We start from the raw sequence: 70614 nt of genomic DNA on the forward strand, positions 1-70614 counted from the left end.
AAAGTGTACAAAGTGCTGATCTGATATATGACTACATTGTGAAATGATGCCCGCCATCAAGTTCATTAACACATAGGTCACCTCACACGGTTACCGTTAAAAAATTTTTTCTTTGGGTGAGGACGTTTAAGACCTGCCCTCCTAGCAAATTTCAAGTGTACAATACAATATTAATAACTGTAGTCACCATACTGTACATTAGATCCCTAGAACTTATTCATCTTAGAACTGAAAGTCTGAACCCTTTGACCTGCATCTCCCCAATTGGTCCCACCCCCAGCCTCTGGCAACTATCATTCTCCTCTCTGATGCTTTGAGTTTGACCATTTTTTTTTAGAATTCACATATAAGTGATACCATACACAGAAAAGTATTTGTCTTGTTCGGTCTGGCTTATTTCACTTAGCATAATGCCCTCCAAGTTTGTTCACGTCGCAAATGGCAAGATTTCCTTCCTTTTTACGGCCGAGTAATATTCCATTATATATATATATATATATATATATATATATATACACAATATTTTATTTATCCGTTCAGCCTTTGACAGATGCTTAAGTTGCTTCCACATCTTGACTATCCTAATATGCTGATGCTACAACAAACACGGGGATGTAGATATCTCTGCGAGATACTGATTTTGTTTCCTTTGGATACACACCCAGAAGTGGGATTGCTGGATCATATGGTAGCTCTACTTTTAGTTTTTTGAGGAACCTCCATATTGGTTTCTTTGGTAGCTGCACCAATTTACATTCCCACCGGCAGTGCGTGTGGGTTCCCTTTTCTTCACATCCTTGCCAATACTTGCTATCTCTTGTCTTTTTAATGATAGCCATCCTTACAGAGATGAGGTGATATTTCCTTATAATTTTGATTTGCATTTCTCTGATGATTAGTGATGTTGAGCACCTTTTCATGTACCTGTCGACCATTTTATATCTTCTTTGGAAAAATGTTTATTCAGGTCCTTTACCTATTTAAAAATTGGATTATTTGGTTTTTTGTTTCTTTTTTTTTTTTTTTTTTTTTTTTTTTTGCGGTACGTGGGCCTCTCACTGCTGTGACCTCGCCCGTTGTGGAGCACAGGCTCCGGACGCGCAGGCTCAGCGGCCATGGCTCACGGGCCCAGCCGCTCCGCGGCATGTGGGATCTTCCCGGACCGGGGCACGAACCCGCATCCCCTGCATCGGCAGGCAGACTCTCAACCACTGCGCCACCAGGGAAGCCCCTGGTTTTTTGATATTGAGTTATATGAGTTCCTTATATATTTTATATATTAACGCCTTATCAGATATATAGTTTGGAAATAATTTCTCCAATTCCATAAGGAGAATTGAAATGCCTTTTCGTTTTGTTGATGGTTCCCTTTGCTGGGCAGAAGCTTCTTAGTTTCATGCAATCCCACTTGTTTATTTTTGCTTTCATTGCCAGTGCTTTTGGTGTCAGATTCAAAAATTCTTTGCCAAGACCAATGTAAAGGAGCTGTTTCCCTATGTTTTCTTCTAGGAGTTTTACAGTTTCAGGTCTTATGTTTAAATCTTTAATCCATTTCAAGTTAATTTTTGTAAGTGGTGTAGAAGAGGTGTCCAGTTTCACTCTTTTGCAAGGGGATATCCAGTTTTTCCAACACCATTTATTGAAGAGACTATCTTTCCACATTGTGTGTTCTTGGAAGGCTTATCATAAATTAATTGACTATATATGTGTCAAATATGGGTTTATCTCTGGGCCGTCTATTCTGTTCCACTGGTCTGTGTGTCTGTTTCTAGGCCGATAGCATACTGTTTTGTAATATATTGTGATGTAGGGTAATGTGTTACTTTACCATAGGTTTGTAAAATACTTTGAAATCAGTAAGCATGATGCCTCCAGTTTCATTCTTCTTTCTCGAGATTGCTTCAGCTGTTTAGCGTCTTCTGTGGTTCCGTACAAGTTTTAGGATTTATTTTTCCTGTTTCTGTGAAAGATGCCAGTAGAATTTTGATAAGAATTGTATTGAGTCTGTCGATTGCTTTAGGTAGCATGGGTATTTTAAGAATATTAATTCTTGCAATCCAGAAACACAGAATATCTTTCCATTTATTTGTGTCTCCTTCAACTTCTTTCATTACTGTCTTACAGTTTTCAGTGAACGGACCTTTCACCTCCTTGGTTAAATGTATTCCTAGGTGCTTTGTTCTTTTCAATATTATTGTAAATCGGATTGCTTTCTTCATTTCTCTTTCAGGTAATTTATTGTTAGTGTGTAGAAATGCACCTGATTTTGTATGTTGATTTTGCATCTTGCAACTTTACTGAATTTGTTTATTAGTTTTAACATTGTTTTGGTGGAGTCTTTAGGATTTTCTGTATATAAAGTCGTGTCATCTGCAGAGACAGTTTTACTTCTTTTGTTTCCAGTTTGGGTGCCTTTTATTTCTTTTTCTTGCCCGACTGCTCTGTCTAGAATTTCCAACACTATGTCGGGTAAGAGTGGTTAGAGTGGGCATCCTTGTCTTGTTTCTTTTTTTTTTAATCTTTTTTTTTTGGCTGCGTTGGGTCTTTGTTGCCGCGCTTGGGCTTTCTCTAGTTGTGGAGAGCGGGGGTTACTCTCCGTTGCAGTGCACCGGCTTCTCACTGCGGTGGCTTCTCTTCTTGCGGAGCATGGGCTCTAGGCACGCAGGCTTCCGTAATTGCAGCACGCAGGCTCAGCAGTTGTGGCACACGGGATTAGTTGCTCCGCGGCCTGTGGGATCTTCCCGGACCAGGGCTTGAACCCGTGTCCCCTGCATTGGCAGGCGGATTCTTAACCACTGCACCACCAGGGAAGCCCCTCTTGTTTCTGATCTTAGAGAAAAAGCTTTCAACCTTTCACCATTGCGTATGATGTTAGCTCGGGGCTTGTATATGTAGTAAAGGCCATATGTATGTTATTTTTATATATGGCCTTTATTATGTTTAGGTACATTCTACACCTAATTTGTCAAGGGTTTTTTTTTTATCATGAAAGGATGTTGAATTTTGTCAAATGCTTTTTCTGCAACTATCGAGCTGATGTATGATTTTTATCCTTCATTCTGTTAACGCTGTGTATCACATAGACTGATTTGCGTATGTTGAACCATCCTTGCAGCCCAAGGATAAATCCCACTTAACCATGGGGTATGATCCTTCTAACGTGCTACTGACTTTGGTTTGCTAGTATTTTGTTGAAGAATTTTGCATCTATGTTCATTGGGGATGCTGGCCTGTAATTTTCTTTTCTTGTGGTGATCTAGTCTGGATCTAGTTTCAAGGTAATGCTGGCCTCATAGAATGACTTTGGAAGTGTTTCCTTCTCTTTGTTTGTTTTCTTTTTTTTAGAACAGTTTAAGAAAGACCGGCATCAATTCTTCTTTAAACGTTTGGTAGAATTCACCAATGAAGCCATCTGGTCCTGGGTTTCTCTTTGCTGGGGGATGTGTGATTACTGATTCCATCTCCTTACTAGTTATAGGTCTATTCAGATTTGTTTTTTCTTCATGGTTCAGTCTTATTAGTTGTATGTTTCCAGGAATTTATCCATTTGTTCTAGGTTGTTTAATTTGTTGGCATATCATTGTTTAGTAGTTTCTTAATGATCCTTTGTATTTCTGTGATATCAGTTGTAAGTTCTCCTCTTTCATTTCTGATTTTATGTAGGCATGGACATATATGTGTTTGAGTTCCTGCCACATAAACTTTTGAGCTTTAGTTTCTTCCCAAGTAATACAGAGGTGTTAATGCCACCGGCTGTCACAGGGCAACTGGGACAATAAAATCAAATGCAGAGTGCTTGACTTAAAGAAAGCAATTGGTAAAAGTTGCTATTCACAACTGATGGTACTTCCCACTAACATAAATTGGACACTTAAAATGTGCTCAATATTCTACATGTATTTGTCTGTTTAATCTTTTTTTAAAAAGTTTTTTTAAAAAATTTATTTATTTTATTTATTTTTGGCTGTGTTGGGTCTTCGCTGCTATGCATGGGCTCTCTCTAGTTGCTGCGAGCAGGGGCTACTCTTCATTGCTGTGCGCAGGTTTCCCATTGCAGTGGTTTCCCTTGTTGCGGAGCACGGGCTCTAGGCGTGCGGGCTTCAGTAGTTGTGGCATGTGGGCTCAGTAGTTGTGGCGCACGGGCTTAGTGACTCCGCGGCATGTGGGATCTCCCCAGACCAAGGCTCGAACCCGTGACCCCTGCCTCGGCAGACGGACGCTTAACCACTGCGCCACCAGGGAGGCCCTGTTCGTCTAATCTTTATGGCAACCTCATGGGGGTGGATGCTGTCAAGACTCACATTTTGAAGACAAGGAAACTGAGGCTCAGAGTGGGTAAGCGACTCACTCGAGACCACACAGCCAGTGAGCGGCCGAGGCAGGACTCAAGGCAGGCGGTGTGGAGCCCACGCCGTGACCGCTGTGCGTTAACCAAAGTCTGAGCGGAAGGTGCAGAAGCGAGGCTTCGCACAGCAGCTGCTGGACGAGGCGGCCGAGCCCTGCTGCTCACGCAGCTCTTGTTCATCGGCGCTGCCCACAGACGCGGCCTGGAACGCCTCAGTAGTTAGAACAGCCGCCTGCCTCTTCCACTTCCGGCATCTCCGGGAGAGCCTGCCTCGCCGGGGCTGGCGGGGCTGGCACTGGCGCATCTCTGGGGCACGTACATTGGGCCATGGTTCTGGGGAGCTGTACTGGCCCAGGAAGGGAGGTTCTGGCCAGTCCCAGGAGCAGGTCCCTTCTCAGAGCTGCATCCCCGCTCCACACCATTTTGCTCTCGATCCTGCCCTCCTGGATCGCCACCATCTGTTCCCTCCCCGAGGCGCCAGGTGGGCTGGGGGTCCTCTTGGTGGGGGGGAGGGGGACAGGGGGAGGAGGACACCTCAGAGGGGCTGGGGCTGGAGTGACAGCTAGACAGCCCCACACCCACCGAGCTCGCCAGGCAGGAGGGCCTGTCTTGCGCCCACAGACGGCCTGCGGATGCCACCCCAGATGTTTGAGGCCTCCGTCCTCAGCGGGGCCACGGCCCAGGCTGGTGCTCTCTGAAGCCCATGGAGGTCTGCAGCGTGTCTCTGCTGGGCCGTGTTTGTTCTTCGTATGATGCTGAAAGGAGCTTGGCGTGAAGAGCCCAGGCCACCTGCCTCGCTCTGGGCACCTGAGAGGCTGGTTAATAATTCCCACATCCCTCTTTTCCACGTCAGAGAGTCTGAAAGACCAGCCCACGTTGTTTGACAGGAACGTGCTGGAACTGGGCAGGTGCACGCCCCGCCGGGACCGCTCCCCCTCCCCCGGGCAGATGCTCCAGGGGCGTCCGCGGGCCCTCTGCGCCCCTGGGCCGCTCCTCCTTCCCAAGGGCGTCATGCCCCCGCAACCCTTTCTTCCATCCTTCTTCCCCCTTCGTTCCTTCCTTGTTTTGCTTTCAATGTGTAATGTGGCCTGCGTGAGGCTGAGCATCTGTTCTAAAGGCTCAGAAGGAGGAACAGAGTGTGTTTCCTGGGGTTTCCTTTGGTATTTACTACTTTCATCCTTTCGACTCTCCTCTCACCTCCTATCCTACTCATCTTTCCTTCCAATCTCTGCTCAATGCTCACCGCCTCCAGGAAGTCTTCCTGACCTTCTCACATCCTGGGAGCCCTACTTCCTGCTACGGTTCCACGTGCATTTAGGGGATTGTTTGGTCCGTGTCCGACTCCCGTCCTGGACACTGAACCTCAGAACGGGGGAGGGGGTGCCCGCTTGCTGCCCTTGTATCCTCAGCGCGCGGCCTGGGAGGGACCCAAGAAAACATCGAAAACATCTGTGATCGCTAGACACGGGGCAGCTTCCTTGCCGGCCCCGGTTCCCCACAGGGTCGCCGCCCTCTCTGTGGCCAGGGGAGTTTGCTGAAATCCTTTCTTACCAGGTGATTTATCTTCATCAAATTCACCAACACTCCCCATGGCCTTGGGGCCGCGTTCAAACCCCTCTGTGCCCTGGGTCTGACTCTCGGGGATCAGAGCAGGTGTCCAGCCTTGGTGGTGAGTGGGCACCGCCTCCCCGAACACATTTTGTAACTGGATGTGGACCGCACCGCTGTTTCCATTCCCTTAGGCCTTTTCTGGGGACCCTCACATGGGAATTTCTGCGCCTGCCCTGCTGGGGCCTGGAAGCAGCCTCTGGGTGCTGGGCCCTCCCGGGTCCTTGGTCGTGGGGAGATGGCCCTGGCCAGGCCCCCCATAGACAGCAGGACGGATCAGGGCAGCCGGGTCTGGCAGGGAAACCTCACTAGAGACTGTAAAGTGAGGGCTCTGCTGTACTGAATGAGAGACGGACGGATGGCAGGATGCGGGGAGAGAGGGGAGGGACACGGGGGAGGGCCTGGGCCCATTCTTCCTCCCCGGGAGGGTCTCTGGGTCCTGTGCCCTCAGCCCGGCCTCCTTGAAGGCCTTCCCGGCTCTGGACCTGGCTCAGTTCCTCCAACACGAAGGCCCCCGCCCCCCTGAGCTTGTGTGAGCCCCGCATCACTCTCATCCCCCCAACCCCACCCCAGTCTCTGTGTCCCCGCCTGTGATGCAGGCTCTGCCCTGCAGGGTGGGCTGAGGACCACGTGTGCCCGGTCGGCATCTGGCGCTCCGACACCACTGGTTCTTTCCCTTTTAAAGGATCCTCTGTGGGGTTAGTTGACTTTTCAGCAGAACAGATCTTGACCACCCAGCATGACCACAAGCTCCAAGGGCAAGGCTTGGGTGTCCCTGGGACCAGGGTGGAGGCAAAGGGAGGAGCGGTAAACGTGTTGGTGGGTGTATTTGCTTCGTTCAGCTGTGTAACAAATCACTGCAAGTGTAGTGGCTTCAAGCAACACAAGCGTCCTCTCCTGCGGCCTGGAGGCCAGGAGTCCTGAAATACAGGGGTGGGCGGGGCTGATCCCTCCTGGAGGCTCCAGGGGACAATCGTCTGTCTCCTTTTCCTCTCTAGAGGCGCCTGCATCCCTTGGGTCATGGCGCCTCCTCCGTCTTCAAAGCCAGCAGCGCAACGTCTTCTCTCCTCTGGCCCTCCCGCCTCCTTCTACGAGGACCCCGTGATTACTCGGGATCCACCTGGGTCATCCGGATACTCTCCCCATCACGAGATCCTTCCCTTGATCACACCTGCAAAGTCTCTTTTGCCCTGACAGTAACAGGTCACAGGTTCCAGGGACTGGGGCGAGGACAGCACAGGGGCGGCATTGTTCAGCCTCCGCGGCTGGACACACACACGCTTGCCTGCAGGAACGAGTGATGGATGATGACATGGGGGCTGTTTTCTCCTCCTTCCCTTCCTTCGAGTGCCGGTTGCCCAGCTCTGTGCGGGAGACAGCGAGGACCTCCACGGGGGGAGGAGGGGCAGAAGAGGCTGCTCTCTCCCTCTCTGGCCGCAGCCTCCCCGCGACTCCCATTCGCAGCCAGTGCAGGCTGACGTTTCAGGCAACCTGCCTGCAGAGCCCTGCGCTGCTGGCTTCTCCCAGGGCCCAGGGCGGCAGGCCTGGTGGGTCCAGTCCTCCGGCCACGACGCGACACGACATGGTGGAGCTGTTCCCGCCAAGCGCCTGCCGTCCTCCTGTGCCCAGGGGCCGGCCGAGCCGAGGGAGGGCGAGAGCTTGGGGCTGGGCTCTCCAAGCCTCTCCGAGGGGCTGAGCAGAGCTCCAGACTGCAGCATCCTCAAGCAGTTACAGGCCGAGGGCTGGTGAGCAGCTGTCCCAGCCCTGCCGGGCTGCCAGGAGGCCAGCAGCTGCATGCGGCCCAGGCTCGGGCCGGAGGTAGGGCCGCACCATCTGGCGGAACGTAGGCACAGGCGCGCGGTTATCTGCTCTCCGTGCGAGCGTTTAGGACGCTAACCCGTGGCCTCGGTTTGGCAGCCCCCTGGCCGGCCCCTTGGCCTGCTTTCTCACCGGGGCTCCGCCTTGCCGGACACACGCCCTCAGCTGCCCTTCCACGCCAGAGGGCGTCCAAGGATGGAGAGGTGATGCCACCTGCCTGGGGTCCCCCAGCTGAGAGTCACCCAGGGAGATTAGAACCCACACCTGTTTGTTCTCAAAGCCGTGCTCATACATCCTGCCGGGGCTGCTCCGTACTGTTTAGAGAAATCTGCTTCAGGCTGGGCACACCCCCGCCCCCGCCCCAGTCCCGCACGGCAGAGACACAACCTGCCCACTCGCACCCTGGTCCCCCTGCCCAGAGATGAGGGGCCCGGGCTCCCTGGCGCTCCTGGTCCCCTGGGCCGCAGGAGAAGTACCACGGCGTAGAGGGTGGCCCCTCCCCTCCCGGGCAGACCTGGTCACTCTAGGCGGGCAGGGGTGGGCAGTGACCGCGACGTGAGTCACGGGGGGAGGTCCCGTGAGGGTTCACGTTCTGCCAGGTGGCCCCATCTGGCTCACTGAGCAAAGCGAAGTGGGTCCTGGCTGGGCCCGAGGTCAGTGGCTCCTCCACTGCATGGGGTGGGGAAGGCCTCCTAGAAACGCCGGGGGCAGGGATTTGGGGACGGGGGGCCCGGGAGGCTCTACAGGGTCCAAAGCCTCCAGGACTCGAAGAGAAATGCTCAAACGCCTGGAAGAGGCATGAACCAAACGAGACGGCAAAGCTTTCTCCAGAAAGTCGGCGAAGCTCCAGTGTGTTGTTTAAACTATAATTTGCCAAGACAGCTTGGAACGATTCAATAAAACAAGTGAGAAATCGCAGATTCCCGGTTTGGATTGACATCAAAAGGTGCCTTACTGTCAACTTTGAATTTATCTCTTAAGGAACTGAGAAAAAAACTCGGCTAAGATGGCCGGAATGTAAACGGAGGGCCACGAAGACCTGCAGTGAAGCCCCTCGAAGCTGCTCTGCCGCTGAGAAGCGAATTAGACCCAAGAACGTGCTCAGACCAGGTCCAGAGCAGCGGTTCTGAAGAGGAGGCGCATGTTGAAGAGAAGCAGCGAACCGCTCTTGGACTATTGAATAATCCAGTTAGCAGCGAGGAGTGAGTCCTGGGAATGCCCTGGAAGAAACTCAACCATTCTTTGTGGTGAGACAACTTTTCTAAACCAGCAATTATCAAAAGCAAATTTAAATCTCACTTGATGGCGGGAAGCTAGAGTTATCTTTCTGGCCTTTATGTAGGAAATGAGATTACGGGATGGTCACGGCGCAGACGTAGAAAGTGTGAAAAAGGCATCGTTCGCGCCGTCAGGCAGGTAATAAAAAAGTCACGTTCTATCTCTGGATGTCTTCGTGCCCGTGTTGTTTGTCCGTTTGAGAAAAAGGGTAACTGTCTGTGATTCTATTTGTAACGTAATATTCACCTTTGTTCTTATTGTTTGCATTCATCATTTTGTGTCTTTCTCCTTAAAAAGGGCCTCCACACTGTGTCTGGGCCAGGCCTGCGATTCACGGTCCCACCTCGTCCCCACGGGTGTTTGCAGGGCTGAAATGGGATGCTCGGTGGGGAGCAGGACGCGGGCGTTCACCTTACTCACCTACTGCCGTCAATTGTTTTTTCTGGCGACTAGACCCGCCCACCACTCCGTCCCCTGAGCTGGGGATCAGGGGCCACCCGGCCGCCGGTGGGGACCCCGACGTCAGTGACAATGGACCCAGCCCCCCAGCCGGTCCTGCCCAGGACCTCCTCCAGCCTCACGTCACCTTACGGGGGAGAGAGGTGCAGGGAAGGAGGTGACCTTGGGGCCACAGTGCGAGCTGGCGGTGGACAGCGGCCCCCGGCTGCTGGGCAGGCAGCAGTGCCGTGACCGTTTGGGGACGAGTGTCCACGACCGTCCAGCCTGCTGGGCCCTCCTGTGCCGGCTGGGCCACACTCTCACTCACCAAGCACCTTCTGCTCGTCACAAAGGGGACCTGCCCCTGCCCCATCATCTGAAGATGGCCCCGTTCAGAGGCATCCACGTTCTATCCCTGGATCCTGGAAACGTGGCCTTATTTATTATTTTTTTTTAAAAAGTTCTTTTAAGGACGTCGAGATGGGGAGGGTGTCCTGGATTACCAGCCCGGGGGTTCTGAGCACAATCAGAGGGTCCTTATAAGGGAGGCCGAGGGAGGGTACAGACAGGTGTAGAGAAGGCCGCGTGAAGACGGAGGTAGAGACTGAAGCCCAGGACGCTGGCGGCCACCGGGAGCTGGAAGAGGCAGGCAACAGACCCCCCCGAACCTCCGAGGGAGCGAGGCCCCCCAGCAGCTTGGTTTTGACCTCTGGCCCCCAGGACTGTGAGAGAATAAGTTTCTGTTGCTTTAAGCCCCCGCTTGTGGTCATTTGTCACAGCAGCCTCAGGACACCAAGACACCATCTAAACGTCTGGACAGGGCGAGAGGGCACGTTGCTGGGCTTGTCCTCAAACACATCCGGTGGCTCCTGCCTCGGGGCCTTTGCGCTGGCCGTGCCCTGCGCTGCGGCTCTCGGCTCGGCCCTCGTGCCCCTAGGTCTTCGTGCAAACGTCCGTCTCCCCTGAGCACCCCATTTAGAATGTCAGCTTCCCTCCCCACACCTCCATACTCCCTCCCATTTCACTTTCCTCCATAGCACGGGTCACCTGCCTCCATGCCACGCAATCTGCCCGTGTGTCACGATCACTCGCTGCCTTGCGCACCCCGCCCAGCCCCCTCCACGAGGGCAGGACCCAGCCCGGCCCGGGGATGGAGGCGCTCAGTCAACCGACTGTTCACTGAACTGAACTGGGCAAGTAGGGTCCCTCGCCCGCCCGGGAGAGCATGAGAGGGTCCCGCTGTGTCTCCGGGGCTGCAGCCTCTGCGCTCAGATCTGAGACAGGGGATGTTGCAGCCGGAGGGAGTGAAGGAAACAGGAAGCTGCCGCCTCCAGACTGACCAGGTACCTCTGTCCATCAGCCAGGATGGGACCCGCCCAGGTGCTGCTGCATCACGGGACGGAGGGCATGCGTCCTCGGGGGGGAAGTGGTGGGTGGCCACCTGGGGGACTTGCACAGGTCTTAGACCCCAGGACCCGAGTTCAGGTCTGCCCTGCCTCCCAGCGGCAGTGTCCCGACCGCTCCCGTTTCCCCTTCCACCGAAGGGACACGGCGTTCCCCTTGCTCAGCTGCGGTGGGGTCAGCAGCGATGAGCCCCGAGGGCCTAGCAGAGCGCCTGGCAGCACACGGAAGTTTCTAGAAAGTGGCAGCATCGCTGTGCTTGCAGCTCCGTGTTCACTGACTGGGTCCTGGAAGCCGTCGCCAGCCCCTGCAGGCAGCCCTCCCCGCTGGGGCCCCTCTGGGAGCATCTGTTCCCCATTATATTGCGGGGGGGGCGGGCTGACAGGACGTATGGACACAGCCCCATGATCTCACCGCTGGAGGGTGGAGGCTGGTGCCTAACCAGGAGCCCAGACCCATCCCAGCTCCACGCTGCTGAGAGGAGAGGGGAGAGGTGCTGGGGAGACTCGGAACACTGCCACCCCGCCCACAGGCTGAAGCAATCATCATTCCTGGGATTTTTATAACACCTTGCCTCAGACCAGCCTGCGTCCTCCCCCAGCTCCCCCTACTTGCTGGGCTGGCCCGCAGGCCTGACTGGGGGGCTACGGCTTCCCACTGGGAGTCTGACCTGGAGAGTGAGGGCCAGGCTCCCCGACGGAGCTTCACCCCGTGCTCCCTCAGGAACTCCGCTTTCTCTTATGTGAAGTAGAAAAAGTGCTGCCTGCCACCTAGGAAGCGTGACCGTGAGTCTGCAGTGGGAAACGGTCATCAGGGCGGTGCCCCGCCACGGGAGCTGAGAGTTGGACCCGCAGCGACCCTCCTCCGCAGCCTCCCACCATCTGGTTCTCGCTTTCCCTGGCCCCCAGCCCAACTCTGTACCCATTGGTGCTTTTCACTATTTTCCCAGTGGACGGCTGAACAGATTCAGCTTGCACACCTCTGGGGATGGTGAGCTCACTACCTTCCGAAGATGCCCTTTCCACACTCGGTCAGTGCTGACTGTTATCTGCCTCCCTAGAGCCTCCATGTACCAGTTCTAGCTGTGTCCCCGAGACAGAGCGCACACGACATGCCTGGACCCCCTTGTCCCCGTGGCAGTCCTTCAGATGGGTGGCAGCAGTCACCCCGTCCCCCAGACCTCCTTTCCTTGGTCCCTCTGGTGACTGGGCGTGTTGGCCTCTACACCGTCACCTGCCCCTGGCTGTGCTCTGGTTCCACAGAAGATGTTGCTGGAAAAAGCAGAATAAAGTCGAATACCTCCTATAGCGAGTTAGTGCAAAGACACCGCGTTGCCCTGGGCCCTTCCCAGTGGAGTTGTCCGGTGCGTCAGAACATTCTGGAATACCAGGACTGAATGATGAGGCGACCAGCGCAGTCCCCGCGGGGTCTGGATCTGGACCACACACCTTCATGCATTCGTTCACTGATGCATTGCTCACGCAGCAGATGTTACTGGGTCCCTCCTAAGTGCCAAGCAGTTACCTGTCGTGAGTGTAATTCCAGACCCGACAAAATACGTGGGGGAACCCAAAGCTAATTGCATTCTTTGTGGGGCACTGTTTTCTTAGCTGAGCGGGTAGGTCTCCACAGTAAATGCCATAAAAAAATCATTTTTCTATTTCTGAGCACGCTTGTCCGCTTAATGGGGGCTGTAAGTGGTTCGCTGCACTTGCACCGGGCAGAGGAGAGCAGAACTGAAAAAGCCGCACTCTCGCGCTACATTGATTCCCGTTCTCTCATTTTACCCCTCAGAGAAATCCATCATCACGGCACAGAACGGACCAAACCGCCAAGACCTTTGCTCCTAACACACCAGGGATGCATCTGGGGGGCCTCCCTCTCCCGTCACGGTCAGCGGTCGCCACAGAAAATCCACGTGTTTCATCTTCCCGAGGAGAGGAGCACCTGCCAAGGGGTCGGGTGTGTGGACCCGTCGGTGGCGGGCTGAACTGTGTCCCCCACATCCTAACCACAGTACTGTATCACATGGCCTTACCTGGAAATAGGGATGCTGCAGACGTCATGAGTCAGAGGAAGGGCACGTTTAACCGTCCCGTGGAGGGTCCACTGGGCAGAATGTTATGGTGCGTCAGCCCGTTACTCAGAGCACATTGGGAGGCGTGGAATGCTTCTGCCGTCCTGCTCGGGGAGCAAGGCCTAAAGTCTCGCATGTGCAGTGTGAGTGAAGTTATTATAAAACATCCAACCTCACGGATAGAATCATCAGACTATGGAGAGGAACAGACGAAACATTGTTTCAGAACAAGGGAACCCAAGATGCGGCCCTCTTTCCAGCAGGGAGTGGAGCTCTTGCAGACCCTTCCTTCGGAAGACAGGTGCCCACCGATCAGGTTCCAAACCTGGGCGCCCGGGGGTGGGAGGCCCTCTCGGTCTCCAGCTGTCCCAGGGCCCTCCAGCTGCCCCGACTTCCCCTCCGCACAGACTCCCCGGCTCCAGGAAGATCTGTCTGTCTGCCTCTCGGCTTCCCATGTACTGGGGCGCCCGAGCCTGTGTCTGCAGGCTCTGCACAGTGGCCCCCGCCTGCCCTAAGCCCTCCGAGGTCGGCCCCGCCCTGTGTCTCTCGATGACTGTGGTTCCCCTCGCCAGGGGATTCCAGGCCGCGTGGCCCCCTTCTCTGCCCTCACTCCTCTTCAGGGTCCCTGACTTTCTCAGGTGGAGCCTCAGAGGACCCTGGCCGTGGGGTGTGGGTGTGCCCTGGGCCGACGCAGAGCAGCTGTGGTTTGGTATTAAACAGCCTCCGTGTTTGTGTCTCTGCGATGAATCGTTTTCAAGTGGAGTTTAATGGAAACCAGGACGCCCCTCATGTGATATCCGCTGAGGACCGTCCAGGGAAGGGAGCGGATCCTGAGTCCCAGGACAGCTCAGAAATGGGACACGGGATGGGTTCCTGGTCAGTGCAGTCTGGGACCAGACCAGAGCTCGAATCCCAGCTCTGCTGCTGCCTGGCCATGTGACGTGGGACGAGCCGCCATGACTGTCTGGGCCTCTGTTTCCTCCTCTGTAAGATGAGGAAAGCACGCAGGCTTGGGTGGATGGCGAGAGGGCGGCGCTTGGGGCAGGACCGCACAGCCGCGGACCTGGGCAGGGGGCGGGGTCCACCCGTGATGTCTCAGAGGCATCGGGCCTTGAGGGTGGCGCACGGCGAGATGGGGCAGGGGTGTGGCTGCAGCCATGGCACCTCTGCGGAGGGTCTTCTGAGTCCCACAGGACCTCAGAGCCGCTGCCAAAGCCCGTGGGGAGACTGACAACAGTGGCCACATCCACGGTGGCCACTTTCCATCCTCTGGCCCTGCTGTGTGCTGGGCCCTGCCTGGCCGCGTGGGGTGCTGCCGTGGGGACCCACAGGTGTGACAGGGATGCAGACCCTGGCAGAAACCCGGCCAAGGAAGTCGGTGTAACCCCACAGCCTGGGGCCACCCAAGGAGACGCTGGGGCCCTGAGGAAGGAAGCTGGAGCTGGGGGGCTTCACAGCCTCCCGATCAGGGGGATGTCAATGTGCAAGATGGAGGAGCATAGAGGAAGGGGGGTGGCGTGGCGTCAGGAAGGTTGACCTGGAGACAGTGTGCAAAGCTGTTGGGGGCACAGAACTTGCCATGTGGGGCTCCAGTTTGGGGCGCACCTGACTGCTGTTAGGGGCCCAGCTTGGATACATGCCTGGTGGCTGGACTCTGGACCCCGGAGACACTCAGGTCTGCTGGGGGTTGGCTGCACGCCCAGACAGTCAGTCCACGGAGAAGGCCACTGGCCACTGGGCCACGGGGGTGCCTTTGAGCTTCTCGGGATGGAGGCTGGCCCCACCCCCTCCCGGATACACACACAGGTCACTGGTCCCTCCAGCCCAGCCCCTCGGCAGTGGTGCTGTCCTGACCTCCTCCATGGCCCACCCCGTCTTTCTTGGGGGGGTGAGCCCCCTGCTCCTGGAAGACCCCAGCTCCAGCTCTGGGAGCCAGCGCTCTTCTCAAGCCGGTGCGGGTCCCCCCACCCTGTACCAGCCCGCCTCTCTGCCTCCGGGGCTGGGGACTTTCAGGGGAAGATGAAAAAAATCACAGCATCATTTCCTGGTTGGGTGACAGGGAGCTCAGCCCTGCATTACACACGCTGCTGCAAGGTCTCCCGGGTCTGACACTCCATTAAGGAAATGGGTGTTTAACGTGGCCGTGTGTGCAGGTACTTTCAGCCACAGAGGCTCTGGCCCAGGCCGGAGGACTGGAGGGCATCCAGACCCCTGGACACAGGCGGGCCTCCTGGAGGTTCCTGCAGGTTCCCTTGTATTTGGGCATTGTGATGGGAAGTGGCCTTGACGGGAGCGTAGAGGGTGTCCTCTGGGCCCCCAGGCCCCTGCTATCTGGGCCTGGGCAGAGAGAAGGCCGAGGGTCCACCTCCAAGGCTTGCTGGGAAACGCTGCACGCATGCCCCGTTTACAGCACTTCACAGTGTACGGAGCCGGGAAACAGGCTCATCTCCCTGCAGCTGGGGAGCTGGGTCCTGGGGTCATTCGTCCAGATTGTGCCAATCGAGCTGGTCCTTTTCCCATGACCTCCGCGGTCAAAGTTGGCAGGGACCACACCAGTAGCTGGCATCTCCCTGGCCCATGCTGAGAAGTCCGGACAATACCATTCATTCATTCATTCACGCATGCATGCATTCACTGGTTCCCAGGTCAGGGTCACTGACTCAGCTTCCGTGAGCCTCGTGCTCCATCCTGTGAAACAGAGCATGGTTCCAAGCACACGTTTGCCGTGAAGAGCAGCTGGATCTGTGCCTAGAGGACCTGCAGCCTCCCCGGGACACAGCCGGTGCTCAGGGAGGGAAGGCCAGTGCGTTACGGGGATCTCCCCCCCACCCCTGAGCCCCCAAGCCCCCGGGGCCCCAGCCCCTGCCAGACCCAGGCCCAATCGTATCAGTGAACCATCGCAGGGAGGGACGGGGTCTGGGAGGCTGTGTCCCTGCCCAGGTCACAGGGCTGGGGACTCACATCTCAGGTACCAGAGGAATGGAGGCTGGATGGAGGGAGAGACGCACAGACAGATGGAGAGACAGGTTGCTGTACCAGAGGAGCAGAGGCGAGAGAAGGGGGGAGAGAGGAGGGAGGAGGAGGAGGGAGGGAGGAGGAGGCTTTCTTCTTGGGGGGGGGGGGGTGTTGGGACCTGCTCTTCCCCTTCCTCTAGCCCCTCAGTGCCTGGATCCCCGCACCCTGACCTGGTGTGTCGAGGAGACAAGGTCTGGTCCAGGAGGGCTCCATCTGCCCAGGTGAGGGGCTGTGTGTCAGGGGAGCCCAGGCAACCCTGTGGGAGCCTAGGAACGCACACCGCCACCTGTTGTGATGCCCATGGGGACCCGAGGCCCAGAGGGGGTGCCTGGGCCCAGACCCCAGAGAGGTGGTGGAGAGTTGGGGCTTGGTGGCAGGAAACACGGAGGACCCGCATCTATGGCCCAATGGCGCCACCTGGTGGCCACCTCCCAAACCGCCTGTATCTGACACTCAGGGTCCCACGATGGGACCCCATCCCAACACCACACTCCCAAGGTGGGCTTTGTGGGCTGGGGGTGGGGTCTGAACCTGTGAAGACCACCAAGCAGGGCTGACAGGCAATGAAAACACAGGACGCCCCGCTGAAGGTGAATTTCAGATGAATGAGGAATACTTTTCCTAGTACGATTACACCCGAAATATTAGGGGCACACTTATGCTAAAAACGATTCCTCTGTTGCCCGAAATTCACAGGTAACTGGGCTTCCTGTAGCTTATCTGTCAACCCCAGTTCTGAGTGATTTCTACAACGACAAAGGTTTCCTACTTTGGGGTAAATGCAGTTGGGGCTTTGGGGCTGGGGGTTCTAGAGTCTCCTGGCTAGCACCCCTCGGGCTTCGAGCAGAGAGAAGAGCAGTGCACCTCCCGGCCCTGAGAGCTCCCCGTGTGCCGGGTGCTCACGCATTCTTTAATCCTCATACGCAACTCTGTGTGAGGCAAGTACCATCATTGTCATCACCTCTCAGATGGGGAAACTGAGGCTCGGACTGGCGAAACGACTTGTTCTCAGCTGGGAAGCGCTCCAGGGCCCCTGTCCCCTCCCTGGCACAGCAGATTGACATCTCGGGCCCAGAGAGGCGAGGGGACCAGCACCAGGTCACACAGCAGTCTCAGAGCCGAGACTGGGACACAGCATGGAAGGGACCCTTCTGGAGGATGGTGGGACACACCCATCTTTCAATGAGAACAAGTCAGAGAGGTGTGGAGGTTTGCTGAGGTCACACAGCTCGTGGACAAGACACCAGACCCGGACTGGGCCTCTCTTGGCTCCTTCAAGAGCCCCTGCACTTTCCGCCCACATCGTCCCCAGGAGGCAGGCCCTGGAGTCCCCGGGAAACAAGAAGACGCCTGTGGGGAAGTTGGTCCTGGGTCCCAGTGTGCAGAGAGCTGGCTGCCCAGGGCAGGGCCTCAGCTCTGGGCTGGGCCCCCAGGACGTGGGGAGAGGTGATCTGGGCCATCAGCCCCCTTGCTGCTCCTCCCAGGATAGGGGGGCTTTCATTCTTTCTTCCATCCAGGGATGGCTTCATGAGCACCTGCTGTTCCAGGTGCTGGGGGTAAGGAGGTCCAGGCAGGTGTGAGCCAGTCTTTGGTGAGTGGAACTGGCCGTAACTGTCTGTACTGGTCAGGAGTGGGTTCCTGGGCCTCTGAGGAGGGCAAGTGGTGTTGGTGCAGTAGGTGGTCACGGAAGACACGGATGACATGACTCCGGGAGGGAGAAGAGCTCCCAGGCAGCGGGGCGCAGCAAGTGCAAAGGCCCGGGGCTCGGAGAGCTTGGGGCATTCCCCGGGGCAGCCCAGCGGGCTTGGGCAGAGGCACAGTCGGGGAGAAATGAGTCAGAGGGGCCCAGGTGTCATCTCAGAGCCCAGCTGGGGTAGTGGGCAGGGAGCCGACACCACTTATTTGTGGGCAGAAACAGGGAGGACTCGTGAAGAAGCTGCTGGAAGGGTCTGTGGCTGGCATGGGAGGGTGGAGGTGGGGAGGTGATGAGGTCCAAGATCTGCCTCAAAGATCGCGGTCAGGTGTTTCTGCTGGGTCGGCGTGGGGGCCGGAGAAGGTGAGGGGCTGAGGACGATGGGAGGGTTGGAGCTGCCTGTGCAGAGTGAGTCTTTGCCAACGTGGAGTTTGAGAAGCTCCTCAGACACCCCACGTGAAGGCATCGGGTGTCAGCTGGATACACCTGGCGGAGCGCAGGGGGGCGGGGGATGCGGCTAGAGCAGCACCCTTGGACTTGTCAGGAGAGGGGGCTGCACCCACTTGAAGGCCGATCGCCTTTCCCCGAGCTCCAGCCCTGGGTGAGGCCAGTGCTGGGGTCACCACTTCTTGCCAGGATCGCCCCTCCCCCATCCCGGCCCAGCCAGGCCTGAAGATGGTTGTCATGGCAGCCAAGGCCGAACACTGAGCCCTGAGACATCTGCTGCCCCTCACAGCGTCCCTACGCTGGCCGGTGACTCCGAGGAAAGAGAAAGGAGCCTCTAAATGGGTACACAGCTCTCTTCTTACAGATGGGACAACTGAGGCCCCAGGAGGTGAGGAGAGCTGCCCGAAGTCCACGGGAGTGCTTTCTGGTTCTCCAGAACAGGTGCTAGTTTCCCGTGGCTGCTATAACCCATCACCAGAAACCTGGTGCCTTAAAGCAACACAAACGTATTATCTTGCCATTCTGGAGATCAGAAGTCCTACGGGGTTTCCCTGGGCTAAACTCAAGGCGTGGGCAGGCCCCTGCTCCCTCTGGAGGCGCCAGGGGAGAATCCATGTCCTTGCTTCTCCAGCTTCGAGAGGCGCCCACACTTCTCAGCTCGCGGCCTCTTCCTGCATCTCCAAAGCCAGCAGTGTCTGGTCACATTGTCACATTATCCTGGTCTTCTCCACCGTACCCCGATTCTACTTTTAAGGAGCCTCGAGATGACATTGGGCCCACCTGCTAATCCAGGATAATCTCCCTATTTTAAGGACAGGTGAGTAGCCACTGTAATTGCATCTGCAACCTTTGCCGTGTAACTGAGATATTTACCGGTTCTGGGCAGGCATCTGGGGGGTGCCTGAAGCAGTCAAACCGTGTCCTGCTCGTGGCCTCTGCACCGGCCGTTCCCTTAGCCCGGAACGCTCTCCCCCTGGTACTCACCAGGGCTTCTCCTTGCTGTGCAACCCTTTCTGCTCACATCACCTTTCCCCAAAGGCCACTGGCTAAACGCCTGCACCTCCTTTATCTTCTTAGCTGCCGCACTTTCCTCCATCTCACCCTGGAATCATCTATAAAGCTAACATATTTCATTGTATTTCTTTACTGCCGGCCTCCATCCAGGCTTAGGTACCATAAAGATGAGATTTTTGTTTTGTGCGCTGCTGTCTGTCGGGCGTCCCGAATGGAGCCAGTACATTCAGTGATTCAGTGAATGGATGCGATGATATCAGTGAGAAGGTAATTCTCCATCTCAGAGAGGCATGAACTTCTGGCCTCCCACCGATGTCCCTACACTTCAGTATGAAGCGTGGAGGTGGAATCTGGAAGCAGACCCTGGCAGAGGTGGCCCGGGGCTCAGGGGGTGTGCCTGGGATCCACATCTTGGGAAGTAGGGGCACAGCCAGAGCTGCAACGTGGGACAAAGTCCCTCGGACCCCACGGGAGCTTGAGCTGGTGGTCCTTCAGATCGAGCAGGCTCGGGCCAAGCTCTCCCACATCGACTAGTTGCTGGCCACCCTGGGGGAGGAGCGACGGGGTGAGGCAGTGTCCTTGGACCCACAGAGAAGGCAGAGAGCCGAGGGCCGTACGGACGGGGAATAAGCCCCTCATCTCTGGGGGCCCGGGTGGTGGACGGGGAGCCCCGGGGAGCCTGTGGAGTGAGGTGGAGGCCTTCTCCATCCACCCCTCCTATGTGAGCCTGGCCTGCGGGGGAAGCCGAGGCAGCCCAGCTCCAGCGGCTCTCCAGATGACCCAGGACAAGTTGTCATGCGTCTCTGGGTGTTGCTTTGATTACATCTGTTGTCTCCAAACCTGTGCTGTCCCCACCTGTTTGGGCGTCGGGGTTTTGAGATGTCCTTTTGTCGCTCCGCACTACGATTGCACGATTCCTACACAGTGAAGCCCCGGGCCTCGGGGGCATGGGCGGCCTGAGGGGAGGAGCCAGCTGGGACTGCCCCACGCTCACCAGGAGCTCAGGTGTCCAGGGACAGACAGACGGGTTAGCGGTGATGCAGCCCCCAAAGCAGGCCGGGCAGGTCCAGGGCTTGCAGCCCTCCTGGGGTGAAAGGCCCCTTTCCCTCGCGGCTGCTGCAGATGCCGGGTCCAGCTGAATCCCCTGCTTTTCAGCATCTCGATTCTGTCTTGGGCCACCAAGCCAGAAGGCAGGTCCTGGCCGGGCACCTGGGGCCCGTCACCCTGCTCGGCTGCAGGATAGGGTTGGTGATGCCACCGTGGGCGCTCCGCCCTCACACACAGCCCTGTCCTCGGAAGTGGACTCCTCCAGGCAGGACAGGATGGCTGCACCCTCCACCCACCCCCAGATCCCCCCAACACCTGCTGTGCCCGGGTACTCTCACCAACCACATTTTTCCCTCCCTCCTGGCCCCTGAGGGCACTGCTGGTTCTTCTCAGCACACGGACCCCACGTCCCCTGGTCCTGAAGCCCAGCTGGGAACAGGCCGGAGCAACTGGACATAACTTCTCAAGGGCACGGAAGTAACCCCGAGGGAAGAGAGCACAGTGGGGGAAAACCTGGGTCACAGAGTCAACTTCCCGCTCTTGGACCCCTGCCCGATGCCCACACCCCAAGAAGCGTGTCCCCTGTCGTTCTGGGCTGTGTCCTGGGACCCACTTTTCCCGGGGGCTTCCTGGGACCTTATCCCCTGCTCCACCCAGCCCCCTTCAGGGCAACCCTGGCCTCGGAGGGTAACACAGGGACATGAGGCAGCGTCACCAGGCCTCCCCCATGAGGCCTTCAAAGGGCAAAGTGCGGGACGGTAAATATGGACCGGTGAGGAGTGTCTACGGTGTTCTTGGGCAGTCCCGGGTCAGTGTCTAGGGCGGACCTAGCTAATTACGCACACCAGGGTGGGGTGGGGGGCTGGACGGGCAGGGCCGGCTTAAAAGCACAAGGTGGGCAGGGCTGCATCCCTCCAGAGGCTCCGGGGGAGGATCCTTCCCTCCTCTTTCAGCTCCAGGTGCCCCAGGTGTTCCTGGGCTGCCCCAGACCGCATCCCCCAGTCTCCTCTGTCCTCACACGGCCTCCTTTGTTCTCTGTGTGTCTGTCTCCTCTCCTTCCCCTGTAAGGACACCAGTCACTGGACTTAGGGCCCCCGGATAAGCCAGGAGCATCTCTTCATCCCAAGATCGTTAACCTACATCTGCAGAGACCCTTTTCCCGATAAACGCACAGTCCTCCGTTCTGGGGTTAGGATGCGGACATGCCTTCCGGGAGGCGTCAGTCACCCCTCCGAAGCCCCTCACTCGCTTGCCCACTTCTTTCCTGCTCTAAGTCTCTCTCTCCCTCCTCCTTCCCAGACATTCTCTGAGTATCTAAGTCTGTACTCAGTGCAGGGGACACTCAGAGCAACCAGACCCCTCCCTCATGGAGGCATAAGGGCCTCCCGCTGCGTGGAGGGGGCACAGGCCACGGGCTTGACACATCCACACCCGGAGCTCCCTTCTGCCCCACCTGGGGAGCCACGGGGCCTCGGGCTCTGACCCCGCTGGTGCAGCAGGTACACAGCTCGGCCCCCACCCCACCCCCACGCGGTCCCCGTTGACCAGGTCCCTCGGAGTCCTCAGTTTCCCCATCTGTGAAATGGACTTGGTCTCCAGTGACACTCTTGGAACTCTGGAGGGCAGAGTGACACGGTGGTCACTCTGTCTCCTATGTGACCACTTTCCGCTATCCTGAAGGGAGTACGTCAGGCTGAGGAGCTGGCGAGCGCCGGGTCACCGCGTCCCTCAGAGGCCACTGTTTCTCACCGTGTCCCTCCCCCTTCCACGCTCGGGGCTGTAAGCCTGAAGCTTGACCTGTGCGTGGCTGGCTCTCCATCTGACCCACAGGGTCTTGGGTGAATTGCTCCATCCACTTTAAGGCCAGGAGTGAGAACCGGAAGACTTCTAGCCTCTAAGGGAAGCCTGCTTGGGATGGGCAGCCCCTCACTGCACAGCTCCCGGGCAGGGGCGCGGGCATTGTGATACTCTGCGGTCGCTACCCTTCCGAGGTAAGCTTTGTCATCTTCGTTTTGTGGATAAAGGAAATGAGGCCCAGAGATGCTGAGCAACCTACCCGAGGTCACACAGCCAGAATCCGAGCCCAGGTCTCTCCAAGTCATGACCAGTCCTTTCCTTCAAGAATCCCTTCCCCACATCCCTCTCTTCCCCCCTCCTCCCTCCCCCTTCCCCTCCCCTTCCCTGCCCCCTTCCATCTCATGTCTCCTCCTTTCCTATCCTCTCCTCTACCCTCCACCTACCCGCTCCCATGCCCTCCCCTCCCCTTCCTGCCCCCACCCCCAGGTTCTTAGGTGAAAGCAGGTCCCACCTCTTTGGCAAATGGCCGGCAGATGGCAGTGAAACACTTCCTTCCTGCGCAGGGAGCCAGCGCCGACTTCCTAAATGGTGATAACTGAGCCGGAAGCGGGATTGGACAGGGCGGGGCTGGCGTGAGTCTGCAGATCTGCGGGAAGAGCCACCTGTGGGTGCCGTGGGGCGGGGGTCCGGTGATGGGGGATGCAACAGGTCGGCTCCGCCTGTGCCCAGGCCTAGGGGGCGGGGTCTCCTGCAGGCCTGTGGTCCTCCAACCCAGCCCTGGATGGGAGGGACCCAGCTCGGTCCTGGTGGAACCTCAGCCCCACCTGGCTCTTCCCACAACACGGCCGGAGTTTCTGGATTGGGAAAGATTCTGGGCTGCACCCCATCTTTCTAAACAGTTTGCAAAGGCCCCCTGCGTGCCCCAAAGGGGGAGAGGGAGCTCCTGGGGCTCTAGCCCTCCCCACAGACTCCATCATCACAGCATATCCCCTGCAGCCCAGGAGCCTGAGGTCTCAGCAGACCAGGGCCCTGGAGGCCTCAGGTTCCCCATCTGTGAAATAGGACAATTGCTACCCCACTCTGCTAGGGCCCTGAAGCAGGGGCTGCGGACCCCGCGATCGGGCTCCTGCCTGTGTATATGTGTGGCTTGAGCGCGGCCTGCCCATGCCGGGTGGGGAGGTGGGGAGCCTTCCTGACTGTCCTGGGGTCGCCTTAACTGGCTGTGTCCTGGAGGAAGGTAGGGGAGAGGGAACAAAGCATGGCCTGTGGGAGCAACGTCCCAGGCCCGGGGCCCAGGGACCCAGCTTGTGGGATGGAGGGTCTGCCCGTGGTCGGTGGTCTCGGCCTGCTTCTTAGCTGGATGGTTACGAGCTCTTGGACAGGGCTGACCGTGAGCTGGCGGTGCGCAACCGTAGAACAAGGGGGGCCTGCTGAGCGGCCCCCCCGCCCATCATGCCACGACCCAGAGGCCTCAGACCCCCACCATGGTGCTGGCCCCTGGGTGTTTAACCTCAACTTCAAATCATAAGCCCACCCTCCGATTTCCACTGAAGCTTTTGGTGGAACTTGAGGGACAGGCCCCTGACAAGGACCCTCTGCTCCCAGACCAAACTTCAGCCAGGCCCCTCAGGGCCTCTTCCTGACCCAGCCTCAACCTGGAAGGGTCCCTGGACCCTGGACATCTCCTCTTAGTATTTCCATCCGCCCCGTCCTTGGCTACAGATCCCCCCACCGCGCCCCGTCCTTGTCGATTTTGGCACCGGTCGTATCCCCCTCCCCCACTGCCACGTCCTGAATAACACCTCCCTACCATTTTAACAAGTGTCAGAGTAATCTTCCTTCAACCCCTCGGCCCACTTCCCCTCTCCTGGTCACACCCCAGTCTGTGTTTTCACCGTGAGTTTCAATCACCGGTCCGTGATTAAGACAAAATACTCTACCTAAAATAAATAAGCAAAAAGGACCTACCGTATAGCCCAGGGAACGGTATTCTATATCCTGTAATAACCTATAGTGGAAAATTATCTGAGAAAGATATACATACAACTGAATCACTTTGCTGTACACCGGAAACTAACGATACCGTAAATCAGCTATACTCCAATAAAAACCAAAAGACCCTGGAAACGCCGTGCGTCGCGAGCCAGGGTGTGAGCTCCGAGGCCTCCCCAACTTCAGGGGACTTTCCTCTCTTTGACTCAAGCGTTACCTTGGAGTTTTATTTCCCCGGGCTATGGGCTGATTTGTGGTTATAAATGGCATAGTTTTTATTCTCGTAATTCAGGATACAAACATCGGTATTTTTGTTGGTGTCGTGCCATGGTTTCAGTCCTCTGAGTCCCGAGGCCTGATTCCACTCCGTAAGCCCAAGCACAGGCAGAATCGCCCTGTGCTGTGGGAGGAGCTCCTGGGTCAGCAGTCGCGCTCTGTCTGTATCTTGATCAGGGCTCTGGTTACTTGGAAGCGCTCAGTCTGTCGTCTTCATCGAGCGAACGCTCAGGCGAGCAGTGTGTCTCATCACGCGATCCCTCCGCCTAACACTGTTTCTGCCCCAAATGCTCCGGCAGATCTGAGTAACCTGCCCAACGTCACCCAGCGCTGCTTCTCCAGGTGCCCAGACACAGCTCCCAGCCCGTCGTAGTCTCTGTTGAATCTCTGTTTTAAAATATTTTCTTTCCTTTTTTTTTTTTTTTTTTTTTTTTTTGCGGTACGCGGGTCTCTCATTGCTGTGGCCTCTCCCGTTGTGGGAGCACAGGCTCCGGACGCGCAGGCTCAGCGGCCATGGCTCACGGGCCCAGCCGCTCCGCGGCATGTGGGATCTTCCGGGACCGGGGCACGAACCCGCGTCCCCTGCATCGGCAGGCGGACTCTCAACCACTGCGCCACCAGGGAAGCCCCTTTCCTATTTTTGATTGCTCTTTTTGTCTTATCTTCTAAGGGATCCCCTCACATTTTTCTTCCAACCCTTCCGCTAATTTAAATTTTGCTCATCATGTATATTTAAATATTTTTTAACAGCCCGCGCGTATTCTCTGGCTTTTTCGTTTTTTAGAGCAGCTGCTCTTGTTTTAAGGAAGCAACCTCTCTCTTTCTGAAGTTGCCTTTTCTCCCCGTGTTTATTTGTACTGGTGTCTGTCTTCCACGGTGTAGAGTCGTCCCTCAAAAGTCCAACAGGCACCCAACAGCCGAGAGGAAGTCGGGTGAAGGAAGACACCTGAGCAGGTGCAAATGCAGCTGGGTCAGGTGTGAGGAAGTGGGTCAACCAACAATCTGAGCGCAACCTAGGAGGCGGGCTGTGCTCCTCCATTTCACAGACGTGAAGACTGAGGCTGAAAGACCAGGAGTGACCCGCCCAATGTCCCGCCACACACGTCACAGGCTGTGCTCGTCCCATGGGTCCCCAGAGAGCCCTGGTCAGCCCTCACGTCCCTGAGTCTCTGCCTGGAATTCAGGGACATTCCAGGTCTGTCTGCACGGTTCAGAGCTGCAGCCGGCTTGAGTCTTCTTGTCTGTCACACTTTCTAGGGACCTGTTGTTTTCTCTGTCCTCAGGAGACCCGGCGGCCAGCACGGCTTTATCCGCTGTGGTTGAGACCCCACAAGGAAGGGCATCGCGGCAGCAAGTGCTCCCAGGATGCTACCACGTGTGCAGAGGTTTTCTGTTCTCACCCTGGCCGCTCCTGCAGGCGCCTTTGTCACCAGAACCTTGTTTCGTGGCTCTTACCACTCCCGTCCCACTCTCCATCCCGTGCACAGTCTGAGGCCGTCCTTCTGCCCCGTGCCCCGTGGTCCTCTCCATCTCTCTGCGGGCTGTCTTCCCACCTCTCCTGCTTCTCCATCCTCTCCTGGCCAGCCCCGCCCCTCTACCGCCCCCGCCCCCAACCGACCATCCCCAGAGGCGGTTCCCACCCTGAGCCGGGCACTGGAAGAAGCCACAGTGCCTCACCACCGAGGGTCCCCTGGAGCCAGCCCTTCTTCCTCCGGGACCCATTCACAGTCAGCGTGGGAAGCAGCCTCAGGACACACACTTACACGGGACACCGACTGGCCTCCACTGCAGTGTTCCCATCAAGTGCATTACCTGAGCAGTAACAGGACCCGGGGTGGAAGGTGGTTAGCTCTGCCTCTGGCTGGCCTGGCTCAGAGTGCAAAGGGGAGGCCGGGGAGGGAGAGCAGAGGCTCAGGGACTCCCCGCCTGCTCTTGTGAGGGGGTGGCCACCTGTCATTTACAGGAAGGGTGGGAGCCTGTCCCGGAGTGGACCCTTCCCCACACCGCTCAGCAGGGCTGCTCTGAGCCCTGGGGCAGCAGCAGCACAGTGGGCAAGGGGACACAGTGTGCCCTCCCCATCTGCTGCCCGGCAGGCCCCTACTTACCCTCCGATTCAGGGTTTGCGAGGCCTCCTCTGAGAAGCCCTCCCTGATAGCCCTGGGTTGGGCCACTGCCGCCTCGGAACTTCTGCAGTCTTTGGGGCCATTCTGCACATTAGGGACAGGTGCCCCTTCCTCCAAACATCTCGCTGCTCTCTGCGTGGAGGCACGACACCCAGACCTGCCTGCGCCCCCGGGCTGAGGGGCCAGCCCACTGCCCCACAGAGAAGGGACAGCCCAGGCTCTGAAGCCCACTGCCAGCTGGGCTCCAAGCTCAGTGGGTCCACACTTAGAGGCCTGGGCAACTGGAACAAGGTGGTCTGGGCCTCTGTTTCTCCACTGGTAAACGGGCAGCATCGTTCCTCGCCGGCTGCCTTTTGTCCAGCTGTGTGGGAGCAGGCTTCCATCCTCCCCAGACCTGCTGAGAGCCCCCTGCCCCCCCAGCCCTGCCCATCGGCTCTGCAGGGGGGAGGCCCACAGTGGGTGCTTACTGAGTAAGCATGCCCTCGTGGCCATGCTTGTTCCAGGCCAGCGAGGAGGTGGGGGCCGTCCCCGGGGGCACCCTGTGCCTCTCCCCCTGCGTCCCGCCGCCCCGCCCCCGCCCTCCCAGTTGCTTAGGATCCTGACTTTGGGGAGCCTGTTAAGGTGCGCGTCCAAGTGCCCAGGCTTCCTCGCAGGCTGGGCTCTCGGTCTCCATGGCAACCCAGGGCTCCACCCTCTCCCGGGGGTGGAGGGGCGACCTGGCCCCTCTCCAGCCGTCCCCACCCCACTCCGGCCACGCCTTCCCAGACTTCTCTGCAGAGGGCTTGGCTGGAGGTGGGCAGGGGACCCCCAGCTGACAGCTACCCTGTGGAGCCCCCTACCCCCTCAGCTACCATACAGGGCAGGTGTGGGCCCAGGTGGAGCCCGCTCTCCTACCCCGGAGCCCCGTGCTCTAAACCCCGGGGACAGCGCCTCCCAGGGGGTGAGGCTGGTCTCTCCCACCCCAGCCCACCTCCCAGAGGCCCGGCCATGAGTGGGCGTGGGCGGGGCAGGCTGCTCCCACCCTGACGCCTCCATGGCCAAGGGCGTTTTCTGTCTCTGGCCCTGGCTCACCTCTGTCTCGTCTGATCCGAGCCTTTCTCGTCAGCTTCTCTGTGTCCTCACCGCTCTTGACCTCCTCGTTCTCTCTGTGTCTCTCTGTCTCTCTCTCTCTCGGTGTGTCTCTCTCAGTCCCTATAACTCTCGCTGTCTCCCTGTCTCTCCCTCTGCGTATCTTTCGCTCTGTCTCTCTGCATCTCTGGGTCTCTCTTTATTTCTGGGTCTTTCCTCTGTGTGTGTGTGTGTCTGTCTCTCTGTCTGTCTCTCTCAGTGTGTCTCTCGGTCCCTATAACTCTCGCTGTCTCCCTGTCTCTCCCTCTGTGTATCTTTCGCTCTGTCTCTCTGCATCTCTGGGTCTCTCTTTATTTCTGGTTCTTTCCTCTGTGTGTGTGGGTGTCCGTCTCTCGGTGTCTCTGCTTTCGTCCCCTCCCTCCCTCCCTCCCTTTGCTGATCTCGGTGTTGAGTTCGGTGGGAGCCTGGGTGCATGATGTGCCAGGCCTGGGGGTGCTGAGCTGGGTCACAGGAGAGACCCAGGAACCATAGGGCAGCGGGGTGTGGGGAGGGCACGGGGCCAGGTGGCCCGGAGACCAGAGCGAGCCCCCTGCTTTGGCTGTGGTTCAGGAGCGCTTCTGACAGGCGGAGCTGGTGAGCGTAGGCTCAAAGTTGGGAGCATGGGGGAGAATTCCAGGAGAGGGACGGCAGGCAGGCTTGAAGGCAGGGCGGCGGGGGCATTTGGGGGCCCATAAATGCTCTGAAGGTGGTGGCGTTAGATGCAAGTGGGGAACGTGGGGTCGGCCAGCGTGACTCCAATGTTGATGACGACCGTCCCCAGGCTGGGCACCTTCGTGGACCAGCCTCCCTGACTCTCACCCAGTCCTGTGAGGTTGGAACTGCCGTTGGTCCCAATTTACAGGGGAAGAAACTGAGGCCCAGGACAGCTGAGTAAGGGACCCGGGGTCACACACCTCACAAGGGGCAGAGCTGTGCCGGGGGCTGGGAGTTCGTCCGGAGTAAAGGGGAACCACCGAAGGCTCTTGAGGGCAGCGCGCGCGGCGAGGTCACGCAGGGAAGGGAGGCTGGTACTGCTCGCTCCCCCGGGGGGCAGGCGGGGTGGGTGCTGGGACGCCCCCCGCGAGGGCACTCACACGAGTGTTGGGCGTCAGTACTGCCCCTCCCTCACCCTCTCCAGGCTCGTCTGCCTCCGGACTGACGGCACCCCCGCTCTCCCCACCCTGGACGCCCTTCACCTGTTGCCGCCCCACTTCTGGAGCTCCGGAAAGCTCCCTGGGTTAGGATCCCCACAGGCACATCCGCTATATTCAGAAGCGACACTTGGTTCCACTGGAAAGTCTGGAGCCCCCAACTTTAATTAAAAAGTTAGTGTCATTAAAATAGGCCAAGAAACTGCTGATGAAATCTGTGATATTTTCCCTCCGTCAAAATCCTTAACGTTTTATGACCTTTATGACCTTTCAAAATCTTGACGGTTGCACCGCGATGGTCTCCTAATCCGTGCATCCCCAGGGTGCGGGCGGGGGTCAAGGCTGCTGTTCCTGCGGGACACGGGGTGGCCCCAGGGGAGCCCTGGCCTGAACCCCCTGCCCTGGGGGTTCCTCGTCTCCCTCCACCTCTTGGACAGAGGGCAAAGACCCTGAGGCCCCATCCCCAGGGGAGCGTGTGACCCGTGCCTGTCACCGCACTGAATCTTCAGCCACCTGGTGGGGTAGGTGGGCATCGAGGACCCCACAGGGCTCAGAGCCTTCGCACTCGCTGCTCCCTCTGCCTGGAAGGGCGGCTCCTCCCCAGAGGTTCCCCCCCCTCACATGGGGCAATGTCCCTTTAGTGATTAACTTGCAATAGAACAAAGGTTCTTGCCTATTACACTTTGACCGACATCTCCCCCTCTCCCCTCCCCCACCACTGGCAACCTCCATTCTACTCTCTGCTTCTATGAGTTGGAGTATTTTCAGATTCCACGTAGACGTGAGCTCACGCAGTGTCTGTCTTTCGGTGTCTGGCTTATTTCACTTAGCATAATCTCCTCAAGGTCCCTCTGTGGCGTTGCAAAAGCAAGGTTTCCTTCTTTTTCAAGGCCGACTAATATTCCATTCTACCTATATACCACGTTTTCTTTAGCCACTCTCCTGTCGACGGACACTTTGGTTCTTTCTAGATATTGGCTATGGTGAAAATGCTGCAGTGAACGTGGGAGTGCAGATAACTCTTCGAGATGCTGAGCTCATTTCCTTTGGATAAATACCCAGAAGTGGGATTGCTATGTTTACTCTCCTGAGGAACTGCCGTACTGTTTTCTATAATGGCTGCACCCATTTACATTCCGACCAACAGTGCACAAGGTTTCCAATTTTTCCACATCCTCACCGATATCCCCTCCCCCCTCGCTCTCTCTCTGTCTCTCTCTCGTGTGCGTGCGTGCGTGCACGTGCAGTAATACCCGTGCTGACAGGTGTGAGTGAAGTGGTGTGTCGTCGTGGTTTGTTTGTTTACATGTCCCTGATGATTACTGACGTCAAACGTCTTTTTCTACACCTGTTGGCCATTTGTGTGTCTTCTCTGGAGACATGTCTGTTCAAGTCCTTGCATCTTAGTCGGGTCATTTGCTTCGTTGGTGGTGGTGGTGTTTCGCTGTTGAATTACAGGAGTTCCTTGCGTGTTTTAGGTATTGACTCCTTACCAGACAGGGTGGTTTGCAAATGTTTTCTCCCGTTCCATGGGTTGCTTTTTTATTCTGTTGATGATTCCTTTGCTGTGCAGAAGCTTATTCGTTTGACATAGTCTCATTGTCTATTTTTGCTTTTATTGCCTGTGCTTTTGGTGTCAGATCCGAGAAATCATTGCCAAGTCAAGTCCTTTCTCCTGTGGGTCTCGGTTTCCCCTTTTGTACATCGAGGGTAAAAATGCCTGCTCTGTTAAAGTGGGTTTCGTTGTGGTAACAGAAAGACCCCAAAACACATAATGCCTCAACCAGGATAGATGTTTATTTCTTGCTCATAAAACCTTCCCGGCCAGGTGGTAGGTGGGCAGTCTTCTCTGCAATTGATTCATGGATGCTTGCTCTGTCCCCTTGTGACTCTGCCTTCCTTGGGTCCCATTGTCACCTGCATCCAGCTGGGGGAGGATAACGAGAGTGCAGAGCAGGTGCACCTGCTTCTCCAAAGCCTCGGCCTGGAAATGGTACCGTTCACTTCCCCTCGCCTCCCTTTGGTCAGAACTCAGTCACGTGGCTGCAACTAACTGCAAGAGAGGCTGGGAAGTGTCACAGAGCTGTGTCCCAGGAGGACGAGGAGAGCGTGGACTTTGACAGGCGGCTCCCCATCTCTGCCACACGCTTGGGGTTGCAGGGGGAGGTTAAGTAAATGAATGAATGGAATAAATTTTGTAGTGTGATGCACAGATCAGTACTACTACATGGATCTCAAATAAATGTTTGTTTTTTGTTTTGTTTTGTTTTGTTTTGCAGTACGCGGGCCTCTCACTGCTGTGGCCTCTCCCGCTGCGGAGCACAGGCTCCGGACGCGCAGGCTCAGCGGCCACGGCCCACGGGCCCAGCCGCTCCGCGGCATGTGGGATCTTCCCAGACCGGGGCACGAACCCGCGTCCCCTGCATCGGCAGGCGGACTCTCAACCACTGCGCCACCAAGGAAGCCCCAAATGTTTGTTTTTAAATGAATGCTGATATATATAAAATAGATAAACAATAAGGATTTACTGTAGAGCACAGGGAACTATATTCAATATCTTGTAAAAGAATCTGAAAAAGAATATATATATAACTGAATCACTTTGCTGTACATCTGAAACTAATACAATGTTGCAAATCAACTCTACTTCGATTTTAAAAATGAATGCTGAATAAAAGAAGCATTTTTATTGGCTGGATGGATGAATGGTTGGATGGGTGGATAGTGGATGGGTGGGTGGATGGTGGGTGGGTGGATATACGGAAGGACGAAAGGAGGAATGGATTAAAGGATGACCCAGCACCCAGAGACGGTAGCATGGGTTGGTTCCAGAAGAAGTGGCCCGACCTGAACAATCAGAAGACAGCAGAGTCCCTGGGAGAGGAGGGGACACTGCGAGGGTGAACTATCACCTTCGCCTGCGGGAGTCTGGATGGCCCAGTAGGTGGAAGTTTCCAGTGCACGTTGTTCTTGCTGCCCTCTGCGGGCTGGGCTGTGGCGTGCCCCTCCTCCATCTGCAATCCGTGGGTGGTGGGACCCAGACTCCTCAGAGGGCAGAACGCAGGGCCTCGGAGCCAATTATGTGGACGGCGGGGCAGCTCCCTCCCGTCGTGCCGTGCAACTGGAGACCTACATGTTAAATGTGAAAATGTTGATATTAAGGCCCTGACACGATCTGACAGGAGCCCGGGAAGCTGGAAGTTAAAGGTGACATGTTCACAAAGTCTTCTTTTCCTAGCTCTGCAGCAACACCAGGGCCACCATTTCTCCAGGGGAAACGGGCAAAGTTGGAGATTTGATGCTTTTCAAGGCAGAAAATCCCAGAATGGATTGCAGGCACCTTGGACACGCTGTCTTTAAACCCAGTGCGTCTGGGCCGGTAGCTGCCCACAGGGTGGATGGCGTCCCGGTACCTGGCCCTGGGCCTCACCTGGGGAGGCACGTCCTCGCTGGGTCCCGGTAGGCACGTTGCTCGCGAGGTTTTCCCGACTTCCTGGGGGGATGAGAGCACATCGCTGCCCCACACCGGCTCCCCTCACCCCCTCACCTCGCGTCACGGGCCGGCCACCCTGCCGCCCGTCTTCGTTTCTTCCTTCACTAAGGTTTGTTGAGCCCGGCCCGGCGGGCCTGGGCTGCGTGCTCCAGGCTCAGACATACCCCCGACAGAGCCCAGGCCTCTCTCTTGGCCTCAAGCCCCCGAGGCATCATCCCCAGGTGTAGTGGTTGACTAGTGCCCGCCCCTCAAACTCATGTCTTTCCTGGAAACTTAGAAGGTGACTTTATTTTGAACTAGGGTTTCTGCAGATGTCATAAGTTAAGATCTGGGGATGCTGGATTAGGGCAGGTCCTTAGAAGAAGAAAAAACGGAGACACACAGACAGACACACACAGAGAGGAGGCCAAGGGAAGACAGAGGCAGAGATGGGAGGCGTGGGTCTACGCGCCAAGGAACGCCAAGGATGGCCAGCCACCCCCAGGAGCTGAAGGAGACAGAGGGCGGTGGCTCAGCTCCCACCTTGATCTGGACTTCTGTCCTCCTGAACCAGGGAGAAGGAGTTTCTGTTGTTTTAAGCCCTCGCGTGTGGCACCTGCAACGGCGGCCCCAGGACACTGGCATAGCCCCGGCCAGTTGAAGCGGCTTCGTCTGCACAGACAGTGGAGGCCCCAACACGGCTGCCTGGGCTCTTGCCCGCGGCTCCATCTGCCCGTGTCTGCCTCTCCTCCCCACAGCCCCTCCGGACACTCGCCCGGCCACGCTGGACCGCTCCTCACTCTCCTCCACCCCTTTGGCAGTGACAGAGGCATCTCTGCAGGTATAAGGCCTCCTCCACCCGGGCCTGCGCTCACCTGCCTCCACCTGGCCACCTGCACGCCCTCCCGTCAGCTCAGGGGCCATCGCGAGAGGAATTCTTCCCGTGGGGTTCTCAACCAGCCCCGCAGGCTGCATCGCTGGTGGGCGCTGGGCAGTGAGGGTGGCTATGGCGGCCTGTCGGGTTGGGGGTACGGCCAGAGTCGCCTGAGGGGACAGCAGACGGGCAGGGCTGTCAGCGCCCATCGGGGCCCGGGGTCCTCTAGGAGGGGGAGTCCAGGCAGGCCACCGGCTCTGGAACACGGTGCTGGTCCAGGGCCGCCCAGATTGGGGACAGTGCCCAGGATGGACTTTGTACCCCAGGGGACAGGCAGGCTCGGGGGAGACGCTCCCTTCCCTTCTTGGCTGGGCGTGGCCTGGCACGGTGGACACTATGGTTGGGGGACTTCCAGAGCTGGGACAGGCTGCCGGGGAGGGAAGGGGCCGTGTGCAGAGCTGTCCTGGCGGGCAGGGGGTTCTGGGACGTGGCGGGTGGGAGCTGAGAGCTCAAGTCCTTCCCCGCATCCGTGTGGCAATCGCAGATCAAGGGAGCTCGACAGCCGGCCGCATCCCCGCTGCCCACCTGCATGAGATCACATGAGCCCCAAACGTGGACGCAAAGAAAGGGGACCAAGACCCTGTCACCCCGCAGCCCCTCTGCGCACTGGGCCCCCTGCCCAGCCTCTCCCACCTCAGCAAGAGGAAGAGTCCTGAGACAGTCATGCTGTAAAACCCAGGCTGCTCCCGTCCCGCATGTGAGGAAACAAAGGGCCCTGTGCCGCAGCTGTATTCCCATTTTAGAGACACCGAGTGGTGAGGAGATTGGGCAAGCGTCCCTGGGAGGGGTGGGGGGGACCCCGGCCGGCTGACTCGGGTCAGAAACAAGGTGGTGGGGACCTCTGGGCGGATGCAGCCTGGTCAGCCCTGAGGCACGTCACTCATTCTGGGAGGCAGGGCAGGTTCTAGCTTCTTTCCAGGAGAAGCCATGGGGACACAGAAGGGCTGAGTGGCCTGCCCAGGGTCACACAGCAAGGAGGGTGGGACCTGCAGTTCTCCTTCTCAGGCTGGTCCCCCGGCCCCCGCCTCCTTGGTGCGGTGGGGGGCATCCCCTTTGCACGTGGAGGCCGAGTGTGAACCGCTCTGCAGCCCTACAGGGCTGGTGTGGACGCTGACCTTCTGGGGAAGCAGGAACCGGTCATTCCAGGCTGCAGATTAATCACAGAAATGAGAAATCGATATCCGGCTGCTCCGGCCCCATGACTCATGTTGGGCCAGCGCGGGAGAGGCTTCCGGCCCCCCTGGAGCTGTGATCGCCACTGCCAGGATGGTGCCTGCCCACCTCACCCACGCCCAGGCGGGGGGTCCGCCACCAGGAAGGCTGAGTGTCAGGGGCCGAGGGACCCCAGGAGTCCTGGTGCACTGGATTTCAGACACCTGGGTGGCCTTGTGCAAACTGCTTCACACACCTGTAGTGGGGATATGATGACGGTCACCAGGTGGGGCAGGCCTCCCAGGACGATGAGGGTGGGTGTTGAAGGATGTATAGGAGTTCAGCAGGTATGGAGCCAGTAGACGTGGTTATGTTGGGTGGTAGTATCACCAGACGTGTGTTCTGTAAGACTGCTGTGTCTGTGGTGACAGGGGGACAGGGAGGTGGGGGAGGCTGGAGACCAGGGATGGGCCACTGCACTGGCCACGGGAAAGCCATGGGAGCCCAGCCAGGGCGGTGGCCACAGGGACAGCGGGAAGTAGGTGGGCTTCCAGGCTGCCAAGGAGGTGGAAGCAGGAGGCCAGGAAGATGGGTTGGACCATGGGGGGCGGGAGGAGGAGACAGGGTGGCGGCGCGAGGGTGTCCCCTGGTCTCCTCGGTGCTCGCCTCCGCTAGCACAGCGGGGCCCACGACGCTCCCGGAAGCTTCTGTGGCTGCCGGTCGTCCTTCATCAGCAGGGGTCCCCAGGGGCCGTGGTCACGTCAAGAGATCAGGACTTCCTCTGGAGGAGGCTGAGGTGGGGGTGACACACTCCACCTTGAACTGAGAAAGGTCCGTCTCTGCCACATCGGGGATGGACCTGGGCAAGGCAGCTGGAGGCAGAGAGGCTGGGTGGAGGCTCTCCCTGACCTCCCAGCCCTGCTGGCAAAGTGAGGGCCTGGCAAGGCTTCCACTGGCCTGGACCTGCTCCACTGGGTCCCTGATTGCTGCTAATCCTGTTAACTGCCGCTCTCGGGGCCTGGGAGGCAGAGTCATCGGATTGCTGTCCTTTTGAGAAGGTCGGCAGGCCTGGCAAGTCCTGTGTCTCGTCCAATCCAGGGCCGATCGACGCAGCCTCTTCCGTGGATGTGATGGCCCTCCTCAGCCTGTGGTCAGACGGGCGTCAATGGGGGGGTGGGTGGCGGGAGGGCAGGGCTGACCCACCGTGACCCCGGGGAGGTGAACTGCACACGGGCTCAGCCCTGGGAAGCTGTCGGGCTCCCCCCGGCCACGGCGCTGCCCCTTCGGGCCTCCGGGTGAATTCTCCAACTGCAAGCTTGCATCACGTGCAGAGAGCACTGAGGGCCCGAGGGAGGAGGGGCCTGTCCGTGCAGGTAGCTCGGGGCGAGACAGGCGCCCCCCACGCCCCTCTCTGGCCCACCCCCTTCTTCACGTTCACTGCCAGCGCAGCCCCACGCCTGCCCAGCTGCTGACACCCAACGCGGCCTCCGCTACCGCCAAGGCGTCTGCTTGCGGCTCCTGGGACCCTCCCGGGATATTTTCATCTGAAAAGGTTAGACCCCAATGTTTTCAAGACGTCAGGAGATGGAGCTGTAATAAGGGGATGACAGGGCAGGGAGATCTGTAGGGCGTGATCCCCAGAATGTGCTGCCCGGACCCCCTTCAGGGCTGAGGGTGTCTCCCCCGCCAGCCAGCCCAACTCGGACGCTCGGGGGCCTGCGGAGCTCCAGGCCCCAGGGCCCGGCCAAGGCTGGCGGCCGCGAGGCCTCGCTCTGCGTAATCCCGCTTCCTGCCTGGATTAGTAGTGTCCTGGGGCTGCCGTAATAACACCGCAAACCAGGGCCTTCACTGGACAGGAATCCATCCTCAGAAGGTTCTGGAGGCTGGCAGTCCAAGGTCAAGGTGGGGGCAGGGCCCCGCCCCTCGTCGGGTGGCTCCGGGCGTCCCTGGGCTGTGGCTGCCCCGCTGGGCTCTCCGCGTCCCCTTCCCACGGCCTCTCCTCTGTGTCTCCCCTCCTCTCTTGTCAGGGGACTCGTCATTGAGTTCAGGGCCCACTCGAGTAACCCAGCATGAGTCCCTCATCTCAGGATCCTTCCCGCAATCACACCTGCAAGGTCCCTATTTCCACGCAAGGTCACGTTCACAGGTTCTGGGTTGAGGACCCGGATACACCTCATATGGGGTCCTCACTCAACTGCACTTTCCCCCTCGGTCTAGACCCCAAGCTCACCACCTACTACAGCGGCCCCCAACCTTTCTGGCACCAGGGACCGGTTTCATGAAAGACGATTTTTCCACGGATGGTGGGTGAGACGGTTCAGGCGGAAACGTGAGCGATGGGAAGCGGCAGACGGAGCTTCTCTCACTTGCCTGCGGCTCACCTCCTGCTGTGCGGCCCGGCTCCTAACAGGGAAGCCGGGGGTTAGGGACCCCCCGCCCTAATAAACATCTGCTCCTCAAACCCCACCCCAGAGTCTACACTCCAGGGGTCCCACCAGTGACAACGTGGGATGCCAGAAAGCCAGGGGACCCACTTGTCCCAGAGCCTAGACCCCTGGCCACCGTGGGGAGAGGCCAGCGTGACTCAAATACCTCTGGCAAAGCCAGGCAGGTGGGTACGGGGTGGCCCTGGGAAGTCCTCACGGGCCCCTCTTGAAGAGCTCGTCCCCGCTGGCTTTTCAGGAAAGGCGGGGATCTGGGGCCTGCTACCTGGGACACAGAGTGAGCCCAGCTAAAGACACAGAGATGCAGAAGGAGGCGAGGCAGCAAAGCAGGAAAGGAGAGGACCAAGAGGTGAGTGAGTGATGCAGAGGGACGACAGTGAGATAGATACACAGATACATGGATGACTGATACACAGATAGATGATAAATGCATGATAAACAGGTAATAGATGATAGATAGATAGATAGATAGATAGATAGGTAGATAGATGATAGATAGATGATAGATGATAGATAGATAGATAGACAGCAGGGATGGAGATGCATAGATACATAGATGATTGATACACAGATAGATGATAAATGGATGATAAACAGGTAATAGATGATAGATAGATAGATAGGTGATAGATAGATAGATAGACAGCAGGGATGGAGATACACAGATACGTAGAAGATGGGTGATAGACAGACAGACGGATGGGCCTCCTGCCACGGCCAATTTTGGGAAGTTCTGGGTTTTATTTTATTTGAGAAGGTGGATGATTGTCCCCTTTTACAGATGAGGGTCCTGAGAACATTGGAATCGTTTTGGCTGCAAATAGAAGAACACTTATCTCAAAATGGTATAAACGATAAGGACAAAGTCTTAACTCACTGAACAGGAAGTTCTTAGGGGGGTCTGGCTCCAGAGCTGGAGAATTCAGAGGCGCAGAAAGAGCACAGAAGCCCAGGTTCTTCCCACCTCTCTGCTCTGGCCTCAGGTGTGTCCTCCTCATGGCTACAGAGTGGCTGCTGCTCCAGATGTCACGGATGCGGCCACGGTTAGTGGAAGAAGAAATCGTCTTCTCCTGAGCCTTTCTGAGAGGAAGAGAGCATTTCCCTGAAGCCCCCAGTAGCCTCCACTCCCATCTCAGCGCCCAGAACTCAGTGCCCAGAACAGGGGACAGTACCAGTGTTTCCACCATGGGGGATTAACCCCTGTAGCTGGGATAGGGTCATCCACCCTTCCCAAGGTCATTGGCAGGGGGATGGGGAACACCCAACAAAATCTGGCCCTGCATTCAAGCAGGAAGAGTGGATGTGGACGCTGGGGAGATGATATCCTGCGCCCAGAACTTCCCAGCTTTGGTGGAGAAGCCGACATTCAGACCCAGCGGGCCAACTCTACTCTGCAGTGTGGGCTGGGGTGCACTTGCGCCTGGTTCACCGAGCAGGGTGGGGTAGCCCCAGGGCCTGGGAACGCTGGTCTCCCGCCCTGCCCCTGTCACCTGGGGCTCACAGAGAGCCATGGTCTGGGCTGCTCTCCGATGCTGGACTCATTGAAGGAAATGTTCTCACTGGCATATTTCCAGCCCAGACGGTGGCAGTTTTAATATCCAGAAGCACAGCGAGGGGAAATGGGTGGCCCACCCCTGCAGGCTGGCCAAGGGCGTTTGTCCTCCTACAATGGAGAGGAAATGAAACACGAAGATGTTTTCGTTTCCTGAACAATGCTGATCGGCCTTCGGATCAGGACAGGGGCACAACTGGGCCATGACGCTGGCGAGAGGTGGGGAGCGGGGAGCGGACGGCTGCACCGCAGACTGCACTCACTCCCTCGACGTGGGCAGGCTGCCCCAGCCTCAGTTTCCTATTCTGTGAAATGGGGACAAAAAAAGCAAGGGAGCAGTGATACCCATCAGTGTCTGGTTGTGAACACACCCCCGTAAAGGGCATGAGGTCGTGGGATGGCCCATTCCCCAGGCCTGGATGGGTGAGGGGACTTCTCCTGGAACACAGCCCGGCCTCTATCCCATCCCCACCATACGTGAAGTAGGGGTGTAGCTGGAGTGGGTTCCTGTCCCTGACCAGCTGAGCTTTGGAGTTTCAACTTCACGTCCTGAGTGGGGGTGGGAGTTGGATTTATTTCTTCTGTGGTTTCTTCCCGAAGGGGCACAGATGGCAATTCAGGCAGGTGGGCCGGCTCTGACCCGAGACCTAGGCAGGAGGGGGCAGGGCCAGCTGTCCAGCTGGTCGGTTCTGAGCCGTAGGTTCCAATCAGCCTGGTCAGAAATAAGGCTTCGGGTCCTGCACTCGTGTCTGATTTCTCAGCTGGTCCGCATCCTCCGAGAGGGAGGTGGGGGGTGTTTATGGTCCCCTAAGTTCAACAGCCCAGGTCCTGCCCACGTGGCTCCAGTCGACCTGGGTGGGCGCCAGCTTGCCGCCCACCTTCATCCAGACCCCAGCAGAGAGCGACCGGGCTGAGCGGGGGCCGTCCTGCTGCCATTGCCGGGACGTGGCTGTGGACAGCATATCAGATGGGACAGGCGCCTCTCGGGAGGGACAGGGGTTCCAGGACCTGGATGAGCAAAGCCCAAGTGCAGCCCAGACGGTACCTCCTCGGCTGCTCTCTTCCCAGCCCTCCCGTCAAGCCCCGCAGCCAGCACCCCTCCTTCCTGCCGCCCCCTCCCCATGTCCTCTCTCTTTCCCAACCTTTCCATCCCAAAGGAACCTTCTATAGGACAGCACTGCTCCCCTGGGTCTCTCCCATCCTCACATACATAGCCCGTCCTTAAAAGCCAACCAGGACTTCCCTGGTGGCGCAGCGGTTGAGAGTCCGCCTGCCGATGCGGGGGACACGGGTTCGTGCCCCGGTCCGGGAAGATCCCACGTGCCGCGGAGCGGCTGGGCCCGTGAGCCATGGCCGCTGAGCCTGCGCGTCCGGAGGCTGTGCTCCGCAACGGGAGAGGCCACAACAGTGAGAGGCCCGCATACCGCAAAAAAAAAAAAAAAAAAAAAAAAAAAAAGCCACCCAGCGGACCCCTCCTCCTGATTTCTCCTCTCTTAGTCCATGCTGGGCACAGGGGGTCCCACCTCTTTACCAAAACCCACCTGGCGACCCCCGCTCTGCACAGACTCCCAGCCCGTCCTGCGGGCGCGTCTCTCCCGGGATCCTCCCTCCCTTTGGCTTGCAGGTCCTCGTTTGCTTTCTGCCACCCTTGTCACTACTTCTTCTCCTCTCCTTCCATTCTCTGACCTCTTACCTTTGACCTCTGGAGGCCCAGGGCTCCGTCTTGGACCCGGGCCCCTCTCTCCACAGCCTCTGCCACTCATCCCCTCTTTTTCTCACACCCTGAAGCCAAGCCAAGGTCTAATCCTGTTCGCTTTGCCCCCAGGATTCAGCCAGAGTCTGGGCCCCTCCCCTCTGCTGCGTCCCCCTGGCCCAAGCCCCCTCAGCTCTCACCTGGACCTGCAGACTGCCTCTCGGCCTCTGCCCATCTGTTCTCAGACACAGCCAGAGCCTTGGGGGGCAAGTCACACCAGGGCCTCCGCTGCACAAGACCCAGTGTAGCCTGGAGTAAGCAGAAGCCGAGAGGCCCCGCGTGGCTTCGCCCGGTCGGCGGTCAACCGTCGGGCCTCCGGCCTCGCCTCCTCCTTCTCGGGGCCCCCTTCCCACTCTGGCCCTTCACTCCATCCCCCTGGCGCCTACAGACCCGGCCCTCTCCTCTGTCTGGAGCCCCCCGCTTACATCCACATCACTTACCTCCCTGAAGTCTCTGCTCAGATGTCACTTCCCGGCCGGCCCACCTCTCCAGCTCGGCAGACGCCTCGCACCGCCGGCCTCCAGGGGAGGCCCAACACCCATCAGCCCGGGGGCCCCGCCTCAGACCCTGAAGGGGGCGCAGAGGGCAGGATTGCCGTCCTCCACCAGAACCTGGAGGAATCGGGTTCCAGCGACATAAAAAGGCAGAGGGCAGGGTTAGCACCAGGGAAGAGTGCACCCAGCTGCCGGGTCCTTTCGGGAGCGGAACTGCCCTTAGGCCCCCGGCAGCCAGGGTGCCTCGCTCACGTCATATCTGCATGCTTCCTCATCTGTGCAATGGGCGCTCGACAGCTCCTGTTTCAGGGCCACTGTGAGGCCTGGACCAGCTCCACACACGTGAAGCGCTCAGAGCCACGAGGGCGCGGGCCACCATCATTCCTCGCCACGAGACCGGGGCATCCGGAGGCCGGGAGGAGGGTCCGGCCCTCGCTCGGCTCTGGGGAACTGGCTGGACCCTCCGTCTCCTCTAAGCAGTCAGCCTCGGGCCACAGCACAGGGCGAAGCCTCCCTTCCGAAGCCAGCTCCTGGTCCCCCCCACGTTCCTCCCCAGCCCCCCGACCGCCTGGAGCCCCCGCTCGTGGAAAGCCCGCCGCGTCTCTGCTGCAGCTGCCATAAGACAAACGAGGCCCCATCTTCAAGGTCAGCCCTGCTGGACCCCCAGAGAGGCGCGTGGGGCGGTGGGAGGGGAGCTCCACGGCTCTCCAGGGGGGCAGCTGCGAGGCGAGCCTCTGCTGGGGCTTCCCTTGGAGGTCAGCTGGTCACCAAGCGGGTGCAGAGCCCAGAGAGGCCACTGGCCAGGCTGTGATAGCCGCGTGACATCTGTCTGAGTCATTCTGTCAAGTTGGGCCAAAGCTTCCCCAAACGGAGGAGGGATCAAGGGACCCTGCCTAAGTAAGCGCCCACGGGGGCTTCCCGGGGCCACACACAGACAGACTGCAGTGGGCTGCGGGGTCGGAGGCTCTGGGCTGCCAGCCCCCCAGCGCCCCAGCCCTCCACCCACGTCGTCTCTTTCTGCTGAGCTGCCCGGGCGGGCGACAGATCCTAAGCCCCTTCCAGTGCTCGGGCTGTAACGTCACCTCTCTGGACCCAGCTCCCCGCTGTGGAAAGGGTGGCGATGGAGCCCAGTTCGCAGGGCTTCAGAATTGCCTGTGATTGTGATCAGGTACCGATTCAGTCACTGGCAGAATTAATTTGTCAAATCAGCACAAGCTCAGTGTAGCCAAAAAAAATTTTTTTAAAGGATTAGATGGTGGTGCCTAGCGTTCATGGGACAGACCGGGGGCATGAACCAGGAAGCAGGGAGGATCCCCCCGCTTAGGGCGCTGCAGGCCCCAGGCCCTGTACAGCTCTAGTGCCTCCTCTTCTGTGTCTCTGCTCAAGTGACAGTCATGTTCTCTGGGATCTGGTGTCTGCGCCAGCCATCCCCATGGCTCTCTGGGCCCCAAGACTCCCCCTACCTCGTCCCAGTGTTCCTGCTTTCATGCCTGTGCATGTGCTGTTCCCTCTGCTATTCGAGCCCTTCACCTCCAGCCCAAAGAGTGCCACCTCCAGGAAGCCCTCTGGGTTGCTGCTTTCCTCCATCACAGCCTTTTCTGAGTGTGTCTCTTTGTTGCATGTGTGGCTACCTCTCCTTCTACAGGCGGGGGCAGGACCGGCCAGGGATGCATGTGGACTGGCCTGGATTTGGTCAGGGCTGGGGAGAGGCCCTGTCCCCCGTAAGGGAGGATGGAGAGGCCCTGGCACCTACAAACAGCCCCGTCTGCTGCCCACCTGATCCTCCTGGGGGCTGAGCTGGGCAGGGATGGGCTCCGAGGGGATCCGGGGGGCATCCTGGTGGGTGACCAACTCAATTAGTGCCTCTGCAGGCAGTGGGGAGGGAGGTGGGGAAAGGGGAGAGTCAGAGAGAGACAGAGCCACAGAGGAAGAGAAAAGCTGGGCAGAGGCAGGAAAGCGCCGGCTCAGCCTGGGTCCCTCGTGCCTCAGGGTCCCCTCCTTGAAGCCTCCAAGCCACTCCTTCCTGCTCTGCACTGGGGATCCTTGCCGGGGGCCACCCTCATGTGTCCCATCCCAGCCTCCAGGCAGCCCTGGGAGGCTCCTATCAAGAGACCAGTTTCACAGCGGCGGCTCCGGCTGTTGCTGGACCGATGCGCTCACCTGCAGGGGAGTTTCCGCAGCAGAAGGACGGAGGATCTGGTCCCCCTGCAGGTTGTGGTGCGGCACCTGCCTATGGCTTCTACAAAGCCCAACACTCAGACCATTGGTTACTCAGGCCTCAGGGCCAGTCAGGCGGGGCTCGGCCAGAGGCTCAGGACCTGAGGCTCCTTGACCCGGGAAACAGGAGGAAGAAGCCGTGAGTCCCCACAGGGCAGGGCTGGGCGTCATCATGACCCTTCACCACCTGGACCCGGAGAGGTTAAGCGGCTAGGTCAAGGTCACACTGCTGGGACAGGCTGATTCCCGCACCTGCTCTTCCCCAACCCATCCGCTGTCCAGGGAGGAGTCTGCCGGCTCCCGGCCTCAGTTTCCCCATCTGTAACAGGAGGTTGGGCCAGATGCTTGCTGACGGCTCTTCCCCTCTGACAGCAAGAGCCGGTAATCGCGTAGTTGGAGGCAAGAAAAGAATAAAAGCTGGGGATTCAGTTTCTCCTGCCACCAGTGCCGGGGCGCAGCCCGCCCGCCTATAATCACACACGATTGAGATGTGAAGCTGCAGGTACGGTTCGGAGGCCTCGGAGCCTGCAAGATTCTGCAGGGAGCCTCGCGCCTGCGAGGGGACCCGCTCTCTCCAAACTCCCACTGGGCGTACATTTCTATTTTGGTTTTAATTTACTTATTTCATTAACTCAGCTCCAACTCTGGAAAGCGTGGCGCTGTAGTGTCTCAGCTGTGAGCACCAGGCCGCTCTGTCCACCCTCAGCAAGGCTGACAGAAGGACTGGAGACCAGCTTCGCTCCCACGGCCGGGTGCCCGCAGGTGCAGCAAGACGGTCACACTCCTAGTGGCCCTGCTTGGACACCAAGGTCACAGGGGTCGGGGCTGGATCGAGCTGCTCCTGGAGTGAGGTCCCACATCCGGCTTCTCTGTGGGTCATCTCGTCCCCTGGTGGGCGAGAGGCCGGACGACCCCCTCATTTCATGCCCAGGGCACCTGAGGCTGAAGGTGGGCAGGCACCTGCCCAGGTCACCTGTCTCAGCTGGATGGAGCCAGCGCTGAGTCCTCCACCTTCCGGCCTCTCCACAGCTTTTGCTCCCCCTAAACTTGGGTGCTGTGGCCAGAAGCCTGACTCAAGGACAGACTGGCCTTGATGCTGACCTCGTCTGACCACGCGCACCAGCCCCTCATCCCCTCCGCAAAACCACGGTTTTGTTTCTGATTTTACGAGCAGTATGTTCACGGTAGAGCATATTGGCAACGTGCAAAAATATGAGGAAGAAAATGAAAATCCCCTGGAACTCCCTCTGAGATGCCTTCTGTTACATTTTAGCTTGTACCTTCCGAGCTTTCCAGGGGCTCACCTGCCTAAGGAGAGACATCCGTGCACCTGTGAGCTCAGCAGACAGGGGGCAGGGCGTGTATGAGCCGCGAGGATGCTTCACACCTGAGGGTCCTCCCCGGGATGGTGCCGAGTGACCTTGGGCGGGACGTTCATCCCAAGCACACTCCCTCGTCAGCGCCTGACATCATCAACACCTGACCCCGTCAGTACCTGCCGGGCTGCGGTGGCTCGGAGGCCGAGATGAGGAGAAAAAGTGAGAATGCTGCCCTGATCCCACGGATCCCATGGTCATCATCACTGTCGTGAACATCCAAGTCGGGAGGAAGGACAACGTTCTCGCCGTGACCCTCCACTTGTTCACTGTGTCACAGGGAGGATCAGCCCTCCCGCCCAGGACTGTTGGGCTGCGGAGAGGAAAGTGTCGGCACAGCACCCACGTGGTACAGAGAAGGGCTCAGGAAATACGGGAGGGCGGCGAGTGGGCGGCATTGACATGGCATCCCTGCCCCCGCGGTGGGCAGGCGTGGCTCTGCCTGTGTCTGCATCCCGGGGTGGCAGAGGGGACCCTGCATCAGCTAGCAATGGGCATAACACCGCTGCGTTACAAATGGCCCCAAGCCCTCGGGGCACAATTACATGTTAGCTTGTGTCTGCAGGGTCCAGCTGACCTGGGCTGGAGCAGGTTCCCAGGGGCCCTTTCTGCCTGTGTGTCCCTGAGCCAGGCCGCCTCCCCAGCACAGGGTGGCCTCCAGTTCATGTCCCTGCAGCAGCTTCTCCTCTGAGCTGCCCCCAGGGAGAAAGCGGTCCGGGGGCTCCATCACACACACAGGTCCTGGGGCCGATAGGATTAACCAATTCAAAATCTATATCTAATGTAGAGCCTTATTTCTTTGCAACCAACTTTCTATTTTCGAAAACTTGCAAACCTACAAAATACTGGAAAGAATAGTGTGAAAAACACGCACCGTATAACCTTTCCCCCAATTCCCTAACATTAACGATCTGTCACGTTTGCACTCCCTCTCTCTCGCTACGTATGTATATATATAAATACATTCTGAAAGGAAGTTACTGGTGAACGCAGCACTGAGCGTCCCCTAAAACCCAGCACATTCTCCTACCCTGAAAAGTTCCACATCTGAAAATGTAACGTTGATGCTCTGCGTTTATTATGGACTGAATGTTTGTGTCTCCAGGATTCATACATCAAAGCCTTAACCCCCAAGTGATGGTGTGAGGAGGTGGGGCTTTCGGAAGGTGATAAGACGAGGTCATGGGCTTAGTGCCCCAAGAAGAAGCGGAAGAGGCAACCGGAGAGAGCGCTCTCTCTGCACGTGAGCGCGCAGCGGAGGGTCAGCGCCTGTGAGCCAGGAAGGTCCCTCACCAGAACACCAGCCCAGCCACACCCGCTCTCGGACTTCCAGCCTCCAGACTGTAAGGGAGTAAATTCCTGTTGCATAAGCCCCCGGGCTGTGGGATTTTGTTATGACAGCATGAGCTCTGACGGCAAGAATCAATATTAGCCCAAATTCTAATTTCCCTAATTGTCCCAAATTATATATTTTTACCTGTTTTTTTTTAAATTGAAGATTTAACTGAGAATCATAACTTACATTTACCTGCCATTTCTCTTTCGTCCCCCTTATTCTAGAACATTCCCCGCCACTTTCTAGTCTTCCACGACCTGTCCATTTTTGAAGCGGCCAGGCCAGTGAGGTGCACCCCTGCCCCTAAAGACAAAGCAGAAGGAGCCAGAGGGTGGGTTCCCGACCGCAGCCCTTCCCGCCCGGCGAGGAGGCGGCCCAGACCCTGGAAGGACCATCTGCAGGAAAGTGGGCTCCTGAGAAAGGAAGAGCAAGGACAGCAGTCAATTAGGGGGAAATGCAGGCACGTGTCATCCCCGTTCTCTACAACGTGCTCAGGGCAATATTACAGCCAGTTTCTCCTCTGCTCCCTCCAAACCCAGACACACACACAACCAGGGGATGAGACCAGGGACCAGGGCGGCAGGCTTCCGGCGCCGGCCTCTCTGCAGCCGCCAGCACCTGGGATGGATTTTAACTGCCTGTGAGGCTCTCTGTGCAAGTGAACCATTACTGCTCTCACCTCTCACAGAGGCCCAGCGGCAGCCTGGGGTCCCTAATGCGCTTTGGTCTCCATCCCTTTGAGAATCGGGGGGAGTTTGCACCCCCATTTTGTAGATGAGGGGAGACTGAGCCTCAGAGAGGGGGTGTGACCTGCACAAGGTCACCGGCTGGTAGGCGCTCAGTGTGTCCAGCGCCTCAGCTGCTGGACCTCAGGGTCAAGTCCGCAGAAGGGAGGGACAACCTTGGCCCAAGGCTGGGTGATACCCACGGGGAGCAGAGACCTCGAGGGGGGTCTCTCTGGAGGAGGGGAGTCTCTCCCAGGGAGAGGGGAGTGGTCAGGCCTTCCGAGGGGGCACCTTGGGAGAGGAAGGGAGGTCTGGACACCACAGGACTGGGGTGCAGAGGCGTGGACTGAGTCAGACTGAGCTGTATTGGGTTAAAAGAAACGAGGCTAACTCTACCTTCCGTGTGGCAGTGGCTCCCCCGGGATCACGGCCGATGGTGACATTTCCCACCTGGCCACGAAGGTCCCCTTCCTTGGCTCTGGGGACCAAGGGCCTTCAGGCACAAACACGGTTTCCCCATATTTTGGGAGCCCTGTTGCGATGGGCTTTACGGCGGTAACCGCTGTCCTGGGCCCTCCTGCTTGGCTGGCGTGGGGGGTGGGCTGCCTTTCACAGTGAGATGGTGGGTGGGGTATCAGACAAAAACAGTGCTTAAAGCAGTGAAGACAGATCTTATTCAGGGCTATTGCAATAGAGGAAAAGAGACGTCCGTACAGGACCAGGCTTAACTCGGATACAGGGTGGACAGGTGGGGCTTCTGGCCCAGGAGCAGGTGGGCTCAGTGGATGGAAAATCACTGAGAGGGAACATCACGGCTGAGGGGCGCTCTGGCTAAACGCCGCCGACGGGCTCCTCGCTGGAGGCAGGCCGGGCGCCAGGCATCCGCTGAGGTGCGATGGGGTGAGGATGTTCATCTGATATCCAGGTGGGAGATTCCGGCCAAGCTGACCTGGCAGGGTCCTTGCCGAAAGGGGATTTTAGCAGGCGGTGCACAGGGGGGCCCAGGGGCGGGCTCAGACACCTCCTCTCGGGGCTTCTGTCTCCCGTCTGTAGCACTGAGGGGGGCAGGATACCCTCGAGGCCCCCGGGGGCTGAGGGACATCTAGACCACAACGGCTGCAGGATCCCAGGCTCAGCGTTCAGCCTGGCCCCGCTGCCGCTTCGGGACGAATTCGGGGTTTCTTGTGGATTTCCCAATGTGGTTCCTCCCGCCAAGGTCAATACCAAAGGTACTTGGCATGTTTTCCTATCAGCGTCGGGATCTGCCCCCGCAGAGGGGGAAGCGACCCCCCAGAGCTGCTGGGAGTGGATGGGATGCAGTCCACGGGCCCCACAGGAGGCTGTGCCGCATCTGCGTGTCTGTAGGACCAGCCTTGGCTCTCGGCCGGCGCCGAGAAGGCCAGCTTGGCAAGAACCTGTCGGCGAGTCAGTCCAGGCTCTCCCGAGGGGCCGTGATCCCGGCTTTGCTCAGAGGGAGCTCAGACAGAGCGTGGGGTGGGGGGGCACATCCATCTTTAGCCGCCTTCCTGGTTTGGACGAGGAGGCGCTTGGGGTTCCCAAGGGCACCCCGGCTCATCAGGCTAGATAGGCCTCCTTGTGGAGGAAGGCTGGGGCGTGCGGGGACGAGGTGCCCCGTGAGCCTGTCTCTCGGGGCTTTCAATGAGGATTTGAGAGGAATGACTGGGTGGCACTGGGGGGCTGCTGCTGTCACACTTAGGTGCCTGTTGCCCCCCAGTCGTTAGTAAGGCTTTTTGGGGGTCCCCCCGCTCCCACGCCCAGCCTGGGCTCTCCCGGCTGTCGGAAGGCTCAGCGGGGCGTCGTGTCCTCCCTAGGTCCCAGCACCAATAGGGACCTGGTGTGACAGAAGGCGCCCCGGGGGGGCGGGGATGCGGGGCTTCTCCTCTCCCTGCACCCCACCCTCGAGGGAGGCTGCTGGGGTAGGGGGTGGGACCCCGGGGCTGCTCCACGAACCACGCCGTGCCCTTCATTCATTCTTGCGTTCACTCGCTCATTTATTCATCCACCGGCTCCGGAAGGTACCACCTCCACATGCCACCCCCCTGGGGGTTAGGGCTTCCACGTGTGACTCTGGGGGCGTGAACCTCCAGTCCACAGCAGCCGGCTGAGACAGCAATGCCACCGTCCCTCCTCCAGGCCACAGCACCTTATCCTCGGGGCCACGCCATCATCTCCGGTGACAATCACAGGGCTCGGCCTACTGAAGACGTTTGTCACTGTTGGCGGGTTGATGAGAGGCTGACCCTTCCTGCCACCCCACCACGCATCAGGGCTCCCCCCCCCCCGAAAGCCTCACTCAGCAGGGAGTACAGAACTCCCGGCGGGCTGCAGGGCTGCAGGCGTTGATGTCCTGAAGCCACACGGAGGCGTTTCTGCCCTTATGCTGCAGCAGGGCCCCTCCCACCTGCTTGAAATCTTCTTCCTTTGAATTCAAAGAATATGTCTTTTGCAGTACCCCAAAGAGAGACCCGGGGGTGCCCGCTGCCTTGGGAATTCTCCAGTCGATTTTAGGAAAATCCAATCTGTGTTTAGGACCAATGAAGCCTCTTCTTCTCCCTCTTAAGTTATGCAAACCTTATCCCAGCTGCCTGTGCGCCTGGTTCTCCCCCAAAGTGTGGAAAGCACTTTCCTGCACCACATTTTCTTTCCAAGATAACCCATTTGGGGAGGGCTGTGTGCATCCTGTTAGGGCCAAGGGGCTCTGAAGGATGTTTTCTTCTTTAGTCACTAAGTTACAGGTATCCCATCGGGTTCGCTCTGCAGACTTCAAGTTGATTGAGGAGTTTCATGGAGTTGGCTGAGCACGAGTCCTGAGAATCGGGCCAATGTCTGACCGTCACAGGAGTAACTCGCTCCCTAAGAAAGAAAGTCAGAGCAGAGAAGCCAGAAGCCTGCTTCCACGTGGGCACGTGGGACCCAGCGCTTCCCGGGGGCTCTTCTGACGGCAATCTCCTCACCTCCGAGTCTGCTTGTCATTGGGAGGTGAGAGCAGGTCCCTCGCAGGGTCTCTTCCTCCTCCTGTGACCACCCCGACGGTCAGCAGGTCTGAGCAGCAGGCAGCCACGCACAGGCAGAGAGATGAACAGATTCCGGCACGTTCCAGCCACGGAGGGATTGCAGAGAGCGCGTGAGCCCCCGTTTACAACATCCCCAGCTCACCGCCAGGCACGTATGAGGACCCCTGGACGCTAGTCCCCTTGTCCCCCGCTGCTGGGACTGACGGAGGGAAGAAAGTACACTCCTGGGGGTGAGGGGAGGTGGCCTGATTCGCTTTGGCAGCATCAGTACCAGCGCAGGGCCTGGCACACAGCAAGTGCTCAGTCAGTACTGATTCCTGTGTGACCTCAGACTGGGAGCTTAGCCTCTCTGAGCCTCAGTTTCTCTTTTTGTAGAATGAGGTTGATGGTCCACCTGCTGTCGTGCTCCATCTTACACGGGAGGCCGTTGACAACGGCTCCTGTCACGCGGTGCCCACCAGGTGCCCAGCGTTGCCCTGGATGCTTCCGCTATAAGACCCCGCTCCACGCTCACAGGGAATGAAGTGGTATCATCCCCTCCCCAACCCAGGAGGCGCGGGGGAGGGGAGCGACTTGGCCAGCGCGGCCCGTGGTGCAGATGTGAGTGGAACCCAGGCACCTCCCTCCACGAAACCACACGCCGTCTTGGGGCGAGAATCCCCAGGTCAGTGCTCGTGCCCTTGGCTCAGTGACTAGTCACTGGACACCTGCCCCGTGCCAGGTACTGCTGGGGAAACAGCCCTGAGCGGTCGGAGCCCTGCCCCCATGGCTGAGTCATGCTCCCCGAGGCGCCTTCTTCCAGGTTCTAGTTTTGTCGGCTTCTCCCCATCCAAGCATCCATGCAGCCCGTCCTTCACTGAGCATTCGCTGAGCACCTCTTGTGTGCCGGGGCCTGGATTCAGTCAGGGTTTTCTCTGCTCTCCTCTCCCTGCTCAGAGGCTGATAGAGGGATGACACAGGTACAGTGGAAGCCAACCAGGCAGACGTGCTGTGATGGAGCGGCCCAGGTAGTGGAGCCCTTCCCTAGCCAGGCTGCCTGCCCTAGGGCACTCCTGTCTGCCTGTCGCTCTTCGGAACCCACACGGCTCCCACATCTAAATGTGGAGCCCCAGCTGGGCCAGAGGGCTGTCCAGGATGTAGGACTGTCCCCTGCCTCACGCCCGGCACCATGTGTCTCTCAGCCTCCAGGATAAAAGGTAGTGGGGCGCTTCTGCTAGTCCTGGTGGGTCCTGCCTGTCGTGTATGGCCTGAGGACGGAGAGGAGGGAGGTGGCACTGTGGGGAAGGGCCCAGGGCCCAGGGTCAGACAAAGACATAAACCTACAGATTCAAGATGACTGAACCCCAAACAGGATCAACCCAAATAAATCCATGCCAAGACACATCATAATCAAACTTTAAAATTAAAGACAAAGAAAAAGATCTTGAAAGCAGGCAGAGAAAAATGATACCTACCAGGGGAAACAATTTGAAAGCAAAGGAGATTTCTCACCACAAACCGCGCTGGGAAAAAAGAATCGTCAACCCAGAATTCGAAACTCAGAGAAAATGTTCTCCAGGAATTAAGGGGTAATCAAGGCATTCTGAGATGATGAAACACTATGGGTGTTTGTCATCCACAGACCTATCCTTACAGACTGGTTAGAGGAAATTCTCTAAACAGAAAGAAAATGGTAAAATAAGGGGCCTTGGCACATCGGGAAGGAAGAAAGAACGTGACAAGCAAAGCTATGTGTAAATGAAACAGGCCTCCCTTCTCCTGGATTTTCTAAATCACATTTGACAGTTGATGCAAAAATTACAACACTGTCTGATGTGACTCTCAATGTACGTGCAGGAGACAGTGAAGGCGTTTATATTATAAATGTGGGACAGCAAAAGGACCTAAAGGGAGGAGATTTTTTTTACGTCATTAAAACTGGAAAATAATGACTGCCCTGGCCTGTGATAAGTTCTGTATATAATGTCATAGCTGGAGCGACCGTTTCAAAACCTGTACCAAGAAACACACTCCACAACAATAGATAAATCAAAATGGAATTCTAAACAACGCTCAAGTAACCCAAAGGAAAGTAGAGGAGGAGAAAACTGAGAAAACAACGAACAAAAAATAAAATGACAGGGCTTCCCTGGTGGCGTGGTGGTTGAGAGTCCGCCTGCCGATGCAGGGGACGCGGGTTTGTGCCCCGATCTGGGAAGATCCCACATGCCGTGGAGCGGCTGGGCCCGTGAGCCATGGCCGCTGAGCCTGTGCGTCCGGAGCCTGTGCTCCGCGACGGGAGAGGCCACAGCAGTGAGAGGCCCGCGTACCGCAAAAAAAAAAAAAAATAAAATAAAATAAATAAAATGACAACTTAAGCCTTAACTTAATTACAACTGTAGTAATGCAGGTGGTCTAAATACACCGATTAAATACAGATTGGCAGAGTGGACAATAAAAACATGACCCCAGTATATGCTGTGTACAAGCTCACTTCATATATAATAAAAAGTATGTTGAAAACAAACGCATGGAGAAAGATAAATCATGGAAACATTAATCAGGAGAAAGTGGGAGTGGTCGTGTTAATATCGCACAATACTGTGTAGACAATATTAATATCAGATAAGGTAGACTTCAGAACAAAGAAAAGCACCAGGGACAGAGATACGAAATGATGTAGTGATGAAAAGATCACTGTCAAGAAGACAGAGCAATGTTACACGGGCATGCACCAACCAGCAGCCCTGCAAAACACGTGAGGCCACAACGGATAGACCGAAAGAACCGGGTGCTGGCTCGGGTGATTGCTTTCTCACGGACGTCTCCAAGGACGCTTTTGACAATTCCCCATCACAGAGGTGGTTTCGTACATACCCTCTCCTTACAGACTAAGATAATCTGTTTTTACAAGACAAATACTGTTTGAGGGAAAATAGCAAAGCGTGGCTACAATTCATTCCAGGATGATTCATTATCCCTGAATTTTTTCCATCAGCTTCTATTGTCAGCTGTTCCCCAATGATTTTATTAGATGACGTAATAAATATGTGATAGAGAAAAGAAGGAAATGATGCAAGGACTCTTGTGGAAAACACGTTTGTCTCAAAGAGCTGAGTTGGTCACCACGGGCTGGCAGAGGGCCTCCTGCGGGCACTGCTCAGTCTGCAGAAGGGGCGAGCGGGGCTGGCGCACGGGCTACCCACAGCTGCTTGGGAAGACTGTAGTGGGAGAGAGTCAGAGAGCATTTAGTCTGGCTGGAAAGGTCGGTGGAGCCATTGGAGAGAGGAAATCCAGCCAGGGAACTTTGTCATCAAGGGCTGCGAGGTCTCCAGGCCCAGGCGAGTCTCAGTGGTGGAACTTCCTGCGGGAAGATGTGTTGCTCCTTCTGTTTCAGTGTTAAGCTATTCGTCAGGCATTCTCACTCCACGAAGCAAGCAGGGCGTCAGGGAGGGATGTTGCCAGCTCAGGACAGTCCTAATGAAACTGTCCTCGGCCTGGTGTTTGCCCTGGGTAGATATATCTTCAGCTGTTACATCACATGTGAGCGTGTTTGGAGGGTCAGTCCTGTGGGACTCCCCTGCTTCGCCGCGTACCGTGCTTTCTCTCTGCGAGTCTCCGTTTTCTCTTTTGTGAACAGGGATGCTGTAACTCCTGTCTGCAGGGATCTACAAGGCTGGAGGCAGTGTGGGCGCCTACCACCTGCCACCATCCTTGGCACACAGTAGCTACTCAGTAAATGGTACTTGATTGGATGTTATAATTATTGATTTTTAAATTTTTTCATACATTTTCTTCCATATTAGATTGTGATCCTAAAATGAAATAAATGGTTTAACCTATCACACAAAGGTTAAATAAATTTTAAAGAGCGACATAATGCCCTAGCTATAGTGCACAGAAGAGATCAAAGGAAAGAGAGTTATCTTTTTTTTTTTTTTTTTTTTTTTGGGATACGCGGGCCTCTCACTGTCGCGGCCTCTCCCGCTGCGGAGCACAGGCTCCGGACGCGCAGGCTCAGCGGCCATGGCTCACGGGCCCAGCCGCTCCGCGGCCTTCCCGGACCGGGGCACGAACCCGCGTCCCCCGCATCGGCAGGCGGACTCTCAACCACTGCGCCACCAGGGAAGCCCCGAGCGTTATCATTTTTAACAACCTCTGCGCCAGGGCGTGGGTGCTGGTGGGGCCGCGGTGCAACTGGGACCTGGGTGCAACTGGGACCTGGGCGCCAGGGTGTGGGTGTGACCTGGGTGTGGACGTTGGTGACATATTTCCATTTTTGGTGAAATCAGGCTCAACACCTTATAAAGAACCAAAATAAGCCAGTTCTATCTGTCCCCAATTTACATAACAGGTGCTTTCCTGGAAAATTCAGCTTATATTAAAAGTATTTTAAAAACTACCTCAGTGTGTGTTTGTAAAATCGCTAGTTTCTAGGTTCAGACATCCGTCAACAGGATTTTCACCCACAACAAGTGCCCCGGGGTATCTGAGGAGTTTTGGGGAGTGAAGCCCACTGCTTCGTATGGGGCTTGTCCCACATGTTACGGAACCCCCAGCTTCCCTGGACCCTGACCTCCACTTGCCAGTTGAAATCCCGTCTTCGGGACCCCCAAGAACACCCCGAAATTCCCCCTGGGGGCAACTGGCCTGCTGACTCAGGGGACCACCCCTGTGGCCCAGAGCCCAGGGGCGCTCACTGAAGGTCTGCTGTTGTAAACTGGCCGCATGTCCCCTGAACCGCTCCTCTGGGTGCTGGCAGCCTGAGGGATGCGTTTGGGAAACGGTCCTCCGTCACCAGGAAGAGACCCGCACCTGCACAGAGGTTAACCTTCATTCTTCTTTTTTCCCACGCCGTAATCTGGTAGAGTCTGTACCACAGCTGCGCTTGCCTAACAGAAAGCAAGGCAGAGGCCATCACAGCAGCAAACAGAACCAGCCCGAGCCAGAAAGGCCCAAGGTGGCAACAGTCAGCTGCCCTGAGCCGGGTGCAGCCGATCCCGAGGGTGACGCCTGCGCACAGGAGACCCAAACGTCCACAAGTTGCCTTTGCCTCCTTGCCACCCCGGGATCCCCGCCCCAAGCGGGTACTTGCACTTTGCTTTGGCACCGTGAGGCCCAAAGGACCCCGCCGGCTCCGGCTGTTTCTGGAAATCGCCACTCCTTTCCCCGAGCTCAGGTAGCACCACCACCTCTGACCCCTTAAACGTTTCCTCCCCTGGGGAGAAGGGGTCTTCAGGGTGCGCGCTCTCCGCCCCCCAGTCATGGATCAACGGGTCAAGCGTCTGCTCTCCTTTGCTGAACCCGGGCTCCTTCAATTGGCTCGAGGGGCACCGGACCAGGGGAGGACCTGGCTGGCGTCCACCCAATCCGAGAGGGGTGGTAACACCTCTGTTCCCGGAGCCCTGCTAACTCGGCGAGGGTGAAACCCACTGGACTCCCCGGATGCTGGGAACGGCTGTTCCAGGAGCGGAACCCCCCCTCACAGGTTTTCAGCCACAATGTCTCCAGCAGCAAAGGATGGAAAACCACAGGTGGGCAGCCTGTAAAAGTACTGAGTCACATCTACACGCGTCTATGTATAACATAGATAACGAATGAGAACCTACGGTGCAGCACAGGGAACTCTACTCAATGCTCTGTGGTACCTAAGCGGGAAGGAAATCCAAAAAAGAGGGAAGGTACGTATACATAGAGCTGATTCACTTTGCTGTACGGCAGAAACTAACACAACATTGTAAAGCCATTATACTCCAATAAAAATGTTTTTTTAAAAGAAAAGGAAGCAAATATACTCATCCCCTCAGTATAATGTCTACAATAAACTGTCATTTCATTTTATTTTATTTTATTTGCGGTACGTGGGCCTCTCACTGTTGTGGCCTCTCCCGCTGCGGAGCACAGGCTCCGGACGCGCAGGCTCAGCGGCCATGGCTCACGGGCCCAGCCGCTCCGCGGCATGTGGGATCTTCCCGGATCGGGGCGCGAACCCGCGTCCCCTGCATCGGCAGGCGGACTCCTAGCCACTGCGCCACCAGGGAAGCCCTAAACTGTTATTTTAATATAAAAAAATACTGAGTCACTGCGCTGTACACATCCAACCAATATGATATTACAAATCAACTCTACCTCCATAAAAATGTAAATAAGTCCCTCATGAAGTCACGTAACACAAGTCCTGGGTGGGAGGCTTCAGGGAGGCCGTCAAGAACAGGGTCCTTCCCCTCTCCGCTCCGCTCTGTCCCCGAGGCCCTTGTGGGTGCAAGGGGCTCTCCCAGGCCGGCGGCCGGTGCACAGATGGCTACATGTGGGGGTGGAGCCTCTCTGCAAAGCCCGAAGAGCTCTCCTCAAGCGCTGTGGGTCGGAGGGAAGGCTTCCCGGGGACTGTCGCTCCCAGGGCCACCCCTGGTTGGCATCGTGGGCAATGCCCAGCTGAGGGTCTGCACGTCTTACCCGCTGCAAGCTCGGTGGCAGGACCAGGAACGGGGAAGGTGACGAGGCTCTGGCCTCAGGTACAAAATTGCAGGGGACACCGAAAACCTCCATGATGGAGGTGAACACTTTTAACGCAGTGTTGTGAAAGGCCACAATGAAGACAAGAAAATCTGCCATGAAGAAAATACCAATATTTTAAAGACAAGATCTGACCTGCACTCATGAGACTCACTGCACTTGCCTCACCCTAATCCCTGCCTGTCCAGCCCTATGTTCGCTTCAAATCTTGGTGTTTTGTTCCTTGTGGATTTTTTTTTTTTTGCATTCATTTTGGTCTTTAAAATATTGCATTAACATATGATTTGTCTTGAGGACTGAGTTTTTTGAGGTGCCCTGAAAGTTTGCCCGTGATGGGGGTGCCTCACCCGCCCCACCCTGGTCTGGCCCCTTCCGGCCCCTGACTTGCAGGAAGGGGGAGGCATCTCGGGTCAAGCTCAGGGTTCCTTTGCCAGCCCAGTTTCTGGACCATCTTCGCAGGCTGCCAGTCTGTATGTGCAGTCGACGTCACGGGATCACGGCCTCAGTCAAAGCTCTTGGCTGGACCTCGCCTTGGACCCCAAGCCCTGAAGCCTCCTCAGCAGGGCCTGCTAACCCCTCTCGCCTCCACACTCGGATGTGCACCAACTGGACTGCCCCTGTGCTCACAGAGGACGCCCCGAAGAGACTCCTGGTGGGGGCTTGGGAAAGCAGGCCTAGTTTCTCCCCCAGTCTTACCCGCGGTTGCTCTGAGCCTCTGTTGTCCCCTTAGCGCCCAGTGGGCTGTTCCCAGCTCCTTTCTCAGGAGCCCTTAGGGGAGCCCTTAGGAGTAGCCAATCCACACCACCTTGAAACTCCCTACACTTTCCCCCCAGAGCCGTAACCTCAGGGCGCATGCAGTGCGCACCCCACGTTTAAACAGGCAACAAACGGTTTCATCGAATGGAAGATCCCTTTCCCCATCTTCTGCCACGTCTATGTTTTAGGGTTCACTCCTTTTCCTCCTGGAGTCCCACTTCTGGTGCCAAATTCTGTAAGTATTCATAGTTTTCGCCTGGAAGCAACAGAAACCAACTAGGGCCATTTGAGCTGAAGAGGAATTCTTGACGGGGCTGTTGAGAGTTCAGAAATTCTCCAGAAGGGCTGGGACCCCTGGTTCAGAGCTGCACTCACCTCCCACCCCAGAAAGTTCCAGTGGGCTCCGGGCGGTGCTTTCCTGCGGCTGCGGCTCAGGCCCCTTTCTGCCTCCTCCCGGCTCACCAGGGACCCGGCGTGTTTAGTCACTGCTCCCGCTGCCAGAACTCTCCCCTGGGCTCCTTTCTTCCTTTATTTCCTGCTCCTGATTTAAAGTCTGAGGGTGGAGGCTACCTGGCGCACCTACGATGACGAAGACAGGCTCGTACCCCCACCAGCGCCGCCTGGGGTGGAGGGACTCCGGTACGAAAGCAGGTTGGAGGCCGGTGCCCCTCCCAGAGGAAGGTCAAGCATCCAGGCCTGTCCCAAGCTTGTCCCAAGATGGACCCAGCCCCTTCCCAGCCTCCGCACCACCGTCCCCAGGTCTCTCTTCCTGCGGCTGCAGGTCCACTGCCCCTTCTGGGGCCCGTCCTCCTCCCTGCAGGCTCCCGCGGGGCTCTCATCCGCTCTCGCTGCACACACGCCTCCTGGGGGCTCACACCGCCCTGACCTCCATGTCCCGCCCTGACCCTCACTCAAGCCCGAGATCCCCACCGCCAGCGCCTGCTGGGCGTTCCGCTTGCTGACCCTTGGATGCCCCCTAAACTTGAACCTGAGCGCGGTTCGTCCTGCAGCAAGGCCTCCCCACACCCACTCACAAGGCCACAACCTGGGACCCCCCTCCCACTTCTTTCCTGCTCACTCACCTGCACCTGGTCAGTTTCTAAGGGCTGTACTCTCGTCCCCACTAATTTCTTCCTGCCGGACCGGGCAAGTCCCCTGTTATCCAGGGAGCACCCGGACCCAGCCGGGACGGCCTCGGCTCAGTGCGTGCGCGCGGCTTGCCTCAGCCACGTTTGGGGTTGCTGTTGTTACGGACCAAGCCACCCCTGGCCTGAAGCACCCCGTCTCCTTCCTTCCTGCAAAGTCCCGACGCTCTTGTAGCCCTATCTCAAGCCCCGTGTCCTTGGCCTTTGGAGGACTCCAGCTGGAAGCTTCATCCACAGACTGAACCAGAACTCGACTCTCAGGGCTCTGCCCCGGGTGCTGGGGGCCAAGCTCATCCTTGCCTCAAAGATCTATGGAGGAAGTTGTAGGTGAGAGCCGGCGTCTGCCAGCCCTGGCGCTTCGAGGATTTTAGGTGAGAGTTAAATGCCACGGTGCCTCAATGCCTGTAAAGCGACTAACCCCAAGGAGAGTGGATGCCAGGAGGGGCCCCCTGCCACCCTCCCCCTCCCCCCACCCACCATCCCTCTGTCTCATTCCCAGGCCTAAACACCCCACTGCGCAAACCACTGGGTGTGCGGTGAACGCCCTTCTACTCCCCCCAACCCAAATAGCTTTATTGCTTCTGCAATTATATAAATAACGCTTACCCGTTGTGGTTTTTTAATAAGAAAAAAGTATAAGGAGAAAATTGAAAGTCACCTGAAATTCCACCATTCTGTGACGAGCACCTTTATCACTGGTGACCACGCTTCCATGTCTCTCTTAGGTGGAATAAAAGTGACCCGAGGGCTTCCCTGGTGGCGCAGTGGTTGAGAGTCCGCCTGCCGATGCAGGGGACACGGGTTCATGCCCCGGTTCGGGAGGATCCCACGTGCCGCGGGGCGGCTGGGCCCGTGAGCCATGGCCGCGGAGCCTGCGCGTCCGGAGCCTGTGCTCCGCAACGGGAGAGGCCACAGCAGTGAGAGGCCCGCGTACCGCAAAAAAAAAAAAGGACAAAGGAGACAAGGGCAGGCAGAGGCTGTGCCTGCTGGCCTCCGGGCAGCTCCTCCACGGTGCCCTGCGCAGGGCCTGGCGTGGAGCTGGCAGGCAGCGCCCACCTGCCATCAGCTGAGATGAGCGATTTGCCTTGTCTTTGCAGACCCTGCCAGGTACTAGGAGAAAACGTGACGGAGGCTCGCGCATCAGCACGAAGCAGGAGGATGGTTGACAGGACACGCTGCGTGTGTGTGTGCGTGTCCCAGGCCGGAGCGCAAATGCCCCTGGGGGTGTGCTGTGCATGCCTGCGCCAGTGCCCCGGGCGCACAGGTGTGCCGCGATGTGCGTGCGGCCACACGTGTGTACGTGTGCACGTCCCTGTGGGCTGCAGCCACACTGCACATGCCTGCGTGGGCATGCAGGCTTCACAGTGGCACGAGTAGTTACAGCTCTGCCCACGAATTTCCCTCAGTGGGCAGAGGGCCGGGTGGCGGAAGGTCTCACTGAAGCTAATACTCTACCCCTGGAAGGTTCTGCGAGTCCCAGTTTTCTCAGAGTGTGGTCCTCCCGGTTCCTGCTTCTACGTTCCCTGGACCCTGGTTAAAACGCAGCTTGTGGGAGCAGGGCCCTAGGATCTGCATTTTAGCAAGTGGCCCTGGGTGACTCTGAACTTCACAGAGTCTGAAAATTTCCCGGCTCTTCTGCCCTCCAGTGCCGGTCACTCCCGCGGCGTCCCCGCTGACCGCGTCAGATGGGAGTGACACATCGTCTCAGGGATGCCAGAGACCCGCCCCGGCTGCGTGCTTTGACTGGTGGGTCCCGCGATGTCCCCGAAGCCCGAGTGTCCTCACGAAGGGGTGGAGGGGGGAACTCTGTCGTCTCCTGGCACCGGTGAGGAAACTGAGTCCGGGAGAGGCGGAGCGCAGGCTGGGAAGGAGCAGGTCCAAACGGCTAGTGCAGCCCCTGCAGGCGCCATGCAGAAACAACTCCAGCTGCTGACGCTGCTGACCCGCCCCGGGGACGCCCGTGCAGCAGGTCCACGGGACACACGGGGGCTGGGGGGGGCAGCAGAGCCCTGGGAGGGCTTCTCTGGGGTCTTCCGAGTGCATTCTGGAACTCTCCCCTTTAGCATCCCCTCACCTCAGGTAGAAGGAGGATCCGCAGGCCAGGGGTGCAGGGCTCCACGCCGCGGGGAGTGCCTAAGGGGCGGGGCCGAGTGACCCTGAGCCCCTCCCCCTCCCTCGTCGTCCCTGAGCTGCCCTTGGGGGTTCCGCGGCGCCCAGCCCCCGGGGCAGTGCTCAGTCCTGCGAAAACCCCGGTGCGTTTTGCTGCAAGACAGCACGTCTGACCTCTGCAATGGAGGTGCCAGAGCCTGGCGCCCGGCCCGACCACCTTCCAGAACACTCCCGGGGCCAGCGGGGCAGCATCCCCCGGGAGCAAGGGCTGGGCCTGCAGCCAGTTCCCTGAGCCGTCCTGCACTCGGCGTCCCTTCCTGGTGGCACGTTGCCACCCAGGGCACTGCCGTCTCGACCTCGGCCCTGCGGCTGAGCCGGGTTGAGGCAGCCCGGGCCGGCCCCTCTCTGGGTCCCTGGCTGGCTGGGTACTGGCCCAGTCGGTCCTGGACGCGCACCCTGAGCCTGTGCCAAGGCGCTCATGTCCCAGTGGAACATTTCCTTGAGCGCTGCCAGGCCAGGGAGCAGGGGTGAGGCGAGGTGGAGGCCAGCAGCTTGGCACACCCGTGGCCAGACCACACAGGGTGGAGCTCAACCGACCAGCCTTTCCTGGATCCCTCTGGGAGTTAGTTTATCGCACGCATGCACGTTGTGTAACAGTGTGGAAAGATGCCCGCCACCCCGGCTCCTGACATGCACCTGCCGGCTCCCATGGTCTGGGGTGGATGGGACGCAGCCGGGCAGGAGGGGGCTGGGACGAGATTGCAGGCAATTCCTCTGGACCCTCCCCCGACCAAGAAAGGGGGCCCCACTAGCCTCCCTGGACAGCTGAGGGATTGGGGGCCCCAGAGGGGTGTACTAGGGTGAACCTCCACTTTCCATCCTGAAATTCGCATCCATTTGGAACCTCAGAATGGGGCCTTATCTGGAAATAGGGTCTTTGCAGATGTAATCAGTTAAGATGAGGTCAGTCTGGATTTAGGGCGGGCCCTGGTCCCATCTGACTGATGTACCTGTAAGAAGGGGAGAGACACACAGGAGGAGGCCGTGTGAAGACAGAGACAGAGACTGGAGCCATGTGGCCGCAAGCCAAGGCTTTCTGCAGCCATCACAAGCTGGGAAAGACAAGGAGGGGTTCTCCTTTAGAGCCTCCAGGTGCAGCCCAGCCCGGGGGACACCCGAGTTTCAGACTTACGGCCTCCAGAGCCGTGAGAGAATCCATTTCTGCTGTTGTAAGCCCCCAGCTTGTGGTACTTTGTCACAACAGTCAAGGAAACTATACAGAGGGGATGGGATGGATCCAAGACACCCGGTCAGGAGTCCCGTGGCTTTTATGTTACATCAAACCAAACCCTTTGCACTTTGGTTAGGTTTTCCCAAGACCCGTTGGTCAGACAGGGAGGAGGGAGAAATGTGGTCGCCACCTTCAGACGTCAGTGTGGATGCAAAGAGCTCCCAAGGGGCCAGGGCAGAGCGGCCGGAACAGGGCAGGAGGGAGGTGAATCTGGATCCTGGCTGGGCCTTTCCTGGCCCTGGGAGGGCCCGGGGGCTTGGCCTCTCCGGGTGTCAGGTTCCACACCTGTAAAATGGGGCCATAATGACAGAAGGTGACAGTAAAGTGTTTCGCACGAGGGCACCACTCCATCAATGTCATTATTTTTGCTATTTTCAAACAAGGAAGTGTTTGTCAAGCACTTAAGTCAGTATCTGGCCAAGAGTCATCGCGTGATGAATAGCGCCGTCATTACGGCCGTCAACGCCGGCGCTATACCCAGGTGTTGAATGCAGCTCTCTGTCCTCTCACCACTTCAGCCAAATTCACACCTCCGAGACAGGTAGGGGCCACCTGTGCAGGTCTTATAGGCGCGCGGCCTGAAGCTGGTTCTGCAGCGTCAGCCCATGGGCCGCATCCCAGTTCCCTGTTGCTGAGATCTGGTTGTGCAAAACGAGAGTCATTTAATTCTAGCTCACGGCTCCGTGGGTCAGGGAGGCAGACGGGGCCCTGCCAGGGGCCTTACTGAGGTCACTCAGTGCCACTCCGCTGATGGGGGGTCTGGGATGGAAGGTCCAAGACGGTGGCACTCATGTCTGGCTCCTTGGCCGACGTGACTGCCAAGCTGGGCTCCACCGCAGGGCTGGTGGCCAGAGCATCTAGGCCTGGCCCGGCCGGCATGACAGACTCGGGAAGTCGGACTCCTGCTGGGAGGGTGAGGGCACATTCATTAATCCATCTGCTCATTCAATCATTCAATAGGTTTTGATTGTGCACCGACCCTTTGCCAGGCCCTGTACGGAGCGGGGCTGGGATACATCAGTGACTGATGCAAACTCCTGTCCGCACGGTGCTTTCATTCCATGAGTGAAACAGAATCAAACGAGATTGATGACGTAGATGGTTAATTAGACAGCGGTAAGCGCTGGAGAAAGAGCAAGGAAGAGAAACTGAAACGTGGTGGGGAGTGGCTGTCAAACTTTTTAGATTTCACGTCTTGAAAGTGGCTTTTGGGTAAAAAGCCGGAGTAAGTGAGGCACTTACTCCATTTGGATCTGTGGGAGTGTTGGAGGGCTTGGGCGGAGATGTGACGGGACCAACCTAGAGTTGGCCAGGATCCTTCCAGAGGCTCTGTTGGATGGAGCTTCAGGGCCAAGGTGGTGGCAGAGGGAGCAGCAAGGGGGCCGATCCAGCCATCCAGGCGGGACGACGGCAGCTGCCGCAGGTGGGACCCCTGTGGAGGGAGGGACAGCCCAGCAGGTTTGCTCTGTCCAGACATGGGAGGAGGGAGAAGACAGAGCCGACCCCCACCCAGGGTTGGCAGGACGGAGCCCTTCCATGTGACAGGAAGACGGCGGAGCAGTAGGTGGGGAGGGAAGATGGGGCCCCAGGGCGCATGTCAGCTTCGGAGCCCCCGATGGAGATGCAGCTGAGGTGGCCTGTTATAGGCCTTGGGGGGCCAGGAGGGGGACCCAGGATGGAGATACGGTTCAAGACAGACTGCATAGCCCTGAGCCTGAGCGAGGCCACCATGGGAGAGAGGGCACCAAGGCGAGAGCCCAGGGCACCCCGGCACTGAGAGGACAGGGCGAGATGGGCAAGGCACCCGGAAGCAGCCCAGTGAGGTTGTTGCACTCCCACCCACTCTCTCCTGTGGCCTCCAGGGCGGGACCAGACCTGCCCCCACCAGCTCCGAGCTCCTAAGCTCCCTGTGGCAGCTCCCATCGCGCTCCTCCTGCCACACCAGCTCTCAGCAGCCCTGTCCACCTGTCAGGCCCACGCCTGCCTCAGGGCCTTTGCTCCTGCTGTGCCCTCTGCCTGCAATGCTGGGTCGTGCCTGGTCCCTCACCTACTCCGGGGAGGCGGGGAGGCAGGGCATCCCCGGAAGCCAGGTGGGAAAGTACATCAAGGAGGAGGGCGAAATCAGCCCTGAGAAGAGCTGATGGGGGCTTCCCTGGCGGTCCAGTGGTGAAGAATCCACCTGCCCATGCAGGGGATGTGCGTTCGATCCCTGGTCAGGGAGCTAAGATCCCACAGGCCACGGGGCAACTACGCCCACGTGCCGCAACTACTGAGCTCGCACGCCGCAGCTACAGAGCCCACACGCTCTGGAGCCCGCGCCACAACTTGAGAGAAGCCCGTGTGCCACAGCAAAGATCCCACACGCCGCAATGCGTGCTCCCGGGCCACAAGTGGACCCCGCAGAAGGGGCCAGACGGGGGTCCTCTTAAAAGGGTCCCCTCTGAGGAAGCAGCTGGAAGGGCAAGGCAACCCGCACCGAGGGTGGACGGCCAGAAACGGGTGCTGAAGGGAGTGAGGGACCCCACACGTGCTGGTGAGGGGCCAGCTCTGGGTGTCACCCCCAGGACCTCACTGCCCAGGCCGGGCCCGGGCCCTCACCCTCCCACCGCCTGCACCAAGCTCCCCAGGCAGGTGTGGGCCTAAGGAGTCGTCTCAGATGCACGTGGGGAGAACAAAGGAGAGAGCTGCTGACTTACCCCTCCCCGGTGCGTCTGGGGGACACTTCAGGCCCAGACGGGGGGCAGGGAGGTGTTTCACACAGGGCCAAGGTCTGCAGTTACCATCTTAGACCCGCCTGGACTCCCTTACCTGAGCATCGTGGGAGGAGCCAGCAGCACCTGAGATGCGCCAGAGAGTTCATCAGCTTGGGAAGGACGGGTTCCAGGGGCTGAGCGTGTGCGCGTGTGCAGGTGTGTGCTTGCGTATGTATGTGTATGCGTGTGTGCATGTGTACGGTGTCAGGGGTGATGAGAGAATAAAGGTGTTTCTCACCTGCCTCTGACCTGTTCAGCTTCTCCATAAGCCGTGACAGCCTGACGCTGACCAAAGGCGTGGGATGGCGGGGCTCAGCGGGGAGGGAGCTTCCTGGCAAATGGGCGCTAGAGGTGAGCCTCGGACAAGAGCTGGGATTTGCAGAGACGGGGAGGGCAAGCCGGCAGCCCGCGGGGGTCAGGGCACAGGGCGCGGGCTGGGGGTAGAGGCCCGGGCAGCACTCTTCGCCTCGGCCCATGAGGCTGATGAGGTGGGTGGAGTCAGATCCTGGGTGCTGGCCGGGAGGCGGGAACTCGCGGAGGGTCTCCTGGGGTGATGGGGGGCGAGAAGGGCATGGGCTCCCTTCCCTGGCTCTCAGGCTTCAGAGGGCATTGCTGTCCCCCAGGCACGAGGGTCTGCCCCTTTGCCTGCAGAGCTGCCGGGGGTGCCGGGGCTCGGCACCTGCCGGAACCCCGCGGGCCTGCTCCGTGTGAGGGCAGTAATTACGGCTGCTGTCAGGCGGCTTCCTCACCAGCCGTCAAGTCACTTAAAAATAACTTGCACAGAATGAGTCACCTGATCTGCCTCGCCGAGAAGCAGGCTGGTCTGATGGTGTCCCTGCACCCCGAGGCTGGTGGGGTCTCCACGAACGGAGCGCATCACGGCCCGATGCAGGCGCTCCGGAGCCAGCGCCAGGACGCTGCTTCTGTCCACACCCTGCCCTTCTCCCAGGACTGGAGGGGGATGCGAGTGGCCCCTGCTACCCGCATAGGACACCTCCCACGGTCAGCGGACCGGCAGCCTCCCCGGGGTCCATCCTGCAGCCGGGGGGATCACTGTCTCCGTTTTGCAGACGAGGTTAACTTGCGATTCAGAGCCAGAGGCGGGGGATTCAAGTCTGATTCCAGAGCAGGACACTTGGTGACAAAGTCAGCGGGGTCCGCTGGGCAGAGTAATCCACATGACGGACACGAAGTACCCTTTCCACCCACATGACTTCAAAGTGACACAACACAGCACTCCATGCTAGGGTCTGACTGTGTCTCCCCAGAATTCATTTGTTGAAATCCTACCCCCCAGTGATGGTGTTAGGAGGGGGCCTTTGGGTCATGGGGGTGGTGTCCCTGTGAATGGGATTCATGCCCTTATAAAAGAGGCCCCAGGCATGTAAATCGATGAAGTTAGAACACTACCTCTCACCATACACAAAAATAAACTCAAAACGGCTTGAAGACTTAAGTATAAGACATGACACTGTAAACTCCTGGAAGAGAACCTAGCCAAAGCATTCTCTGACAAAAGCTCTACTGATGTTTTCTTAGGTCAGTCTCCCGCAAGGCAAAAGAAATGAAAGCAAACGATAAACAAATGGGACATAATCAAGCTTATAAGGTTCTGCACAGCAACCTGGGAAGGAAACCATAAACAAAACGAAAAGACCACCTGTGGACTGGGAGAAAAGATTTGCAAATGATGTAACCAACAAGGGCTTAATTTCCGATATATATAAACAGCTCATACAGCTCAATATCAGAAAACAAACAACCTGATCAAAAAATGGACAGAAGACCTAAATAGACATTTCTTCAAAGAAGACATACAGACGGCCAACAGACACAGGAAAAGATGCTCAACATTGCTAATAATTAGAGAAATACAAATCAAAACTACGATGAGGTATCACCTCACACAGATCAGAATGGCCATCATTTAAAAAGTCTACAGGGGGGCTTCCCTGGTGGCGCAGTGGTTGAGAGTCCGCCTGCCGATGCAGGGGACACGGGTTCGTGCCCCGGTCCGGGAAGATCCCACATGCCGCGGAGCGGCTGGGCCCATGGGCCATGGCTGCTGAGCCTGCGTGTCTGGAGCCTGTGCTCCACAACGGGAGAGGCCACAACGGTGAGAGGCCCACATACCGCAAAAAAAAAAAAAAAAAAAAAAGTCTACAGGGACTTCCTTGGTGATCCAGTGGTTAGAACTTCACCTTCCAATGCAGCGGGTGCAGGTTCGATCCCTGGTTGGGGAGTTAAGGTCCCACATGCCTTGTGGCCAAAACACCAAAACATAAAACAGAAGCAATATTGTAACAAATTCAATAAAGACTTTAAAAATGGTCCACATCAAAAAAATCTTTTTTAAAAAAGTCTACAAATAATAAATGCTGGAGAGGGTGTAGAGAAAAGGGAACCCTCCTACGCTGTTGGTGGCATTATAAAGTGGTGCAGCCACTGTGGAAAACAGTATGGAGGTTCCTTAAAAACTAAAAATAGTGTTATCATATGATCCAGCAATCCCACTCCTGGTTATAAATCTGGAAAAGATAAAAACTCTAATTTGAAAAGACACATGCACCCCAATGTTCACTGCAGCACTATTTACAATAGCCAAGACATGGAAGCAACCTAAGTGTCCAGCAACAGAGGAATGGATAAAGATGTGGTATATATACACAGTGGAATATTACTCGGTCACGAAAAAGAATGAAGTATGCCATTTGCAGCATCATGGATGGACCTAGAGATGATCATACTAAATGAAGTAAGTCAGACAAAGACATATTATATAATATCACTTATGTACAGAATCTAAAAAAAAATGATACAAATGAACTTATTTACAAAACAGAAATAGACTCACAAACTTAGAGACCAAAGTTATGGTTACCGGGGGGAAGGGTGGTGGGGAGGGATAGATTGGGAGTTTGGGATTAACATATACACACTACTATATGTAAAATAGATAAACAACAAGGACCTACTGTATAGCACAGGGAACTGTACTCAATATCTTGTAATAACCTATAATGGAAAAGAATCTGAAAGACTATGTGTGTGTATATATATATATATATATATATATATATATATATATATATATATCTGAATCACTCTGCTGTACACCTGAAACTAACACAACATTGTAAATCAACTATGCCTCAATTAAAATAAAATAAAATAGAAGAGGCCCTAGGGAGCTCCCAGGCCCCTTCCACCAGGACCCAGGGAGCCACAGCCACCAGCAGTCTGCCCCCAGGAGGCGGCCCTCACCAGAACCGGAACACGCTAGCACCCTCATCTTGGACGTCCAGCCTACAGAACCGTAAGCAATAAACATCTGTTGCTGCTAAGCGCCCAGTCGGTGGTGTTTTGTTACAGCAGCCTGGATGGACTTAGACACAGGTTCATCCCAAGTGCAGTGATAGCAAAGGAAGTACCAGCTTCGCAGCGTTTGAGGAAAGAAATTGGCAAAATGTATTTTCAAACCTTAGAATTTTCTATTCCTTTTAACCCAGAACTTCCACATGTAGGGTTTCACTGAGGAAGCCATCCTGGGCGGACGTCCAATTAGCCACAGGCTCGTTTTCTCACTAAAGCCTTCTTGGAGAGAGTGAGAGCTTGGAAACCCCCTGACTGTCCAACAACACAGGTTAGCTAAACGACCTGCAGCACTTGTGGTGGGATGAATACGGCCCCCATAAGTGCCCACGCCCCAGTCCTCAGATCCTGTGTACGTGTTACTTTACACGGTTAAGAAGGACTTCGCAGATGTGATGGAGGTGAGGTCCTGGAGATGGGGAGATAGTTCAGGATTATCCAGGTGTGCCCAGTGTCATCGCTAGGACCCAGGGTCCTCGTAAGAGGGAGGGAGGAGGCTGAGAGACAGAAGATACAATTTGACAATGTGGTATTGCTGGCTTTGTAGACAGAGGAGGGGCCACAAGCCAGGGAAGGCGGGCGCCCTCTAGAAGCGGGAAGAGGCAGGAAACGGATTCTCCCCTAGAGGGAGAGAGAGAAGGAACCGGAAGACACCAGCCCTGCTTACCCTTGATTTCAGGACTCCTGACCTCCAGGCTGTAAGAGATTACGCTTGTGTTGCTTTAAGCCTCTAGGTGTGCAGCGATTTATTACAACGGCCACGGGAAGCTCAGACGATGCCCACGTGTGGGGGGTATGGGCCACACTGGCGGGTCCAGGGCGTGGTCACTGGAAGCGGAAAAGCAGGGGTGCAGTCCAGGGCACACGGTGACATCCTTTCTGGTTGTTCGTTTGGTATCAGCCGGGCGTTACTCCAAGAGGGACCGGGGGGAGGGAGGGCCTGAGCACGGCCCTGATGTCTGGTGGGCAGGGTGCTGGCAGGGACATCTGAGGGCAGCCCGTGCCAGGCACGGAGCCTGGGAGGATGAGAGTACACGTTGGAGAAGGGGGCGTGGGCAGCATGGGAGAGGCTGCAGCAGCTTCCCGAGGGACCAAGGACCAAGGGGACACGGGATAGCCAGGCCCCGAGAGGTCACGTCCGGGCTGAGGGCAGCAGGCTTCAGGGCAAACCAGGTTTGCCTTTTTACTTAATTGCTTCACTCTGCTTAGTCCTGTAGCCCCTGAAAGACCAGGGGGCTCTGCACAGCGGCCAGGGGCCTGACTTGCTAAGTCTCCCTTGCCCGGCACAGATCCAGGCTTGCAGGAGTCAGAGAAAGAAGAGTGGCTTTGTGGCGTGGATTTGGGGGAGAGGTGATGAGATGGGGCAAAAGGCTCCTTATACTCCAGCACCCCAAAGCCCAGCCCGTTGGCTGTGTCCCACCTTCACCCTCCCCAGAGAGCCTGGGCCACCAGGCGGGACTCCACCAGGTCCCCACCGAGCCTGCCAGCCGGCCCTGCTGGGATCAGGCCCGCAGACCTCGGCCGTGCCCACCTGCCCTGGTGATGGGATCAGTGCCTTTGTAAGAAGAGATGGCAGAGTTTATCCCCTCACTCACTCTCTCCCTTCCTGAGGGCGTACAACGCGTGTCACACGGACACACGGCGAGACGGCTGCTGCCTACAGGCCAGGAAGAGGCCAGAACCCAACCATTCTGGCCCCTCTGGGCCTCCGTTTCCCTGCCTGTGATGGGACCGGGCTGGACTGGGTACACCTTGATTTGGAACTTCCAGCATCTAGGACCGTGGGAGATAAATACTTGTTGTTTATACGCCTTCTCTCCTCCGGAGCTGCACATAGCCGAGGTCTGCCCTTCGTCTCTCAGCGGGTCAGGGGGTCCTGCCCCACCACCCAAGAACCTTCCAATCTCGTAAAACAGACCTCACGTGGCCTAAGCAAGTCCAAGGACGGCCATCAACTGGGTGGGACAAGCGGGGCACATGGGCTGGGGGTCTGAGATGCCCCCGGGGCATCCGTGGGCACGGGTCTGGAGCTGGGGCAGCAGTCCACATGGACACGCACACTGGGGAGTCCTTGACCACAGGTCTTAAAACTCTGAGACCGGGAGTGCAGATAGCTCAAAGGAGGAGTGTGATCCGAGGTGAAGACCGAGGAGGAAGCAGCTGGAGGGAGAGGGAAGAGCCAGGGAGCTGGGGGAGGGAGTGCAGCTGGGGGTCCTGGGAACCAAGAGAAAAGGGCTTCGGGGGTGACGAGCTGCATCCTTGCATGCCGGAAAGTCAGGTGCTCAGTGGACAGAGAGCTGACCCGGCTCCTTGCCCAGAGTGGTGTAGGAGTGAGGAGACAGGAGGACACACGGGCGACCCGGCCCCGCACCTCTCGGCGTGCTGAACTGGGCGTTTTCCCAACAAGCGTGTCCTTTCGGCCTCGGCATCAGGTCACATTCTAATAATGATTATTATCAGAACGTTAATGAACACTCGCTAGGCGCCCTCCGCGGGGCTCCGACATCTCCGTGGCTTGAATATCTTTCTGATGAGCACGGAGGATCTCCCCGAGCCGGTGTGAGCACGTGGCAGTGGCCAGGAACCCCACGTGGGGCTCTGGGCTCCGGCCTGGCCGCGTGCCGTGTGTTAAGCGGCCAAGGGAGTGGTGAAGCCCAGGGGACCTGCCGGTGTGAGACCGCACCCCACACCCCGCCACGGGGATCCCTGGCGTTCAGGGCAGGTCCCACACTCCTTACACCCCGCAGAGGCCGAGCCCAGGGCAGGCAGAACCATTACGGTGGATTACGTGGTCCAGAGGCAGAGCTAGACGGAGCAGGGCGCTGGGTTTCTATTTCGAATACCTCTGGGGGCTTTGAGAAAAGTTTCTCATTTCCATTAAAAACGCCGGTGCCCAGGACGCATCGTTACCCCGCCCCGCGCTACCCAGCCTGACTTCCCACTTCCTCTGTGTGTGAGCTTCCTACAAATCACCCCCTGGGTGGTGTATTGAAACAACACAGATTTAATCTCTAACAGTTCTGGGCGTCAGAAGTCTGAAAGCCAGGTGTCTGGGGCTCTGGGCCGGCATCCATTGCCTGGCCTCTTCCAGCTTCTAGAGGCCGCCTGCTTTCCGGGCTGCCGGCCAGCGGCTCCCCAGCCTCTTGCTTCCGTGGTCACTCCCCCGCCTCTGGCATGTGTCCACTCCTCACCCACCTGGGTGGTCCCCATCTCAAGGTCCTTAATCACACCGGCAGAGTCTTGCCCTGTTAGGTGACATGTCCACAGGTCTTAGGCACTAGGACCTGGGCGTCTGTGGGGCCGTTCCTCAGCCCACCTCACTGCTCGGCCAGGACCCACGCGTCTGAAGGGCCGCTGTCCTGCCAGCTGCCCACATGCAAGTTCTGGATCCGTGAAAACACGAGAGCTGGCCGCCAGGCCTCAGCTTTCCCAGCCTTCCAATGGGACTGACCGAAGCCGTGTGTCTTGGGGTTACCACGGGGATCAGAGGAGGGGGAGACCTGAAAATGGGGAATACAGGTCTCACCCACAGACACCAGCTGCAGAGGGCGATGACACCAGGTCTGTGCAGGTGTCCCT

This window comes from Lagenorhynchus albirostris, chromosome 4 (assembly GCF_949774975.1).
Source record: "Lagenorhynchus albirostris chromosome 4, mLagAlb1.1, whole genome shotgun sequence".
NCBI classification, from domain to species: domain Eukaryota; kingdom Metazoa; phylum Chordata; class Mammalia; order Artiodactyla; family Delphinidae; genus Lagenorhynchus; species Lagenorhynchus albirostris.